Source organism: Pleurodeles waltl, chromosome 1_2, assembly GCF_031143425.1.
Source record: "Pleurodeles waltl isolate 20211129_DDA chromosome 1_2, aPleWal1.hap1.20221129, whole genome shotgun sequence".
Taxonomy (NCBI): Eukaryota; Metazoa; Chordata; class Amphibia; order Caudata; family Salamandridae; genus Pleurodeles; species Pleurodeles waltl.
In genome coordinates this window covers 197,013,541-197,085,629 of record NC_090437.1, presented here as the reverse complement: position 1 = coordinate 197,085,629, position 72,089 = coordinate 197,013,541, and positions in this window count along the sequence as shown.

The window sequence follows — 72,089 nt, the reverse complement described above, 5'->3', positions numbered from 1 at the left end:
TGCTTTATTTTTCTAGCAATAGCTTCATTTGTGGTGCTGTTTTTATTTTTCTCTATCTTATTGTCCTTTCACCTAGGAAAGTATTGTGTTCTTAGTAGGACATATAGTTCACTTTGTGCTCTCTCCAAGGCTACAGTCAGATAGGGCTGCTGACAGACGTGGTATGCTGTCTCTCCTGCATTCACAGAAAAAAATACACGCGTACGTGGGTACCATTTCTTAGAATGTCAGCTATTTTATTATAAAACACCCCTTAGTCCCAGACATGTTAGAGGGAGAGTCTAGCCAGATGACCATGACTGTATGCTGATTGCTGCAAGCTTCACTATAGCTACTTGCTTAGAGCCCTGAACCAGATGGGGACGGTGTCCTTCTAGACCTCTGGCCTTTTCATCAGGTATGAGGGATGATGTTCTCCCGGGGGAAACCCGTAGGGCAGATTAGGCTTAGTATGCTGTGCTCATACTGAGCATAGGAGAGGGGCTATAGATCCACTTCCCTGTTTCGACAGCATGGTAGGACTGTTCTTGTGTTTTACGTTTATAGTCACATGCCTGCTCATATTGTCTTTCATTATCCTCATTATTGCTATGCACCTGCTTCTATCTAAGATCCAGATATTTTAATAAATGCTTATTTAAATACATTCTGCCTCTGTTGTCTTTGCCCGAGTGAGATCTTGGTAACTGAGAGAATGGTTTGCAATCTGATGTAGCACGATTCCCTGGTCAGTCTATCTTACCATGAGCCCGGTTGCCTCAATCATCTCGGTCAGAGATAGGGCGCTGCTAGTTAGCCGGAAACCCCGGATTAGGCTGACGGGTGTCACCAGGTGTGGAATTGTACTCAGTACCCATTGCCTAGGTGATCCTACCACCCAAATCCAGTAGCCTCATTACCCTAATGAGAACCTACACGACAGTAGCCGCCAGAGCAGACCTGCATAGGGATTTGGTGCAAACAGAAACATCTCTAGGGGACTTAGAGGTGGTATCTCCGACATACCCCGTGGAACAGATGTGACGGCTTTGACAGTGGCCATGGAGTGTCACACCTAAATTGTTGTGCAGTTATGCTGTCTGGACATTAGGGCCTACCAGACAAAGATGCATGTAGAAGGAGACAAATCTGGTTGCCTATTATCATGACTGTTACAGAATGCAACGCCAGTCTCTCCTATCACATTGATCAGAATGACTTTGACATTCCAGGTTACTAGCAAAGCGGACATACATGCAGCATTCACCACTCACTATCAATCATTGTATGACCTCCACAGACCAGCAGGCCCACATTTACAACTTTATCAATACAGTCACATTATCTGTGCTTGATCCCCTAAATGGGGAGGAGCTCAAAACAACCATTAAATTACAGGAAATCCAGGAAGCCATCATGGACGCAGCTACGAATAAAACCCTAGGACTCAACAGGCTGCCAGTTGGATTCTATAACGCCTATGAGAACTTGATGGCTTCTAAGCTCCTAGAGCTGAACCCGACAGCTCCCACTGTCACTCTGAGAATCACTACTTGTATCCCTCGTCAAACCCAGCAAAGACCCATAGGAGTTAACATCCTACTGCCCATTGTCTATGTTCTGGATGGATTATTAGATTCTCAGCAAATTTATCACAATCCACTTCTTCAGCACCTGCCACAACTGGTACATCCAGATCAGAATGGCTTCACACCAGGCAGACCCACCACTCTCAACAGCCGTAGGTTCCACAGAGTAATGGAGCTGGCCCCCAATTACTAGCCTTATGCATCCTTCATAGTGTTAAATCTGGAGAAGGCATTTGATAAGGTGGATTGTGGATGCCTGTTCTCAACCCTGGCATCCTTTGGCATAACTGGCAGGCCCTAAAGGTGCTTTAGACTCTTTTACATGGAGCCCACTGCCCGAGTGAAAATTGGACACTGCATCTCTCTCCCCTTCTCAGTGAGCAATATAACACAACAGGGTTGCCCCTTATATCCACTCCTCTTCTCCATGGCTATGGGGCTACTGGGGCAGAGGCTCCAACAGCAGAGTCAGGCAAGGGGCACTCCTCTAGATGGAGAGGCATATATTGTCTCCCTGTATGCAGAGGATGTTTTCCTATGTGTCCGTGATATCCAAAATAACATGCCGGAGATCAGGGATATTTTGCAGAAGTTCCTCTCAGCGTCAGGCCTGGGAGTGAATTGGGCCAAGTCATGTCTGGTCCCAATCCACCCCAATTGTCTGGCACAATACCTGATGACAGAATCACATCTCCTCCGCTGGGAGCCTGGCACCTTCTGCTATCGAGGCATAAACATCTACCATGCCAGGAAAGACCTCACAGATGGAAACCTCACTAGAGCCATTGGCTCCCTCTGCCTCCAAATGGCATTCTGGAGGACGCTCCCACTCACTATCCGAGGAGGGCATCCTGTCTAAAATGGTGATACTCCCTCGCTTGTTATTTTTTTCCCCAATTTCCCCATGAGCATAACCTGTGCTACTTTGTGCAACCAGAAAACTATGCTAGAGAGTTTCATCTGGAATGAAGGTAAATTGAGAGTTGCTCAGCTCAAGCTGCAGCGAACGGTAGGCAAAGGGGACCTGTGGTCCTATAACTTTGAGCATACTTACCTAGAAGTGCAACTACAATGGCCTGCCCACTCTCTAGCAGGGAGTCTGTTGGATGATCTGGGGTTGCCCTCAATCGATCATTTGTAACATGTGATACAGGAGCCCTTATTGCAGCAACCTAGATTCGCCTATGGGATTAACAATTAACTGTGGATAGTGCACAAATGGCTTCCATAGGCATCCACGACTAATGTTACTTGTCTCACCATACTCACCCAAAAATTGTTTTGGTTCCATTGAGCCCTTTCATGAGCTTATTGAGAGGGAGGGACTGACGTTATGAGAAGATGCTTGGGTGGTTACTCTAGTTGCCCAGTTTCACAATGGCGCGCTCATACCTTTTGAGCAGTTGCAGATGGGCAGTGAAATGCCAGTAGGCCATTTCTTGGCTCATGGCCAGCTGATAGCAGAGTAGGGTCGGCTCTGGCATATTGTTGGCAAGGAACCGGAACCACACCCAGTTGTACATAAACTCCATACCATCAGTGAGTGCTACAGGCTCATCACCTGGCTCAACTGAGCCTTGCTGTACACCACACAGGATCCCTTACTGTCGACCTACAGGAGCTGAAAAGAGACATAGGGGGTTATTCCAACTTTGGAGGAGGTGTTAATCCGTCCCAAAAGTGACGGAAAAGTGACGGATTTACCACCAGCCGTATTACGAGTCCATTATATCCTATGGAACTCGTAATACGGCTGGTGGTATATCCGTCACTTTACCGTCATTTTTGGGACGGATTAACACTCCTCCAAAGTTGGAATAACCCCCATAGTCCGAGAACAGGCTCAAAAGGATTTGGAAAGGGTACTTGTGTATCCATGTAAGTTGTCTAGTAAAGCTAAGTTTCAATACATACAACATAACATTTTACGCCGGCAAGACTACACAGGGTATTTGAGTCTGCCTCCAACTGCCCCCGGTGTCAGGCACCCAATGCTAACATGAGCCACATGTTATGGTTGGATTTTAAATTGTAATTCTGAAAATGCTACTATTGTAAAGTTGGCATTTTCTTACTTTAGCCATCTGGTGCTTTCTTCCAGGCTCTGAATACACATCTGGATGAGTGACAGCTGGGCCCTTGTGCATTCCCTCCAGACAGCCACATATAAAGGGAGCTTAGGTGTGACTGATGGGCCATTCACAGCCTGATAGTCCAGGGCAAGATGGGAGGGAGGAGCTGACACTTACTTCTGAATGGGCTGTGTCCAAGTCACACACAAAGGGCTGCATTGCCCCCGGCAGTGAATTTGGAGCCTGGGCAAAAAGTCTCCCCCACTTCAAAGGCACCACTGAGTGTAAGAACAGGACTTCAGACACCACCAACTCAGTATACTTCTGGACCTCTGGATAATGTTCTAGGAAGAAGGACTGCTGTGCTGCTGAAAGGACTGTCACTCTGCTGGAATTTGCTGGACGTCTAGTCTGCTGTGCTGACTTGCTACCTTTTTTGCCTGGTAGTGAGATGGACTGAACTTGAATCTCTCCAATCCTGAACCAGAGTGACTCCAAGAGCTTTCTGACATGCCTCCTCAGGGACACAAAATACTTCCAACGTACCTGCTACAGCTCCTGGACCCATCTTCAACCAGCTCCTGAACCCAAAGAGGTGCATCTCAAGTTCTTGGAAGTGTTTTTTGGATCCTGAAATCAAGCTTTTGGGCTCCTCATGGTAGCAAATGGGCACTCTTGCACCGGAACTGTGCCACTTGCAAGAAGAATCAGCGCAACCTCCTATCTTCCAAGGAGCAGGATAGGTCAGTGGAGGGTTTCAGCCTCTCCCCTATACTGACCCTAGACCAACAGAGATACAGTTATCATTTTCTGGAGCAGTTTCCCTCTTTAGTCTCACTTACCTCAGGTCTCAAACTACATGGTGTACCCATGATTTTGATACTGAGGACAGCACACCTATGAAAAACACATTTTACAGGTTGCCTTACAAAGTGAGGTTCAACATTAGGGAAGAGATCTCCAAGATGCTGTTGAGAGAGCGTAGCTTACATAACCTATATTAAAATGAAATGCTTATATCAATGTGTGATGATGCTGCATAGAAAACTATAATAATAAGTGAATTGCTTAAATGTGCACCTGAATTGTGACCACTGTAAATGGCCACCAATATATGCACAAACTAATAGTGATGAATACAATTGTTTATGTTATGATCAAATAAGCTTATATTAACATTCATATTACTGCATTTGTATTGAAAATATTTATAGGCCTCAAGTTAGCGTGAGCTGTGGGATTTAGCTGCCCAGCTCTCATATTAAATGCATTTTTCTGTTTTTCCAGTGTGCTGATTTGCAAAGGGCCATGACCCTGCAAAATGTTCTTTTTCTTCAACTTGGAAGACGAATGTAACCATGTTAATTCCGTTCCCAAGCGCATATTCGGTGCCTTGGTTTAAAAGTTATGAGTAAATTGAAACAAATGTAGATTAATGAAATGTACAAGGTCACTTAGACCGATGGACAATGAATCTGCTGACCCAAAAGACGTGCCAAAGAGTGAAGTAACGCCGGATGTGCCACCTCCGAAGACGTCAATTATGAAGACCAATCAAAGAACCGTGAATTAATGTGGGGTGACAATTGGGATTACCAAATGCTAAATTTGATAGGTTAAAGATAGTGGGGTATAGTAAGTGTCCAATAGAATCTTGGGGGAATGTACTACGAAAAAGGGATAAAAACCCATTTCACAGAAGGGTCATTAGAATTAGGTAGGGAATGCTATTGATTTTATCCAGAAACTCTGTCACTCTGTTTGGTGACTTTGAGACTTATTAAAACCATCCTCACCCATAGACTGCCCATTTACACTTTTCTCCTTAAGAAGGAAGTGCCCCTATGCCCTTTAGTTGAGCTTTGACTGATGGTGTTTTGACTGATGTCCTGAAGACGAAGACTGAACCTGTGCGCTGACCTAATCCTTGGAGGGTATTTATGACAATGCAATTTGTAATTTGTCTGTTTGCTTTTCCTTTCTAGGTACCAACTGCTTGCTTTTGACAGAGACCATAGCTATATGTTTTCCAAATTGGTGTTCTAAATTGTTTGCATGAAGCCCAACATGCCAATGCTAATTAGTGGTTAGGACAGGTGATCATCAAATTGACGCAAATAGACAAACGACTGACATTATGCTATGTTGAACTGACGCGTATTTGACACTCTGCTATATTTGATCTATGTTTACGCCGTGTTATATTCTAATGTTTTTGATTTTTGCCTTAATGAAATCTTACCAAAGTTGCCATATCGTAACTATGATATTGTGTTTCTTGGCTTTAAGATTGACGCACTTAATCTTAGATTGTAACTAATAGGGAATAAAATTCATACATTTTTATTAACTGGTGTGGTTATTCATGGCTGAAAGTTCATGGTTGCGTCGTCAATTTGATTAATGTCTTTGACCAAAGTGAAATGTATTGTTGTGATAAAAATTGACGACATTACTGATATATTGATTGACATATTGATCAGCTATCTCGTCCTACGGTGTCTCTCAACTGGGTCAAAAGATTCATTGGCCTAAAACATGTCCTAATTTGTAATAAATTAACATAAAAGGACACGCTTTCAGTTCTGGTAGCAGAGCGACGGTTTTGGCCCTTTGGGGCCCTAGGACGGAGAATCATTGTTTAACTTTGTTTTTCTGTGATAATGCAAATTGGAGGTATGATGGCTTTCTAAGTTCACCATGACTTTCCCAGGATCTCGGAGCCTGCCTAAGTGAGTTGGGGATGTTCTCGGCATCATAATGTGTGTGGTATAGTGTTTTGCGCTTGCTCAGCTTATGCCTTTTTGCAGGTGATTGTGAAATCTGTGTGTATCTAGGTCAGGTAAATGTTGTTTTAGTAGGAGTGGGCGTACTCCGCAGTATAAGAGTAGGGAAGTCAGCGTACTTGATATGAGTGTGGCGCTTTGTGGTAAAAAAAATTATCCACGTGGTTGGTTGTTCATGTACCGACCCGTCGTGGTCTAAGACTCTGGAGTATATTGACAAGTGTAGGAGACACTTGAGTTTATGTTGTAATCTGTACGGTTTAATAGGTCAATCAGGCGTGGTTGACGAGTCAAGTTTGAGTCGGAATGTATGTGTGAAACCTTCGATGGAGATTTGGCAAGTTCTAAAAGTGCACTAGGACGAACCATTGACAAGTCGAGAGTAGAATTTGCGGGTCGCATTCTGCTTGCTTATGCGGGAGCTGAGAAGGAGAGAGTAGCGGCCGAGGATTCAAGTGAAATCTCTGTAAAGTTCTAAAGCGAATGTGTTACCCTTCCTGTAGTAAACCGGCAGATTTGTGTTGTCATTAAAGGTGCTGCAATTATTTTGCATTAGTTTGTGTGGATTCAGTGAGGGGCGGACGAGCCGAAAGACTTTGTCAGCTGCAGTGTGTGAGTGTGACGTCAGTTGTCGAGAGGGGTCGCGCACGGATTGGCTGCCGTCTGTGAGAGGCAATAGGTTGAGAAAGGTGGGTAAAGAGTGTCCTGGGAACTAAGTCACTTTCTGATTAAATACAAATAAGAGAAAATCGCAAAATGAATTTTGTCAAGGCATTTAAGAGCGCTCTGAAGGGAGACGCATATATTATGGCAACTGATGGGGAGCCTTCACCGCCTGAGGGTACTCCAGCTTACATGGTTATGGAAGAGAAGGGTGTCGCGCCTTGCTTATGGATAAACAGTGGCGCAAATTAACAGAGAAAGAGGGATGTTTAGCGTTCCCAGAACATGGGACGTTCAATCCGAAGGTGCTAGAGAATTTGAGGTGGATGTTAAGCACACAAAAACCACCTCCGAGGCCTGCTCAATATGAGGCTTTAGGGATTTGGGATTTGATGGCTCTTAAGCATAGACAAGAAAGGTTCCAGAGAAGGCTAAAAAGGGCAGAAAAATCGTATGCAGAAGCTAGGTGGGATAACAAGAACAAAATGTGGAGACGGGGAATTGTTGACGGATTAAAATTGTTCCCAGCAATAGCTCAGGGAGAAGAGTCACAGGGAAAGAAAGCCTCCTGTAAAACAGATAAGGACTCTAGTAAGTCTAAAGAGAATAAGAGACCTTGGGAAGAGGAAGACAATTCAGACGATGAAGAATTCATGGACCGATTATTACATGATCGCCCGCCACCTTATGCGGTGAGCGACAGTGTTCCAAGCACTAGCGTTGGTCCTGGGAACCAGACGCAGGAGAAGGGAGTCACTGATACGGTACAGACTAGTGATATGACTTCGATACAGAATGGTGTCAGTGTACCGACTGCACCAAACATGCAGATACAGTTGCAACCTCCACCGCAGATACAGAGAATCTATCCAGACGTTCCAGTACTTGAGACTACTACAAATCTGATAGTGCCGCCAGACCCGATATATACAAAATCAAGGTTAGTGCAGATTGAGTCAACTCCGAAATTGTTGTCCCAGCCGCAACCACAATTGATACCAGGGAATAACCCAGTGGCTGGTCCTCCATTAGTACCTGTCCCGGGTACTTTGGAACAGACCTATGGAGTTACTGCTCCACGGAGTTTGAGACCAGGTCAGACACCTGCTGCAATATCATTACCCATTACTGTTGGTCCACCAGTGCCATTATATGCCCAAGGCAAATCTGGCGTATGTGATCAGGGAGTAATGACCCAAGATGCGATAAGAGGAGGGTCTATAGGAACTCCCCAGATAATGGCCCCAGGAGAACCAGCAGCTGAAAAGTCGAGGTCCTTAATAGAGCTTAGCCCAGTAGAAGCACCCTTGGAAGCAATGCGTCAGGCAGGATTAGGGGTTTTAACTCCACAGACGATAAGTACAAACACCTCACAGTCGCCAATTATACATGCATAGAACATTTCACTGTAAGGTTTTACAGTGCAACAGTTGAATGAATGGCTAGAAAAAACTTATACTTCACAAAAGAATACAGCGACTGCAATGGAACCGGAAAAGACAGGGCAAGATGACTACCTACATTTTGTAAGACTGGGAGTGGAAGCTGCTGAACTAGTGGACGGGACCATGGCGGTAAACAGATTGGAGTCATACACTGAAGCAGGACTGAGATTCCTGTGCCCCAAGATTACTAAAGAAGTGGGCAAGGTGCATCAGAGATAAGCAAACCTGGCAGACAAATACAATATTGACATTGAAAGCACTAAACATTTGAAAAGAAGCTACAGATTAGACTTTGATTCGAAAGATTTTGAGCACATGAGGTCTGCCGGAATGAAGGCACACTTAAAAGAACTATTGCAAAGTGCGCAAATTTGGGGTGCATTAGAAAAATGGGAAGGCAGATGGGCAAAGAAAAGAGATAAGGAAAAAGGTGACAGTCCAGGGTCAAGTCAGACCAAAGCCTCACCCGATACAGAATCAGTAAAAATACTACCCATGAGAGAAACAGCTGGTGGTATTTTAGTACATGTACCGTGGACCAGAGGAGACATCCTATCCTTTACTAACGATTATCCCAGATTGAGGGAGAAACCGATCGAGTGGTATCAGCAAACAGACAGGTTTGTGAAACTTGCGAAGTGTCTCTGGGAAGACTTGAATACCTTGTTTGAGATCATTGTTCCGCCTGATTTGTGGCTCGAGTGTAAGAGATGGGTAGATTGGCCGACGAAGGAACCAGCAAGGGATAAGGTGACCGGAGCACCCTCTGAAGAGGTGATGAAGTACTATCATAAAGTGATTGAGTTTTTGAAACAAAAAGTGTTGCCGAAAGTGACTGATTGGCAGAAAATCGACCGGACCTCGCAAGAGGTTAAGGAGTCTATACATGCTTATTATGAAAGGTTGTTAAAAGCATTCAAACATTACAGTGGTACTGAGACTATTAAGCCGAAAGACATGAACCATCTCGTGTTCAGATTTGTTGAAGGGTTGAGACCAGAAGTTAGCCAGATGATTAAGAATCATTTGATTTGTTGGCAAGCGAAGCCGATTGATGAAGTGTTTCAGTATGCGAAATATTGTAGCGACGAAATTAAGTTAAAGCAGAAAAAGCTGAAAGAGAAAGTGATGGTGATGCAGATAAGGGCTGCACAGGCAGGAATACAGGGAAATGGAGTCCAGCAGATGATACAGCAGCAACCGCAAATGAATGGTGTGTTTCAGGCGCAACCTAGAGGTCGAGGCCGAGGGTTCGTGAATCGCGGTCCAGACTTGAATACCGTTGTGGTTCAAAATGACGCACAAGGGGTGAAAAAGATGTCACCATGTCACGCGCGTGGGGGCGTGGGGCAGTGGAAACGGGAGTGCCCGAATGTGGTGCAGGATGGTGTTGTTCAACAAAGCACTAATGTTGGTACATTGCAAAATGTAAAAGGTCCAAAACTGAGACATCAAAATCCAAATTTTCAAAATAATCTGGTACAGATGCAAGGGGTACAGCCCATGTAGCAGATGCAGATGCCGCGTGTCCAGCCAGTACAAATGCAACAAGTACAACAGCAGGTTCCCATGGTACCTAGACAGAAAATGTAATTACCAATGGCTCCAATGGGACAGCAGCAGGTCCTGCTTCCTCAACAGGTCACAGGTCAGGTAATGAGTCAAAATAATACAGGACAGCAATTCCCATTACGAGGTGAAAATGGCATGAATGAAGAATGGTCGGATGATAGCTCAGATAGTGAAGAGTGCAGGCTTGCAGCATCCCTAGAGGTGGACCAGAGGGGTCCCTATGTGGAGGGGAAGGCAATCGGTTACAAAGTCTCGTTTTTGGTCCACACTGGAGCTCCACGCTCTACAGTCAGGAGTGCGGAGGTTCCGAAACTACCACTTTCGGGGCGTATCATAAGGGTAGTCGGAGTAGAAAACCAGTACCTGACAAACCCGATTACAGATCCAGTGCAAGTTGAGATCGGCAACTTCCAGGGACTGCATAGATTTGTAGTCTGTGATTCAAGTCCAGTATCCCTACTAGGAAGGGACTTACTGTGCAAAACAAAATGTTCGATTACATGTTCCAATGATGGAATCGAAGTACAGACAAATAGTGATGATGAGGGAGACGAAGGTCAGTTCTCATAGGATGAGACAGGGATGGCAAATGAGGATTATCCTTTGATTACCTTGTTTCCGATGCTTACAATGATTGACCTACCTGTCGAGTTACAGGGAACTGTGACAGAGAAAGTATGGGATCTGACAGGAAAGGAAGTGGGACTAATAAAAGGTGTGGAACCAGTTAAAGTACAAGTGAAGCCAAATGAAGTGTTTCCCCAGGTGCCACAATATCATATGGCACAAGATGTTCTTATTGAAGTGTCACAAATAATTGCAGATTTTCTAAAACAGGGAGTCCTGAAGGAAGTCTTGAGCAGTCCATGTAATTCTCCAATAATGGGTCTGAAAAAGCCCTGTGGGAAAGTTTGAATTGTGCAGGATTTGAGGAAAATAAATGAGATTGTGGTAAAATGTTGCCCCATAGTGCCCAATCCAGCAGTGATCATGTTTCAGGTTCCGTGTGATGCTGAATGGTTCACCGTTATAGACTTGTCACAGGCATTCTTTTCGATACCTCTTCACGAGGACAGCCAATTTTTGTTCAGTTTCAAATTCCTGGATAAGGTGTACAGTTGGTGCAGAATTCCTCAAGGGATTTCTGAATCACCGTCCATCTTCAATCAGATATTGAAAAGGGATTTGGAATCCTTAGTACTGCCTTTTAACTCGACTCTAGTGCAGTACATCGATGACTTGCTGATTGCATCCAAAACAAGAGATAACTGTAAATATGATACAATTGCCTTACTGAATCATTTGGGAAAGAACGGACAGAAGGTGTCACCCAAGAAGCTGCAATACTGTCAGAAAGAGGTGAAATACCTAGGGCATGTGATTGAAAGAGGGTCCAGGAGAATATCGAAGGAAAGAATAACAGCCATTTTGCAAATGAACTCTCCAACAACAAAAAGGGATGTCATCATGTTCTTGGGAATGGTGGGCTACTGTCGCCAGTGGATACCCAACTTCTCGATCATCTCAAAACCTTTGACAGGCAAAGAGATCAAGGATGAGCCATATACCATAGCCTTGTCCAAAGAAAAGCTTGAGTCATTCATGGAATTGAGAGAGTGCATGTGCATGGCACCAGCGTTGGGTATGCCTGATTATACGAAGCCTTTTCTACTGTTTTGTCATGAACGTGATATTTGTTCTTTGTCTGTCTTGACACAGGTCCATGGAGGTGCAAATCGCCCTGTAGCGTATTTTTCAGCTACCTTGGACCCCGTCGCAGAAGCCTTACCGGGTTGTTTGTGCTCAGTTGCAGCAGTTGGTCAGAGCCTTACGCAGTGTGAAGGCATAGTCATGGGATACCCCCTAACAGTAATGGTTCCGCATTCAGTTGAAATTTTGTTGACTCGAACCAAAACTCAGCACATGACAAATGCCCGTCTTACTAAATATGAGACAATCATACTGGGGTCACCAAATGTTTCTCTGAAAAGATGCACTGTGTTAAACCTGGCAACTTTACTTCCTGCTGAAAGCACTGAAGTCAATAATGAAGAAGAATTTGAGCATGATTGTCTTGAGGTAACGGAATTATGTACCAAACCGCGACCTGATATTCAAGATACAGAGTTAAAGGAAAATGATTGCATTATGTTTGTTGATGGGTCTTGTTTAAGAGACTCCATTGGTACACTGAGGGCTGGTTATGCCGTATGTACCATAGCTGGTATCATTGAAGCTTCCTGGCTCGAGAAGGTGTTTTCCGCACAAGTGGCAGAATTAATTGCCCTTACTAAGGCATGCCAGGCAGCTGTGAATCTGAGAGTCACTATCTATACTGACAGCAGATATGGATTCAGAATTGTACATGATTTCGGCCAACTGTGGTCGCAGAGAGGTTTCATGACCTCTTCCGGTTCTCCTGTGAAAAATGGTGAACAAATAAAGGATTTGTTACATGCAATTCAGTTACCTCTTGAAATTGCCGTGGTGAAATGCAATGCTCACGTTAAGTCTCAAGACTTTGTGTCCATGGGAAACGGTTATGCAGATCAAGTCGCAAGGTTTTGCGCATTGAACTGTATATCGTTCAAGGAACAGTGGGAATTGTTACCGCAAACTGAAAATGACACATGTTTGAACCTTGCATTAAGGGTGGTTGATACCCTGGATGAGCTAAAGACATTACAGGATCGTGCTAGCAAAGAGGAAAAAATTTCCAGGCAAAGAATGCAATGTGTACAGAGGGCTGATTATTTGTGGGTCTCAGAGGAGGGGAAATTAGTCTTGCCAAACAGCCTTCTATCACAATTCGCAAGGTTATATCATGGACAGGCTCACCTTGGGAGAGATGCAATGATCAGGTCATTCAAAATCGATTGGTTTAACCCAAAATTCAGACATGCCGCAGAGGTCACCTGTCACAGACGCATCATCTGTCAACAGATGAATGCCGGAAAAGGGTCTGTGGTAACTTTGAGCCACATTGGGAGAGCTTGTGGTCCTTTCAGCAAAATGCAAATGGATTTCATTAAGATGCCTGTTTGTGGAGGATTGAAGTACGTGTTGGTGATTGTGTGTGTTTTCACTCACTGGATTGAAGCCTACCCCACACGTAGAAATGACAGTCTCACAGTTGCAAAGCTGCTACTTAGGGAACTAATACCAAGGTTCGGGTTTCCGGTCTCTATAGAATCAGATAGGAGCAGACACTTTGACAATGAGGTGATTAAACTCCTGTGTGCCGCCCTAGACATTAAACAAAAGCTGCATTGTAGCTACCGCCCTGAAGCATCAGGGCTAGTAGAGCAAATGAATGAAACTCTGAAATCAAGAATGGCAAAGATGTGCGCAGCTACCAATATGAAATGGCCAGATGCATTGCCCTTAGTGCTGATGTCAATGAGGAACACCCCTGATAAGAAAACAGGACTGTCCCCCCCATGAGATCCTCATGGGCAGAGCTATGAGGTTGCCAGCAGTACCTGCGAATGCTCTAGTGAATATCACAGATGATATGGTGTTGGACTACGGCAAAGGTTTGGCTGATGTGATTCGCTCTTTCTCTCACCAGGTAGAGGCTAACACATTGCCACCGATTGGAGATCCAGGTCACACCCTACAAGCCAGTGACTGGGTGGTTGTCAAGAAGCACGTGAGAAAGTCGTGTTTGGAGCCGCGTTGGAAAGGGCCGTATCAAGTAATCTTGACAACAACCACTGCTGTGAAATGTGCAGGCGTTCCAAATTGGATACATGCCAGTCACACAAAGAAGGTAATGTGTTCAACTGACCAGGAACTTGAAGTTTCCGGCACAACAGTTCCAGGAAGAGAAGTCTCAGGGCCAGAAAGCAGCCAAGAAGGAAATGAGACTGCAGGAGAGCCCACTGAGAACAGCCTCGTCCCTCAAACAGTGAATGAGTTCGAGAGAGGTGACAGAGAGCCTATCTCAGTAGAGGCGGCAGGAGAACTAAGTCAAGGAGAGGTTCTCCCAGAAGTAGACGGATACAGGTTAGAACTTGAACCCGTTACAGATCAAGAAGAAGAAGAAGGAGAAGAAGGGGAAATAATAGAAAGAGATCAGAGTGTACCGGCATCCCCTGAGCCAGTTGCAGGTCCATCAAGTGAAAAAACCAGATCACAAGAGGAGGGTGCTGTCCAGCGTCCTGAAAAGACATATCGAAAGAAGACGCATAAGGGTGATAACTGGCCAGAGAAACCACTTTTAGGGATAAGAAGCATACCAGGTGAAACAATAACAGAGGAAACTGATACATCCCGAGTGGAAGATCTAAGTGAAGGAGAACTGCAAGGTGAACTCAGGTTGAAGAGAAAGAGAGTCGCAAACAGAAGATATACAGGCCCTGAATGGGCGTATGCTACAACATATGAATGGCAACAAGAATTCCTAGCATTCTGTTTTGATCGAGAAGTACCAGGTCAATACTACGGTACCTGAATTAACTCAAAGAAAAGACTTTGTTAAAAATCGAAACTGAAAATTAAGAAAAGAAACTTATAAATTACCGGATGTGACATTAGAACCTGATTTGACTTTGAGAAACCTGATTATGACAAGCTGCTAACCTGATTTGACAAAGGGGTCCTGGAAGCGAGTGAAAACGCTGTAAATACACGAAGAGAGAAGAAGAAAAAAAAAGAGTTCTATATCATCCTCGAGTTGATTGTTATTCTGCTATTTGATTCTATACAGACATGGCTTATAATAGAAGTAGTAATAAGAAAAGTAAGGTGTGTGGTTGGTTAAGCCTTATAATAGGTATTGTGTGTGCAATATTAATTGTGGGAGTGATTGTGGGAACGCCGTGGTTGGATAAAAAGACTATTAACGCTACTTCAAAACCTGAAACTACAACACTAACACCGTGGGAGAGGTTTGAGCAGGATGCAAGACACTTGCATGAGGGAACTAATTCAAAGGGGGAACTTTCTACTAATGTCTTCTATCGCTTGCTGAATGAGTATGTAGAGACCATGGATGCGAAAGACTGTTATGTGTGTACCAAGATTCCCTCATCTGTGCAAGAAGAGGTTACCTATCATAGCCTTCCTCTAACATACGGGATTAGCTGTAGTTTGCTACTAACCAGCTTCTATAATCAAGAGCATGTGCAATACTTTTATTTAAATCTGGATGTTGTGTTCTCTTTTGTGCCTGTGATTGAATTCCTGAACAAGCTAGCTAAGGAACATGATATAAAAATAGTTATAGGATTCTTTGAGCCGACGCTTACATTTGGAACTGCTTATGCACATCGCAATAATCTGACCTGCTTACTGTCACCTGTAGAGAAAAGCTTTTTAGATCACACTGATGATAGACGCAAAGCATTAAAAGAAAGATTAGAAAAAGGGTTAGAACAGCGCACATATGCAAATGATTATGCTTACACCGCAATCAAAACGCAAGGCAAATTAGCTATAGATGCATTACATGTAGGTAGGCTTTGTATATATAGGCCGAAATCTGAGCAGGACAATTTGTTTGTGGGAACGAGTGAATGTAGACATGTGTTTTTGTTTCCGAGTAAATGGACATTTATGTTGAATGGACAGGATCCAGCGATCCCTGGGATCTATTACATCTGTGGACTTAATGCTTATTACCGTCTCCCTAAGGGATGGTATGGGACATGTTATTTGGGAATAGTTTTCCCAAATATTTACCAGATTGATGACTTAAAGCAAATACCTAAAACGTCTGAATTACAATATGCTAGACAAAAACGAGAATCAGTGGCTGCGGTCATTGGTGATATATTTGGAGCTATAATCCCTTCAGTAGGGGTTATTTTTAATTCTATGAAGATTCAAAAGTTGTCTACTATTGTGGATAACATGCTGACAAATTTTACAGGGGCTATACTCCTGATGGATACTGAACTTGCTGCAGAAAGAGCTATGACTCTTCAAAATCGGCTTGCTTTAGACATTCTTTTAGCAAAGAGTGGAGGGGTCTGCAAGATGCTCAACGAGCGTCATTGTTGATCATTCATTCCGGACAATAGTAAAAAGATTACAGGTATGCTTACTAACCTAACTAGGGATAGTGCAGATTTGAAGGAATTGAAGGAACTTGGAGTTTGGGAGAAATTTGGAAAGGGAGTTGCCAGAGTAGGGAGCTGGTTTATCAACATTTGGAATGGGGTACTTGTAAAAATACTAATGGGTCTACTAATTGTTCTGGCCTGCCTATTAGGATTATGGGGAGCATGCAAAATTAATGATAAAATTAGGAAAAATTGGACCAAAAGAACCAGGAGAAATGAAGAAAGTAAAAGAGAGAAAATGTTCAATGAAATTTGGGAAAGCTCACATAAGGGAAAAGATGTTGAAATGCGCATTATGCGTAAAGTGAAAAATTAAAAATGAAAGGTTAAAGGGAAAGGTTTGTGTGATGACAAGCGTCATCAGAGGAGGGACTGAGAGACTTATTAAAACCATCCTCACCCATAGGCTGCCCATTTACACTTTTCTCCTTAAGAGGGAAGTGCCCATATGCCCTTTAGTTGAGCTTTGACTGATGGTGATTTGACTGATGTCCTGAAGACGAAGACTGAACCTGTGCGCTGACCTAATCCTTAGAGGGTAATTATGACAATGCAATTTGTAATTTGTCTGTTTGCTTTTCCTTTCTAGGTACCAACTGCTTGCTTTTGACAGAGACCATAGCTAGATGTTTTCCAAATTGGTGTTCTAAATTGTTTGCATGAAGCCCAACATGCCAATGCTAATTAGTGGTTAGGACAGGTGATCATCAAATTGACGCAAATAGACAAACAACTGACATTATGCTATGTTGAACTGACGCGTATTTGACACTCTGCTATATTTAATCTATGTTTGCGCCGTGTTATATTCTAATGTTTATGATTTTTGCCTTAATGAAATCTTACCAAAGTTGCCATATCGTAACTATGCTGTTGTGTTTCTTGGCTTTAAGATTGACACACTTAATCTTAGATTGTAACTAATAGGGAATAAAATTCATAAAATTGTATTAAGTGGTGTGGTTATTCATGGCTGAAAGGTCATGGTTGCTTCGTCAATTTGATTAATGTCATTGACCAAAGTGAAATGTATTGTTGTGATAAATATTGACGACATTATTAATATATTGATTGACATATTGATCAGCTATCTCGTCCTACGGTGTCACTCAACTGGGTCAAAAGATTCATTGGCCTAAAACGAGTCCTAATGTGTAATAAATTAACATAAAAGGACGCGTTATCACTGTCAGGGGTTATTGAGCCATCAAAAAGCCTGGGTCCGGCCCAGTGGTATTGGTCCCCAAGGCTGCACCCCCAGGTGTCACATCTGAACTTGTGTTCTGAATGGACTACCGTGGGCTCAATGCGTTTACCAAGACTGATGAGCATTTCATCCCCCAAGCGAATGAGCTCAGAAACCGACTCAGAGCTGCCAAGTTTCTCAGCACGTTTGACTTAACGTCTGGGTAGTGGCAGATTGCCTTGACCAAGGGAGCCAAAGAGATGTCTGTGTTCTTTTCCCCCAAAGAGCACTTCCAGTTCCAGGTAACGCCCTTTGGGTTGAAGATGCCCCTGCCACTTTCAAGAGGTTGATCAACCAGGTCTTGGCTGCATTGGAGGGCTTCAGAATCTAGGTAGATGGCATTATGGTCTTCAGTTCTAGCTGGGAGAACCACCTGTGCTACTTTGAGAAAGAGATTCAGGCTCTGTAGAGGGCCGACCTGACTATCAAGGCCAATAAGTGCTACATAGGGCAGGATTCAATGGTCTACTTGTGTCCCCAAGTGGGAGGTTGCAAGGTGCAGCCCCTTCAGACCAAAATTAAAACCATTCTGGCCTGGGAACTCCCCAAGACCCAGACAGAGATGAAAGCCTCCCTAGGCCTCACTGGCTATTACAGGAGATTTGTCAAGGGATATGGCACCATTGTTTCCCTTTGACAGAACTGATTTCTAGGAAGCAACCACATCAGGTGATCTGGACAGAGGCGGGACAGAGAGCTTTTGACACCCTGAAGGAGGCCATGTGCACAGCACCTGTGCTCAAGACCCCTGACTTCTCCTAATAATTAGTTGTGCAGACAGAAGCCTCAGAGCATGGCATAGGGGCCATGCTCTCACAGCTAAACCAAGCAGGGCCTGGATCAGCCTGTAGCCTTCATCAGTAGGAGGTTGCTTCCCATGGAACAGAGGTGGAACGCAAAAGAAAGGGAAGCCTTGGCTGTGGTCTGGGCTCTGAAGAAGCAGAGGCCATATCTGTTTTGAAATCACTTCCAGGTACAGACAGACCACAGACCCCTTGGATGGGTAATTCAGAAGAGGAGTGAGAATCACAAACTGTTGAGGTGGTCCATCGTCCTGCAGGAAATGGACTTTACATTGGGACACCATCCTGGAAAAGCCTATATCAATAATGATGGTCTCTCCAGGTTCTTCCACCTTAGTGAAGGGAACTCCCAAGGAGTGGGGTACCTTTCCCCACTTTCAGCTGGGGGGGACACATGTTAGACTTGGCATCCCTTGTGTGGTTTCCCTAACTTTTTTGCCTTCTGACTAGTGCGAAATGTGCTTTCTCCTGAAAAAATTGTAACATTGGCTTATCCACAATTGGTGTATTTAATTTACTTATAAGTCCCTAGAGCATGTGCCCAGGGCTTGTAAATTAAATGGTACTGGTGGGCCTGCAGCAATGATTGTGCCACCCACTTCAGTAGCCTTTCAAACATGTCTCAAGCCTGCAATTACAGAGGCTGTGTCTGCAGTTTTAAACTGCCATGTTGACCTGGCAAGTTAACCTTCTTGCCAGGTCCAAATCTTCCTTTTTATGGTCGAGCCTGCAAGTGCATATACTAGTGCATTTGTCTTGCATGCAAAACTCTGTTGTGTTCCGTAAAGGGCTTGAAGCCCCCCTGATGCCCACCATTTCTTGCTTTACGTGGCACTCTTCTTTACAGCCTCGTAATTCATCAAGGCACATCTGCCATCATTTCCGTTCCTCTGTGTGAAGCAGAGATCAAGCAATAATTGATTTCAACTTAATTAGTACCGTCCGCTGCTCCCGACGTGATCAAGGTACTATTTGTTCTTTAACTTCAAGTGCCCCCAAACAGAACGCTTGTGACTAACACATACATGCCGAGCAGGACAGACAAAATTGAAAAGTTTAAATTTTTAAAATTAACTTTCTTTTATTTTGTGAAGTCGTCTTTTTTTGCTTCAGGGTGCTGTCAAAGGATGACAATTAACTTGTTTATACTGTCTTTAGAGGTGCCAGTTGGTTTATTGAAAGGAGCGAAGAAAAGGCATTTTTTTTTCCTTAATCCAAGCTTGAATTCATACAATAACACTGCATTTTTGCATAAAGAGCGCTTTGGCTGTTCTGGAACGTCTCATTTGTTGGCCTCTTAGGAGTCATGCAATAATAGTATACCGTCGGTGGGAACTTATTTTTTTTATGAACCACTGAGCAACAGCAGCTTCAAACTTGTATATGTGAAAACACTTCATTTGCCTCCAGTGGTGTAGTGCAGGATATTCTACTCGTGGAATTACAGTGGAATGAAAACTAACAGTATTTGAGCAGGTCCCGAAACAAGGCATTTGAGTTCAAGCTGCCCAAAGGAAGTTTGATGTCTTCATTACTATGCTTGTTACCACAAAACCGAATGACAGATGGCAACTGTTTGTGTAAAGCAATGGAAAATAGTTAGTACTCATTTCAAGACGATGCAACATTTTATGGCACTTTTCATGTGCTGTTAATGGGCGGTTTTGTTCTACACACACCATGGAGAAAGTAAACTGGCATATCCTAGGGTTTCTTTATTTTCTTTAATTTTTATATTAATGTCAAAGTTAACGGTGTGGCACTCGCTCAATTGCGAACAATTCTATATTTTGAGAGTTCGTGTGCTTTTCACAGTGTAAATTTGGTGAATTAACAATGTTATGAAAAAGGGACAAGGATAGAGGAGTAATGATGCATCCAGGCGACTATTACAGGTCTAACACTTTCGCTTCATGTTTTGACTGTTGTAGGCAAGGCCTTTGTATTTGTCACATTCATGCTTTTTGGTGGTTTGCTGTACAGAATAGCTGTTGATGTCTTTTTCTTTTACTTAGAAACTCAAAGGATCTATTATTCCATGGCAGCTTTTTCATCTCAAAAGCTCCCAGGTGTATCACATGCTTGTACTAGAACCAGGTATGGTTGTAGACAAAACAGAGTACTGACAAACAAACACCATTTGTATTTATGCATAATCGGTTGTCTGGAGCATCTGTAAAGGTTCTCGCTCAACAATCGGTCGGGTAAGTATTGTAGATACAGTACATGTTTGGGATATTTTTGTAAGATGAAAAAGTCAACCACTTTTTCTATTTGCTGGATTGCCAGTATATTGGTCGTTGCATGTCCAGATTTTAGCCCTGCCAAGAATCTGCCTACACTCTTTAAACGTTTGCTGGACACAAATTATATAAGCATCTTTCTTTGTTTATTGAGTACACTTAGGCTGAAAGGTTTCTTGTTGCTTTAGGACTTTTTCTGGTGGAATGTGTGGTATGACTAGACCCATTTTTTCAGCTAGAGCGCACAAGCGATTTGACCAGTTGTAAGTACTGTGGGCTTTTAACCGCTCCAACCTCATGCCCATCACTTTCACTCGTTTGTGGGCTTGCCATTTGTAGGAGGCTGGCCTGGTTTGTAGTGGGTACCTTGGGTACTTAGACCTTACACCAGGTCCAGTTATCCCTTGTTAGTGAATGTAGTAGTGTTCTAGCAGCTTAGGCTGATAGAGGTAGCTATAACAGAGCAGCTTAGGCTGAACTAGGAGACATGCAAAGCTCATGCAATACCACTTATAGTTACACAGTACTTAAACACAAGTAAAGACAATACTCAGTGTTACCAAAAATAAAGGTATTTATTTGAGTGACACAGTACCCAAAATATCTTAGAGACAATACTCCTTCTGGAGGTAAGTAATATACACAATATATACACTAGACACAAAAATTAGACAAATAAATAGTCATAGAACAATGCAAATAGTAGATAATCCTATAGAATGCAATGGGAGAAAATAGGTCTACGGGCAACACAAACCATATACTAAAAAAGTGGAATGTGAATCATGAATTCCCCCCTAGACAAGTGTACTGTGTGCAGAATCACTGGGAGAGTAAGAATACAGTGAAGGTAAGTAAATTACCCCACCCCAGAGCCAAGTAAAGCAGGAGTAAAGTACTGCAAGTTTCCTTAGGACACACTACACCTCGTTTTTGGGATTTTGCAGAAGCCAACCAAGTCTGCAAAGAACAACTGCTGGATTATTGGACCTGAAGATCTGCAAAGGAACGGGACCAAGTCCAGAAGTCGAAAGAAGTTCCAGGAAGGACAGGAGCCCCTGCCAACCCAGAAGAGAGTGCAAAAAAAGAGTCCACAGTTGGTCGAAGACTGCAGTAATGCACCCTCGGAAGGTGCCAGCCGGTTCCTGCATGTTGCAAAGGTTGTTGCACAACGTGAAGAAGGATGCAGACATGAGTTCGTGTTGGAAGTCGCCAACAACCCTTGGTTATGACAAAAGTGTGTTTTAGGTCAAAATGGCGCTGGCTGGACCCAAGAGGGATCTGGGGGCATCAACTCTGTGTGAGGAGGAAGAGGAGGCTCTCAGCACTTTAGAGAGCCCTCAGAATGCCAGGCAGCACCCACGGGAGTCCCAGGACAGGGGAACAAAAGAGGAGCAAAATGCAGTTGGTGCAGCACAACAAAGGAAGGTCCCACGCCCCCGGAGAACAACTCAGCGAGTTGAGTGTCACAGGATGGAGTGCTGGGGACCTGGGCCAGGCTGTGCATGAAGGAATTTTGCAAATAGTGCACAGAGGCGTCAGGAGGTGAAGAAGACGCAGTACACAGGGGTACCATCGTTCTGAGGGAAGGCAAGGTCTTACCTCCTCCAAATTGTGTCAGCAGGACCTTAGGACAGTCTATGTCGATGGGGTCCAACCTCTGTGTCCTTAGGAGCATGCTCGTCGCTGTGAGAGGAGTCCAAAGGTACTGGTCGTCATCTTGGAAGGTGCCTGCTTGAGCAGGGGAGTGACTCCGTCACCCCACAGGAGATTTCTTCGGTCATTCTGGTGCAGGATGAAGACAGGGAGTCCCCAGAGCACGCACACTGTGGAAACTGTTGCAGTTGCTGGCTGGAACTGAAGTTGCAGAGGAAAAGTATCCCTTGTGGATACTTTGTTGCTATTACAGCTGTTCCTGGAGCAGGCTGCGGTTGATCCGAGGTCAGAGGATGAAGTAGTAGTTGCAGAGGATTCCTGAAGGAAACTTGCAAGCAGAATCTGAAGAGAACCCACAGTAGAGACCCTAAATAGCCCTGAGAGGGGGATCAGATAGCTTATCAGGTATGGACCTAGCAGGAGGGGTCTCTGACATCACCTGCTGGCACTGGCCACTCAGAGCTCTCCAGAGTGCCCCCACACCTTGCAAAGCAAGATAGCTGAAGTCTGGGACACACTGGAGGAGCTCTGGGAACCACCGCTGGGGTGGCGATGGTCAGGGGAGTGGTCACTCTCCTTTCCTTTGTCCAGTTTTGCACCAAAGCAGGGGAGAAGGGGTCCCTGAACCGGTGTAGACTGGTTTATGCAAGGAGGGCACCATCTGTGTCCTTCAAAGCATTTCCAGAGGCTGGGGGAGGCTACCCCTCCCCAGCCTGTAACACCTATTTCCAAAGGGAGAGGGTGTAACACCCTTCTCCCAAAGGAAATACATTGTTCCACCTTCCTGGGACTGAGATGCCCAGACCCCAGGAGGGCAGAACCCTGTCTGTGGGGTGGCAGCAGCTGTAGCTGCAGTGCAACCCTCAGAGAGCTGGTTTGGCAGTACTGGGGGTCCGTGGTGGAGCCCCCAGGATGCATGGAATTGGCTCCCCAATAGCAGATTTGGAATGGGGGGACAACTCCATGATATTATACATGTTACATGGCCATATTCGGAGTTACCATTGTGAAGCTACATATAGGTATTGACCTATATGTAGTGCACGCATGCAATGGCGTCTCCACACTCACAAATTCTGGGGAAATGGCCCTGAACTATGTGAGGGCACCTTGGCTAGTGCCAGGGTGCCCTCACACTTAGTAACTTTGCACCTAACCTTCAGCAAGTGAAGGTTAAACATATAGCTAACTTCTAAGTTACTTAAGTGCAGTAAAAATGGCTGTGAAATAGTGTGTGCACTATTTCACACAGGCTGCAATGGCAGTCCTGTGTCAGGGTTTGTCTGAGCTCCCTCTGGCTGGCAAAAGAAATGCTGCAGCCCATATGGATCTCCTGGAACCCCTATGCCCTGGGTACCCAGATACCATATACTAGGGACTTATAAGGGAGGTCCAGTGTACCATTTGAAATTGGTAAATTAAGTCACTGGCCTACGGTGACAAATATAAAAGCATAGAGAGCATAAGCACTGGCGTTCTGATTAGCAGAGCCTCAGTGACACACTTAGGCACTACACAGGCATACACATTAGTCCAAAAACTATGAGCACTGGAGTCCTGACCAGCAGGATCCCAGTGAGACAGGCAAAAACATACTGACATACATGTGACAAATGGGGGTAACATGCCAAGGAAGATGGTACTTTCCGACACTCTGCCCCTGCCCCAGTCAGCCCTGCTGCCCTTAGTGAGGAGGCTATTGACCTCCTGAGGTGTATCTCTGTGGGTCAGTCTACCATTGTGAATGCCATCCAGGGACTGGGAGCTCAAGTCCAACAGTGCAATGCATTCCTAGACGGCATTCCCGGTGCCATGGCTGACCTACAGAGATCCTTTCAGTCTCTGGCCTCCACTCTGATGGCAGCCAGTCTCCCTTTGTCTCCTGTCCCCCCTCCAACTACGTCTTCCCAATACCAAACCTCTCTCCCCATATCCATCCAAAGCACATGTACACACAAGCTTGCATCCATCTCAATAGACAAGGGTAGCTCAGACAAACACAAGCACCACAAGAGCCACCATCGGCATGCCCACAAGCAACACCCACCTGCAGACACACCAACATCCACTCCCTGCACAGCCCCCCCACCACCCTCCTTCGCAGACACTACACCAGACACATCTGCAGCCACCACACCATCATTCACGGATCCAGCCACCAGTCCTATCTTACCCACAGTCAGCACAAAAGCAGACGTACTGACAGCCACCTCAGCCCAGGTGCAAGGAACCTGTCTCATATCCAACCCCCGATCCCCCTCATATCTTAGGTGCCTGCCTGCGTGCCCCTTGATGCTCCTACCCTGTGAGATAATTTTGCAGTCAGGAGTCAACTAGGGGAACAGTGCAGTGCCATTAGTTTGAATGGGCAATGGTCTCATTATTGTACATAGTTATTTTATATTTTCCTTTTCACATTATTAATACATCTGGACCAATCTGGTGTTAGATTTGATGGTAACATATTTGTCCTACCTTTCTTTCTACATGGGTGTTTGGTGTTTGTGGGCTTTGGTTTGTGTGTGTGTGTGTGTGTGTGTGACATGTATATGAGGATTGTGCTAGCTGTTGTGTCTGGCCAGCAGAAACTGTTGTGAACCTGTGACCTAGAGCTAGCAGAGAATGTTTCAAAGTTGGTTACCATGGTTACAGAGGTACAGGAGCATGGGGGAAGGGAAAAATAAAAACTAGAATGTGAATGTAAAGGCACAGTGGCAATAGAAAAATGCCTAAGAAGGAGTGTTTGGGTGCAAATGTAGTCACCTTTATGAAATAGGGTATAAATGACATTGTGCATGGACAGATTATGGAAAGCTTTCTCGGGCTCCCGTATGCTCAAAACTCCTACCAAATTGGGTTTTCTTTTGAGGAGTGTTAGAATAGGTTAACTATAGTGACCACTCAGTAGTGATATAACGTACGTTGAATATGAAAAGGAGATTGCAATTGGTTTTCTGATTGAGTTACATTGAAAGCAAAGTTGAAAAGTTTGCCATTAATGGTTGCCTTGTATGACACTGGTGTATCTTTCTTCTGCTTGTTTTTTTCACATTTTCAGTAAGAAGCAATTCTAACTGATACTGAGAGACAAACATACAGACCAACACACACACTTAACAGGTATGTGAATTAAAATGTAGTTTAAGTTCAAATCTGTTAGAAAAGCTATACATGTATATAAGATGAATTAAAGTGAGTAGCAGATTGATAAACAATAAGAGGCAATATAAATGGAGTTTATGTAGAGAAAATAAGGAAAAGTAGAAATATCATTAAAGAAGGAAATAACATTTATAAAGAGTAACACCACCCAGGTTTACACCAATGCACATACGGACACAACCACTGAAACAGAAATGCAACAATAATGCATATAACATGCCCAGGCATACCATTACTTATACACTGACACACCCAGGCACACACTGATGCATGATCTAAGACAGTATTTCCCAACCTTTTGACTTCTGTGGACCCCCACTTTATCATTACTGGAACCCGAGGATCCCCACTGAATCATTATTGGAATCCTGGGGCCCCACAACTGAGTCATTACTGGGAGCCGTGTACTCCAGCCTAAACATTGTTGTTGATTTGAATTGCAAAACAATACACAAACAAGCCTTTGCAATGCAATAGGTCTCGCATTTTATTGAGTTAGAGCTATTGGCATTGTAAATTCATAACTGGACTTTCCTTGCCACATAAATTGGTTAACCCTGCTTCATAATTTCATCTTTCCTGCCATATAATTCCAGTGGCCCAGCATTTAAAGCACTTTCATTAACCTTCTTCCTCTATCTTAAAACATATACAATTGTCATATAAATCAGAAATAAAGTCACGGCATTAGAGTGTAATGCTCAAAACACCACAACAAAAATATCATTTGGGACGGATTGGAGGGTGAAAGTAATGAGGGAGTCGGGAGTAAAGATGGAAAGGATAAGTGGCATAGCAGCGGTGTCATGATCCCTGGAGTAAGAATGGAAAATGGTTGACTGCAATTTCAGAAGAAAAATACTGCACTAATTGGAGTTGAGTGAGGTCTATAGGTCTCTGGACCCTGGTGCCAATGCACCTGTTGCTCCATTGATAACTAGACCTCAGGAGAGAAAGCGGATGAGGCAGAAAAAGAGAAGCAAACAGAATACAACAGACAAAAAGAAGAAAGAGAAGGTGTCGCAAAGAAATAAAAGAAAGAATGAGAAAATAAAAACAAAACTAAGAAGAAATAGAGCAGACGTGTGAGGCAAAAGAAAAAAGGGAAGGAAGCTCGCAGACGAAAGATAAAGAGGAAAAAGTAATGAAAAAAGTGTGAAAAGAAAGAGAAAAATGAACATTAGAGAAAAAAGAGAGATGGTGAGAGAAACAAGCAGCAAATGAACCAGGACGGGGATGTCCTGATACATTTCTCACACACACAGAATGGGAACACCACTTTGACACTTCAGGTCCCGGCAAGTAACTTGTGGCTTCCACATATAAGTGGGAAAAAGAGGGATTTATAGAATTGACATATAAAGATAAGAAAAACACCAAAGAAAGGAAAGAAGAAAAATAAAAAATTGAAAAAAAGCATACCAAGTCAAAAGAAAGAGCAAATAAAAGAAGACAAAATGAATGAAGGGAAGAGAAAAAAATAGTGAAAGAATGAATGCCTGATGAAGAAAAAAGAGAGGAACGAAACTAGGAAAGAAATAACCAAGTTTTTGAGAGGTTAAAAGAGGAGGTAGCAAGTGGAAGAGGGAAATAAAAGAAAAGGGAGAGGAGTAGAATTAAGGAATTGAAATAAAGAGTGAAACTGTTAACGTGTGGATTTTAAGAGCTGGAAAGGGAAAAGTGGGGCGAAAGAAAACATTGAGAGTAAACAGAGTAAAGGAAAGAATGGAGTGATATAGGTGAAACAGACCCTCCCAAATAAAGATAGAAGCTAAGAATAGACTTAATTGGCACCTGCATGTCAACAAAAAGAAGTAAAAGTGTGGAACAGCAGGGGGAACTGCAGAACAGCAGGAGCTGCATTAACAGAGTTGTATGTGAACCCCAATACAGCAATACTGGGGTGCTTCGGATCAGGATTGGGGGTATAGACAGAGCTGTGCCCAGGCACGTACTGGAATAACAGAAAGGCAACTGGTGAAGAATAAGAAATGAAGTGATGTGTAACTCCTGGTATTGGAATAATGGAACGCTGCAGGTTAGGGTTGAGGTGCACTGACAGAGTTGTATGTGGGCTGAGGTACTGGAATAATAATGGGTACACAAGGTCAAAAGTGAGGTATGTTAATAGAGCTATGTGTGGAATCTAGTATTGGCGTGCCAGTGTTGCTGAGTGCTAGCCTGGAGGTGCCCTTGAGAAGCTATGAGTGGGGTCCAGTATAGGAGTGGCATTGCCTCTGAACCACAGAAGCAAGGAGTCCTGAGGGTGTGTGTGTGTGTGTGTGAGCCTTAGTACTGAGTAGAAATGTGAGCTGAATGTTAGAATTGATAGATTCTGGGGGGGCTGTGGTGGTTCCCATCAACAGTGGTATTGCATGTTAGACTTGAGGTGCATTGGTTGAGCTGTTTTTTGCTCTTTTGGGTCCAGTATTGGCTTGGCAGTGGGACTGAATATTGGAATTGAGCTGCTGTAATGGAACTGTATGTGAGCGGGGTCCCAATATAGAAAAGGAAGTGACCATGCCAGGGTAGAATGAGGTGCACTGATGGAGCTGCACCCGAGGTCCCACTACTGGAACAGCAGTGTGTACTGACTGTAACAACTGAGGTGCTCTGGCAGACAGCGTGTTTGGGGTTCTGGCATTAGCATGGCTGAGGGGCTTGGAGTGTGTGAACTGAGGTGCACTGATGGAGCTGTGCCTGAAGTCCCAGTACTGGAACAGCAGAGTGCATTGAGTGTAATACTTGAGGTGCTCTGGCAGACAGCAGGTGTGGGTTGTGTCCCTAGCACGGCTGAGGGATTAGAGTGTGTGAACTGCGGTGCACTGATGTAGCTGTTCCCGAGGTCCCAGTACTGGAACAGCAGAGTGTACTGACAGCAAGAACTGAGGTGCTCTGGCAGATAGCGTATGTGGGGTTCCTGGCCCTGGATTGGCCGAGGGCTTGGAGTGTGTGAACTGAGATGTACTGATGAAGCTGTGCCCAAGGTCCCACTATTGGAGCAGCAGAGTGTACTGACTACGAAAACTGAGGTGTTCTGGCAGACAGCGTGTGTGTGGTTCCTGGCACTGGCATGGCTGAGGGCTTGGAATGTGTGAACCGTGGTGCACTGATGGAGCTGTGCCCAAGATCCCAGTACTGGAGTAGCAGAGTGTACTGACTGCAAGAACTGAGGTGCTCTGTCAGACAGCATGTGTGGTGTTCCTGGCCCTGGCATGACTGAGGGCTTGGAGTGTGTGAACAGCGGTGCACTGATGGAGCTATGCCCAAGATCTCAGTACTGGAGCAGCAGAGTGTACAGACTGCAAGAACTGAGGTGCTCTGGCAGACAGCATGTGTGGGGTTCCTGTCCCTGGCATGGCTGAGGGCTTGGAGTATGTGAACTGCAGTGCACTGATGGAGCTGTGCTCAAGATCACAGTCCTGGAGCAGCAGAGTGTACTGACTGCAAGAACTGAGGTACTCTGGCAGACAGTGTGTGTGGGGTTCCTGAAACTGGCATGGCTGAGGGCTTGGAGTGTGTGAACTGCGGTATACTGATGGAGCTGTACCCAAAATCCCAGTACTGGAGCAGCAGGGTGTACTGACTGCGAGAACTGAGGTGCTCTGGCAGACAGCTTGTGTGGGGTTGCCCACCCTGGCATGTCTGAGGGCTTGGAGTGTGTGAACTACGGTGCACTGATAGATCTGCACCAGAGGTCCCAGTATTGGAGCATCAAAGGGTACAGACTGAAAGAACTGAGGTTCCCTGGCAGACAGCATGTGTGGGGTTCATGGCACTGGCATGGCTGAGGGTCTGGAGTGTGTGAACTGCTGTGCACTGATGGAGTTGTGCCAGAGGTCCCAGTACTGGAGCAAAAGAGTGTACTGACTGCAAGAACTGAGGTGCTCTGCCAGACAGCGTGTGTAGGGTTCCTGGCACGGCTGAGGGCTTGGAGTGCATGAACTGCAGTGCACTGTTGGAGCTGCGCCCGGGGTCCCAGTACTGGAGTAGCAGAGTATACTGACTACAAGAAGTGAGGTGCTCTGGCAGACAGCGTGTGTGGGTTTCCTTGTAATGGCGTGGCTGAGGGCTTGGAGTGTGTGAACTGCAGTGCAATGATGGAGCTGCAAGTTGGATCCCAGTACAGAACAGAAGTAGGCACTGCCTCTAAGGATTGCGAAGTCCTGGCAGAGCTGGGTGACTAGGCTATAAGCAATTACAAGCGATTTTCAGCCCTTGCTCTGAGCACACAGACAGGCACACTTGGTAAAGAAAATCCAAGCCAAGGAAGGGCGGGAGCCAGGTAGCTGAGAGAGGGTGCAGAGAGTTCACAAAGACCAAATGTGACCAAGATAACAGCCTGATTTATAGCCTTATTTACAGCTAAGCTCAGAGGAAGAATGCTCTAAAAATGAAAAGAGAAGCTTCCCTGGACAGGAGCAGGAAACCAAGTTAAAAAAGTTCTCTACAGACCAGATAAACAGGACAAGGCGTAATTATACAGTAGCTGCTCCCCACTCCCACACAGAAGAAGGAGGGACAAAAAGGCATGACTGACCACTAACAAGCAAGGATGTTTAAATAACACTGAAACTAACAAATGAAATAGCTGGAAGCCCGAAGAAGAGGTATACTTAAAAGTATATAAAAGGTCATACGCTTATGCTCAACCTAAAAATAGGTATTAAATTGTGCATAGATAATATTACACATGTATTTTGTACAAGGCTTAATTTGTAAATAAAAACATGCTGGTGCCCAAAACGATCTTCTGAAACTCATGACTTATTCAAATAAATATGCAAGAACAAAATACTGAAGCAATGAAATAATAAATCAATTTCGTGCCTCTTTAATTGATAAACAGCCACTAAGTAGCAAATCATTTTACTCCTGCAGCTTTCTACTTTACTGTATAAAGGAAACACACACACAACAGTAGGTGGATGGTTTATTTTTACTCCAACCAAAGTAGTAGGAAACACAGTCACCCGGATACATGTTTCCATACTGTAAGACAACCATAATTTATCATTGAAATTAGATGTAACCTAAGCAGTAGGAATAAAACTCAAAACCTTAATTACTAATTTAACTAAAGTTTGTGTAGGGATAACATTACACTTGCATTTTAGTAGTGCTTAATTTCTAAATAAAAACATGCTGGTGCCCAAAGCTCTCCTCTAAAACTCACAGCTGCTACAACTTAATATGCAAGCAGGGAATACGGAAGCTGTGTAATGATGAAGCGATCTCGGGCCTCTTTAACCCATTTATAGCCAGTTATTGCCAATTCAGCTTACTCGTGCAGCTTTCTGTGTTCTCCCTTTGTGACATTTTTTATCTCTTCCTCTGTTTTACCCGTATGCATCTTTTGCTCTGCTTGCAGGAACTGATTAATTCAAATAAATAGGGGCCAATGTTTAAAAATAGGTATTAAATTGTGCATGGTTAATATTACACATGCAATTTGTGCAAGGCTTAATTTGTGAATAAAAACATGCCGGTGCCCAAAACTCTCTTCTGAAACTCAGGACTGCTGCAACTAAACATGAGAAACCAAAATACTCTAGCTATGAAATACTTAATCAATTTCGTGCCTCTTTTAATCCATAAACAGCCACTAATTAGCAAATCATTTTACTCCTGCAGCTTTCTACTTTACTGTATAAAGGAAACACACCTAACAGTAGGTGGATGGTTTATTTTTACTCTAACCAAAGCAGTAGGAAACAGAGTCACTGGGATATATGTTTCCATACTGTAAGAGGACCATATTTTATAATTGAAATTCACTTTAGGCAGGAATGACATTACCCTTTCAATTTTGGGACTGCTTAACTTGTGAATAAAAAAATGCCGGTACCCAAAGCTCCCCTCTAAAACTCACAGTTGCTAGGACTTAATATGGGCGCAGGGACTACTGAAGCTGTGTAACAATGAAACAATATCGGGCCTCTTTAACCCACCAATAGCCAGTTAATGCCAATTCAGCTTACTTATGCAGCTTTCTGTGTTCTCCCTTTCTGACTTTTTTTTTACTCTCTTCCTCTGTTTTGCCTGAATGCTTCTTTTGCTCTGCTCGCAGTAACTAATGAATGCAAATAGATATACAGCCACTAATAAAAACGTGTTAATACAAATGATATCCTCTGAAACTAATATAAATAAATATGCAAGCACAGAATACTAATTAAAATATGTAATCCTGAAACAATTTCGAGCCTCTTTAACCCCTTCGCTGCTAAGCCTTTTCCCCCTCAGGTGCAAGGCCTTTTTTTCGCTATTTGGGGCAGTTCGCACTTAGACCCTGTTAGAAACGGGGTCTTTGGTTGACAGTCAGGTTACCCCCTGTTTAAGCAAGGACCCTCACTCTAGTCAGGGTAAAAGAGAATCACCCTCAGCTAACCCCTGCTTACCCCCTTGGTAGCTTGGCAGAGCAGTAGGCTTAACTTCAGAGTGCTAGGTGTAAAGTATTTGTACCAACACACACAGTAACTTAATGAAAACACTACAAAATGACACAACACCAGTTTAGAAAAATAGGAAATATTTATCTAAACAAAACAAGACCAAAACGACAAAAATCCAACATACACAAGTCAAGTTATGAATTTTTAAAGATTAAACTAAAAAATAGCGCTTAGAAACAAAAATGCTTCGATGAGGTGTTAACACAGCGTCGTGACGGAGTCGTTCCCAAAAAGCCGACACCAGCAGCGCCTGACATGGAGTCGCGTAGACACCCAAGTACAGTACCTTTGGTGAAGAGTGAAAACAAGCCGATGTGCGAAGTCGGGGATCGCGGCGTCTGTGCGAAACGTTGAATCCGCGCACTTCGAGCGGCGTCGGTTACAACGTGGTGCGGCGACTTCCACGGAGTCGCGGACTTCAGCGAGGCTGTAGCGGCGTCGGGCCTGCGAAGAGCGTCGTGTTCCAGCGAAGGTCACGGTGTCGGGTGCAGGCGGTGTCACCGGATTCAGCGGCGTCGGTCCGAAGTCGATTTCCATGGATTTCCACCAGCTTTCCTTTCAAGGGCCCAGGGACTGGATAGGGCACCACTTGTCAGAGCAGGAGTCTCTCCAGAGACTCCAGGTGCTGGCAGAGAGAAGTCTTTGCTGTCCCTGAGACTTCAAACAACAGGAGGCAAGCTCTAAATCAAGCCCTTGGAGATTTCTTCACAAGATGGAAGGCACACAAAGTCCAGTCTTTGCCCTCTTACTCTGGCAGAAGCAGCACTGCAGGAAAGCTCCACAAAAAACAGTCACAGGCAGAGCAGCACTTCTTCCTCAGCTATTCAGCTCTTCTCCAGGCAGAGGTTCTTCTTGGTTCCAGAAGTGTTTCTAAAGTATGTGATTTTGGGTGCCCTTCTTATACCAAATTTCTCCTTTGAAGTAGGCCTACTTCAAAGTAAAGTCTCTTTTGAATGTGAAATCCTGCCTTGCCCAGGCCAGGCCCCAGACACTCACCAATGGGTCGGAGACTGCATTGTGTGAGGGCAGGCACAGCCCTTTCAGGTGTAAGTGACCACTCCTCCCCTTCCTCCTAGCACAGATGGCTCGTCAGGAAATGCAGACTACACCCCAGCTCCTTTTGTGTCACTGTCTACTGTGAGGTGCAACCAGCCCAACTGTCAAACTGACCCAAACAGGGAATCCACAAACAGGCAGAGTCACAGAAATGGTATAAGCAAGAAAATGCTCACTTTCTAAAAGTGGCATTTTCAAACGCACAATCTTAAAATCAACTTTACTAAACGATGTATTTTCAAATTGTGAGCTCAGAGACCCCAAACTCCACATGTCCATCCGCTCCCAAAGGGAATCTACACTTTAATCAGATTTAAAGGTAGCCCCCATGTTAACCTATGAGAGGGACAGGCCTTGCAACAGTGAAAAACGAATTTAGCAATATTTCACTGTCAGGACATGTAAAACACATTACTATATGTCCTACCTTAACCATACACTGCACCCTGCCCTTGGTGCTACCTAGGGCCTACCTTAGGGGTGCCTTACATGTAAGAAAAGGGAAGGTTTAGGCCTGGCAAGTGGGTACACTTGCCAAGTCAAATTTACAGTGCACATTTACACACACAGACACTGCAGTGGCAGGTCTGAGCCATGATTAGAGGGTTACTTGTGTGGATGGCACAACCAGTGCTGTAGGCCCACTAGTAACATTTGCTTTACAGGCCCTGGGCACCTCTAGTGCACTTTACTAGGGACTTAACAGTAAAACAAATATACCAATCATGGAGAACCAATTACATACACATTTTAAACAGGAGCACTTGCACTTTAGCACTGGTTAGCAGTGGTAAAGTGCCCAGAGTAATAAAAACAGCAAAATCAGAGTCCAGCACACATCAATAACCTCGGGAACAGAGGCAAAAAGTTAAGGGAGACCACGCCAAGGATGAAAAGTCTAACAGACCCTCATAACTTTTTGCCCACATAAGCTACCCACACCAAATTTGCGTCCTTTTTTCCAACATACTAGGGATTCTAGCGGTACCCAGAGTTTGTGGGTTCCCCTGAAGGAGACCAAGAAATTAGCCAAAATACAGCGAAATTTTTTTTTTTTTTTTTAAAAAAGGAAAAAAAGGCTGCAGAAGAAAGCTTTTGTTTTTTTCCCTGAAAATGGCATCAACAAAGGGCTTGCAGTGCTAAAATCACCATCTTTCCAGCTTTCAGGAACAGGCAGACTTGAATCGGAAAACCCAATTTTTCAACACAATTTTGGCATTTTACTGGGACATACTCCATTTTTACGATATTTTGTGCTTTCAGCCTCCTTCCAGTTAGTGACAGGAATAGGTGTGAAACCAGTGCTGGATCCCAGAAAGCTAAACATTTCTGAAAAGTAGACAAAATTCTAAATTCAGTAATGGGTCATTTTTATAGTTCCTATAAGGGTTTCCTACAAAAACTAACAGCTAAAATAGAAAAATATTGAAATTGAGGTGAAAAAAAACAGCAATTTTTCTCCACGTTTTACTCTGCAACTTTTTCCTGCAATGTCAGATTTTTTAAAGCAATATACCGTTACATCTGCTGTACTCTTCTGGTTGCGAGGATATACTGTAGAGGGCTTGTAGGTTTATAAAGAACCCTAGGTACCCAGAGCCAATAAATGAGCTGCACCTTTCACTGGGTTTTCTTTCTGTACCGGGTATACAGCAATTCATTTGCTGAAATATAAAGAGTGAAAAATAGATATCAAGAAAACCTTTGTATTTCCAAAATGGGCACAAGATAAGGTGTTGAGAAGCAGTGGTTATTTGCACATCTCTGACTTCCGGGGTGCCCATACTAGCATTTGTATTACAGGGCATTTCTCAAATACACATCTTTTTTACACACTGTCTTACATTTGGGAAGAAAAAATGTACAGAAAGACAAGGGGCAATAACAATTGTTTTGCTATTCTATGTTCCTCCAAGTCTCCCAATAAAAATGGTACCTCACTTGTGTGGCTAGACATAGCGCCCGCGACAGGAAATGCCCCAAAATACAACGTGGACACATCACAAACGGAGCTGTTTTTTGCAAAGTGCCTAGCTGTGGATTATGGCCTCTATATCAGCCGGCACATAGGGAAACCTACCAAACCTGCACATTTTTTAAAACTAAACACCTAGGGAAATCCAAGATGGTGTGACTTGTGGATTTTGGCATCTAGCTCAGCCGGCACCTAGGGAAACCTACCAAACCTGTGCATTTTTGAAAAATAGACACCTAGGGGAATCCAAGATGGGGTGACTTGTGGGTTTCTCACCAGGTTCTGTTACCCAGAATCCTTCGCAAACCTCAAAATGTGGCTAAAAAAAAAACCTTTTCCTCATATTTCGTTGAAAGAAAGTTCTGGAATCTGAGAGGAGCCACAAATGTCCTTCCACTCAGCGTTTCCCCAGGTCTCCCGATAAAAATGATACCTCACTTGTGTGGGTAGGCCTAGTGCCCGAGACAGGAAATGCCCCAAAACACAATGTGGACACATCACATTTTCCCAAGGAAAACAGAGGTGTTTTTTGCAAAGTGCCAACATATGAATTTTGGCCTCTAGCTCAGCCGGCACCTAGGGAAACCTACCAAACCTGTGCATTTTTTAAAACTAGACACCTAAGGGATTTCTATTACCCAGAATCCTTTGCAAACCTCAAAATTTAGCTAAAAAAACACTTTTTCCTCATATTTGGTGACAGAAAGATCTGGAATCTGAGAGGAGCCACAAATTTCCTTCCACCCAGAATTCCCCTAAGTCTTGTGATAAAAATTATACCTCACTTGTGTTGGTAGGCCTAGTGCCTCCCACAGGAAATGCCCCACAACACAACATGGACAAATCACATTTTCCCACAGAAAACAGAGGTGTTTTTTGCAAAGTGCCTACCTGTGGATTTTGGCCTCTAGCTCAGCTGGAACAAAGGGAAACCTACCAAACCTGTGCATTTTTGAAAACTAGACACCTAGGGGAATCCAAGATGGGGTGACTTGTGGGGCTCTCACCAGGTTCTGTTACCCAGAATCCTTTGCAAACCTCAAAATGTGGCTAACAAAACACCTTTTCCTCACATTTCACTGATAGAAAGTTTTGGAATCTGAGAGGAGCCACGAATTTCCTTCCACCCAAAATTCCCCCAAGTCTCCCGATAAAAATGACACCTCGCTTTTGTTGGTAGGCCTAGTGCCTGCGAAAGGAAATGCCCCACAACACAACATGGACACATCACATTTACCCACAGAAACCAGAGGTGTTTTTTTCAAAGTGCCTGCCTGTGGATTTTAGCCTCTAGCTCAGCCGGAACTGAGGGAAGCCTACCAAACTTGTTCTTTATTGAAAACTAGACACCTAGGGGAATCCAGGATGGGGTGACTTGTGGGGCTTTCACCAGGTTCCGTTACCCAGAATACTTTGCAAACCTCAAAATTTGGCTAAAAAAACGCCTTTTACTCACATTTCCGTAACAGAAAGTTCTGGAATCTGAGAGGAGCCAAAGATTTCCTTCCATCCAGCGTTCCCCCAAGTCTCCCAATAAAAATGATACCCCATTTGTGTGGGTAGGCCTAGTGCTTGCGACAGGAAATGCCCCAAAACACAACATGGACACATCTCATTTTCCCAAAGAAAACAGAGGTGTTTTTTGCAAAATGCCTACCTGTGGATTTTGACCTCTAGCTCAGGCAGCATCTAGGGAAACCGACCAAACCTGTGCTTTTTTTTTAAACTAGACACCTAGGGGAATCCAAGATGGGGTGACTTGTGGTGCTCTCACCAGGTTCTGTTACCAGAATCCTTGGCAAACTTCAACATTTGGCTAAAAAACACCTTTTCATCACATTTCAGTGATAGAAAGTTCTGGAATCTGAGAGGAGCCACAAATTTCCTTCCACTCAAAATTCCCCCAAGTTTCCCGATAAAAATGACACCTCACTTTTGTTGGTAGGCCTAGTGCCTGCGAAAGGAAATGCCCCACAACACAACATGGACACATCACATTTACCCACAGAAACCAGAGGTGTTTTTTTCAAAGTGCCTGCCTGTGGATTTTAGTCTCTAGCTCAGCCGGAACTGAGGGAAACCTACCAAACTTGTGCTTTATTGAAAACTAGACACCTAGGGGAATCCAGGATCTGGTGACTTGTGGGGCTTTCACCCGGTTCTGTTACCCAGAATACTTTGCAAAACTCAAAATTTGGCTGAAAAAACACCTTTTACTCCCATTTCGGTAACATAAAGTTCTGGAATCTGAGAGGAGCCAAAGATTTCCTTCCATACAGCGTTCCTCCAAGTCTCCTGATAAAAATGATACCTCATTTGTGTGGGTAGGCCTAGTGCTTGCGACAGGAAATGCCCCAAAACACGACATGGACACATCTCATTTTCCCAAAGAAAACAGAGGTGTTTTTTACAAAGTGCCTACCTGTGGATTTTGACCTCTAGCCCAGCCGGCATCTAGGGAAACCGACCAAACCTGTGCATTTTTTAAAATTAGACACCTAGGGGAATCCAAGATGGGGTGACTTTTGGGGCTCTGGCCAGGTTCTGTTACCCAGAATCCTTGCAAAGTTCAACATTTGGCTAAAAAAACACTTTGTCCTCACATTTCAGTGATAGAAAGTTCTGGAATCTGAGAGGAGAGATACATTTCCTTTCACCCAGAATTCCCCCAAGTCTCCCGATAAAAATTATACCTCACTTGTGTTGGCTGGGCTATTGCCTGCAACAGGAAATGCCCCACAACACAATGTGGACAAATCACATTTTCCCACATTAAACAGAGGTGTTTCTTGCAAAGTGCCTACATGTGGATTTTGGCCTCTAGCTCAGCCGGCACCTAGGGAAACCTACCAAACCTGTGCATTTTGGAAAAATAGACTCCTAGGGGAATCCAAGATGGGGTGACTTGTGGATCTCTCACAAGGTTCTGTTACCCAGAATCCTTTGCAAACCTCAGAATTTGGCTAAAAAAACACTTTTTCCTCACATTTCGGTGACAGTAAGCCCTGAAATCTGAGAGGAGCCACATATTTCCTTCCACCCAGCATTCCCCCAAGTCTCCCGATAAAAATGATACCTCACTTGTGTGGGTAGGCCTAGTGCTTGCGACTGGAAATGCCCCAAAACACAACATGGACACATCACATTTTCCCAAAGAAAACAGAGGTGTTTTTTGCAAAGTGCCTACCTGTGGATTTTGACCTCTAGCTCAGCCGGCACCTAGGGAAACCTACCAAACCTGTGCATTTTTTTAAACTAGACACCTAGGGGAATCCAAGATGGGGTGACTTGTGGTACTCTCACCAGGTTCTGTTTCAACATTTCGCTAAAAAACACCTTTTCCTAACATTTCTGTGATAGAAAGTTCTGGAATCTGAGAGGAGACACAAATTTCCTTCCACCCAGAATTCCCCCAAGTCTCCCGATAAAAATGATACCTCACTTGTGTGGGTATTCCTAGTGCCCGAGACAGGAAATGCCCCAAAACACAACATGCACACATCACATTTTCCCATAGAAAACAGAGGTGTTTTTTGCAAAGTGCCTACCTGTGGATTTTGACCTCTAGCTCAGCCGGCATCTAGGGAAACCAACCAAACCTGTGCATTTTTTTTAAAACTAGACACCTAGGGGAATCCAAGATGGGGTGACTCGTGGTGCTCTCACCAGGTCCTGTTACCAGAATCCTTTGCAAACTTCAACATTTGGCTAAAAAACGCCTTTTCCTCACATTTCAGTGATATAAAGTTCTGGAATCTGAGAGGAGCCACAAATTTCCTTCCACCCAAATTCCCCCAAGTCTCCCGATAAAAATGACACCTCGCTTTTGTTGGTAGGCCTAGTGCCTGTGAAAGGAAATGCCCCACAACACAACATGGACAGATCACATTTACCCACAGAAACCAGAGGTGTTTTTTTCAAAGTGCCTGCCTGTGGATTTTAGCCTCTAGCTCAGCCGGAACTGAGGGAAACCTACCAAACTTGTGCTTTATTGAAAACTAGACACCTAGGGGAATCCAGGATCTGGTGACTTGTGGGGCTTTCACCCGGTTCTGTTACCCAGAATACTTTGCAAAACTCAAAATTTGGCTGAAAAAACACCTTTTACTCCCATTTCGGTAACATAAAGTTCTGGAATCTGAGAGGAGCCAAAGATTTCCTTCCATACAGCGTTCCTCCAAGTCTCCTGATAAAAATGATACCTCATTTGTGTGGGTAGGCCTAGTGCTTGCGACAGGAAATGCCCCAAAACACGACATGGACACATCTCATTTTCCCAAAGAAAACAGAGGTGTTTTTTGCAAAGTGCCTACCTGTGGATTTTGACCTCTAGCCCAGCCGGCATCTAGGGAAACCGACCAAACCTGTGCATTTTTTAAAATTAGACACCTAGGGGAATCCAAGATGGGGTGACTTTTGGGGCTCTGGCCAGGTTCTGTTACCCAGAATCCTTGCAAAGTTCAACATTTGGCTAAAAAAACACTTTGTCCTCACATTTCAGTGATAGAAAGTTCTGGAATCTGAGAGGAGAGATACATTTCCTTCCACCCAGAATTCCCCCAAGTCTCCCGATAAAAATTATACCTCACTTGTGTTGGCTGGGCTATTGCCTGCAACAGGAAATGCCCCACAACACAATGTGGACAAATCACATTTTCCCACATTAAACAGAGGTGTTTCTTGCAAAGTGCCTACCTGTGGATTTTGGCCTCTAGCTCAGCCGGCACCTAGGGAAACCTACCAAACCTGTGCATTTTTGAAAAATAGACTCCTAGGGGAATCCAAGATGGGGTGACTTGTGGGTCTCTCACCAGGTTCTGTTACCCAGAATCCTTTGCAAACCTCAAAATTTGGCTAAAAAAACACTTTTTCCTCACATTTCGGTGACAGTAAGCCCTGAAATCTGAGAGGAGCCACATATTTCCTTCCACCCAGCATTCCCCCAAGTCTCCCGATAAAAATGATACCTCACTTGTGTGGGTAGGCCTAGTGCTTGCGACAGGAAATGCCCCAAAACACAACATGGACACATCACATTTTCCCAAAGAAAACAGAGGTGTTTTTTGCAAAGTGCCTACCTGTGGATTTTGACCTCTAGCTCAGCCGGCGCCTAGGGAAACCTACCAAACCTGTGCATTTTTTTAAACTAGACACCTAGGGGAATCCAAGATGGGGTCACTTGTGGTGCTCTCACCAGGTTCTGTTACCAGAATCCTTTGCAAATTTCAACATTTCGCTAAAAAACACCTTTTCCTCACATTTCTGTGATAGAAAGTTCTGGAATCTGAGAGGAGACACAAATTTCCTTCCACCCAGAATTCCCCCAAGTCTCCTGATAAAAATGATACCTCACTTGTGTGGGTATTCCTAGTGCCCGAGACAGGAAATGCCCCAAAACACAACATGGACACATCACATTTTCCCATAGAAAACAGAGGTGTTTTTTGCAAAGTGCTTACCTGTGGATTTTGACCTCTAGCTCAGCCGGCATCTAGGGAAACCGACCAAACCTGTGCATTTTTTTAAAACTAGACACCTAGGGGAATCCAAGATGGGGTGACTCGTGGAGCTCTCACCAGGTTCTGTTACCAGAATCCTTTGCAAACTTCAACATTTGGCTAAAAAACACCTTTTCCTCACATTTCAGTGATATAAAGTTCTGGAATCTGAGAGGAGCCACAAATTTCCTTCCACCCAAAATTCCCCCAAGTCTCCCGATAAAAATGACACCTCGCTTTTGTTGGTAGTCCTAGTGCCTGCGAAAGGAAATTCCCCACAACACAACATGGACACATCACATTTACCCACAGAAACCAGAGGTGATTTTTTCAAAGTGCCTGCCTGTGGATTTTAGCCTCTAGCTCAGCCGGAACTGAGGGAAACCTACCAAACTTGTGCTTTATTGAAAACTAGACACCTAGGGGAATCCAGGATCTGGTGACTTGTGGGGCTTTCACCCGGTTCTGTTACCCAGAATACTTTGCAAAACTCAAAATTTGGCTGAAAAAACACCTTTTACTCCCATTTCGGTAACATAAAGTTCTGGAATCTGAGAGGAGCCAAAGATTTCCTTCCATCCAGCGTTCCTCCAAGTCTCCTGATAAAAATGATACCTCATTTGTGTGGGTAGGCCTAGTGCTTGCGACAGGAAATGCCCCAAAACACGACATGGACACATCTCATTTTCCCAAAGAAAACAGAGGTGTTTTTTGCAAAGTGCCTACCTGTGGATTTTGACCTCTAGCCCAGCCGGCATCTAGGGAAACCGACCAAACCTGTGCATTTTTTAAAATTAGACACCTAGGGGAATCCAAGATGGGGTGACTTTTGGGGCTCTGGCCAGGTTCTGCTACCCAGAATCCTTGCAAAGTTCAACATTTGGCTAAAAAACACTTTGTCCTCACATTTCAGTGATAGAAAGTTCTGGAATCTGAGAGGAGAGATAAATTTCCTTCCACCCAGAATTCCCCCAAGTCTCCCGATAAAAATTATACCTCACTTGTGTTGGCTGGGCTATTGCCTGCAACAGGAAATGCCCCACAACACAATGTGGACAAATCACATTTTCCCACATTAAACAGAGGTGTTTCTTGCAAAGTGCCTACCTGTGGATTTTGGCCTCTAGCTCAGCCGGCACCTAGGGAAACCTACCAAACCTGTGCATTTTTGAAAAATAGACTCCTAGGGGAATCCAAGATGGGGTGACTTGTGGGTCTCTCACCAGGTTCTGTTACCCAGAATCCTTTGCAAACCTCAAAATTTGGCTAAAAAAACACTTTTTCCTCACATTTCGGTGACAGTAAGCCCTGAAATCTGAGAGGAGCCACAAATTTCCTTCCACCCAGCATTCCCCCAAGTCTCCCGATAAAAATGATACATCACTTGTGTGGGTAGGCCTAGTGCTTGCGACAGGAAATGCCCCAAAACACAACATGGACACATCACATTTTCCCAAAGAAAACAGAGGTGTTTTTTGCAAAGTGCCTACCTGTGGATTTTGACCTCTAGCTCAGCCGGCACCTAGGGAAACCTACCAAACCTGTGCATTTTTTTAAACTAGACACCTAGGGGAATCCAAGATGGGGTGACTTGTGGTGCTCTCACCAGGTTCTGTTACCAGAATCCTTTGCAAATTTCAACATTTCGCTAAAAAACACCTTTTCCTCACATTTCTGTGATAGAAAGTTCTGGAATCTGAGAGGAGACACAAATTTCCTTCCACCCAGAATTCCCCCAAGTCTCCCGATAAAAATGATACATCACTTGTGTGGGTATTCCTAGTGCCCGAGACAGTAAATGCCCCAAAACACAACATGGACACATCTCATTTTCCCAAAGAAAACAGAGGTGTTTTTTGCAAAATGCCTACCTGTGGATTTTGACCTCTAGCTCAGGCAGCATCTAGGGAAACCGACCAAACCTGTGCATTTTTTTTAAACTAGACACCTAGGGGAATCCAAGATGGGGTGACTTGTGGTGCTCTCACCAGGTTCTGTTACCAGAATCCTTGGCAAACTTCAACATTTGGCTAAAAAACACCTTTTCATCACATTTCAGTAATAGAAAGTTCTGGAATCTGAGAGGAGCCACAAATTTCCTTCCACTCATAATTCCCCCAAGTTTCCCGATAAAAATGACACCTCACTTTTGTTGGTAGGCCTAGTGCCTGCGAAAGGAAATGCCCCACAACACAACATGGACACATCACATTTACCTACAGAAACCAGAGGTGTTTTTTTCAAAGTGCCTGCCTGTGGATTTTAGTCTCTAGCTCAGCCGGAACTGAGGGAAACCTACCAAACTTGTGCTTTATTGAAAACTAGACACCTAGGGGAATCCAGGATCTGGTGACTTGTGGGGCTTTCACCCGGTTCTGTTACCCAGAATACTTTGCAAAACTCAAAATTTGGCTGAAAAAACACCTTTTACTCCCATTTCGGTAACATAAAGTTCTGGAATCTGAGAGGAGCCAAAGATTTCCTTCCATACAGCGTTCCTCCAAGTCTCCTGATAAAAATGATACCTCATTTGTGTGGGTAGGCCTAGTGCTTGCGACAGGAAATGCCCCAAAACACGACATGGACACATCTCATTTTCCCAAAGAAAACAGAGGTGTTTTTTACAAAGTGCCTACCTGTGGATTTTGACCTCTAGCCCAGCCGGCATCTAGGGAAACCGACCAAACCTGTGCATTTTTTAAAATTAGACACCTAGGGGAATCCAAGATGGGGTGACTTTTGGGGCTCTGGCCAGGTTCTGTTACCCAGAATCCTTGCAAAGTTCAACATTTGGCTAAAAAAACACTTTGTCCTCACATTTCAGTGATAGAAAGTTCTGGAATCTGAGAGGAGAGATACATTTCCTTTCACCCAGAATTCCCCCAAGTCTCCCGATAAAAATGATACCTCACTTGTGTTGGCTGGGCTATTGCCTGCAACAGGAAATGCCCCACAACACAATGTGGACAAATCACATTTTCCCACATTAAACAGAGGTGTTTCTTGCAAAGTGCCTACATGTGGATTTTGGCCTCTAGCTCAGCCGGCACCTAGGGAAACCTACCAAACCTGTGCATTTTGGAAAAATAGACTCCTAGGGGAATCCAAGATGGGGTGACTTGTGGATCTCTCACAAGGTTCTGTTACCCAGAATCCTTTGCAAACCTCAGAATTTGGCTAAAAAAACACTTTTTCCTCACATTTCGGTGACAGTAAGCCCTGAAATCTGAGAGGAGCCACATATTTCCTTCCACCCAGCATTCCCCCAAGTCTCCCGATAAAAATGATACCTCACTTGTGTGGGTAGGCCTAGTGCTTGCGACTGGAAATGCCCCAAAACACAACATGGACACATCACATTTTCCCAAAGAAAACAGAGGTGTTTTTTGCAAAGTGCCTACCTGTGGATTTTGACCTCTAGCTCAGCCGGCACCTAGGGAAACCTACCAAACCTGTGCATTTTTTTAAACTAGACACCTAGGGGAATCCAAGATGGGGTGACTTGTGGTACTCTCACCAGGTTCTGTTTCAACATTTCGCTAAAAAACACCTTTTCCTAACATTTCTGTGATAGAAAGTTCTGGAATCTGAGAGGAGACACAAATTTCCTTCCACCCAGAATTCCCCCAAGTCTCCCGATAAAAATGATACCTCACTTGTGTGGGTATTCCTAGTGCCCGAGACAGGAAATGCCCCAAAACACAACATGCACACATCACATTTTCCCATAGAAAACAGAGGTGTTTTTTGCAAAGTGCCTACCTGTGGATTTTGACCTCTAGCTCAGCCGGCATCTAGGGAAACCAACCAAACCTGTGCATTTTTTTTAAAACTAGACACCTAGGGGAATCCAAGATGGGGTGACTCGTGGTGCTCTCACCAGGTTCTGTTACCAGAATCCTTTGCAAACTTCAACATTTGGCTAAAAAACACCTTTTCCTCACATTTCAGTGATATAAAGTTCTGGAATCTGAGAGGAGCCACAAATTTCCTTCCACCCAAATTCCCCCAAGTCTCCCGATAAAAATGACACCTCGCTTTTGTTGGTAGGCCTAGTGCCTGTGAAAGGAAATGCCCCACAACACAACATGGACAGATCACATTTACCCACAGAAACCAGAGGTGTTTTTTTCAAAGTGCCTGCCTGTGGATTTTAGCATCTAGCTCAGCCGGAACTGAGGGAAACCTACCAAACTTGTGCTTTATTGAAAACTAGACACCTAGGGGAATCCAGGATCTGGTGACTTGTGGGGCTTTCACCCGGTTCTGTTACCCAGAATACTTTGCAAAACTCAAAATTTGGCTGAAAAAACACCTTTTACTCCCATTTCGGTAACATAAAGTTCTGGAATCTGAGAGGAGCCAAAGATTTCCTTCCATACAGCGTTCCTCCAAGTCTCCTGATAAAAATGATACCTCATTTGTGTGGGTAGGCCTAGTGCTTGCGACAGGAAATGCCTCAAAACACGACATGGACACATCTCATTTTCCCAAAGAAAACAGAGGTGTTTTTTGCAAAGTGCCTACCTGTGGATTTTGACCTCTAGCCCAGCCGGCATCTAGGGAAACCGACCAAACCTGTGCATTTTTTAAAATTAGACACCTAGGGGAATCCAAGATGGGGTGACTTTTGGGGCTCTGGCCAGGTTCTGTTACCCAGAATCCTTGCAAAGTTCAACATTTGGCTAAAAAAACACTTTGTCCTCACATTTCAGTGATAGAAAGTTCTGGAATCTGAGAGGAGAGATACATTTCCTTCCACCCAGAATTCCCCCAAGTCTCCCGATAAAAATTATACCTCACTTGTGTTGGCTGGGCTATTGCCTGCAACAGGAAATGCCCCACAACACAATGTGGACAAATCACATTTTCCCACATTAAACAGAGGTGTTTCTTGCAAAGTGCCTACCTGTGGATTTTGGCCTCTAGCTCAGCCGGCACCTAGGGAAACCTACCAAACCTGTGCATTTTTGAAAAATAGACTCCTAGGGGAATCCAAGATGGGGTGACTTGTGGGTCTCTCACCAGGTTCTGTTACCCAGAATCCTTTGCAAACCTCAAAATTTGGCTAAAAAAACACTTTTTCCTCACATTTCGGTGACAGTAAGCCCTGAAATCTGAGAGGAGCCACATATTTCCTTCCACCCAGCATTCCCCCAAGTCTCCCGATAAAAATGATACCTCACTTGTGTGGGTAGGCCTAGTGCTTGCGACAGGAAATGCCCCAAAACACAACATGGACACATCACATTTTCCCAAAGAAAACAGAGGTGTTTTTTGCAAAGTGCCTACCTGTGGATTTTGACCTCTAGCTCAGCCGGCGCCTAGGGAAACCTACCAAACCTGTGCATTTTTTTAAACTAGACACCTAGGGGAATCCAAGATGGGGTCACTTGTGGTGCTCTCACCAGGTTCTGTTACCAGAATCCTTTGCAAATTTCAACATTTCGCTAAAAAACACCTTTTCCTCACATTTCTGTGATAGAAAGTTCTGGAATCTGAGAGGAGACACAAATTTCCTTCCACCCAGAATTCCCCCAAGTCTCCTGATAAAAATGATACCTCACTTGTGTGGGTATTCCTAGTGCCCGAGACAGGAAATGCCCCAAAACACAACATGGACACATCACATTTTCCCATAGAAAACAGAGGTGTTTTTTGCAAAGTGCCTACCTGTGGATTTTGACCTCTAGCTCAGCCGGCATCTAGGGAAACCGACCAAACCTGTGCATTTTTTTAAAACTAGACACCTAGGGGAATCCAAGATGGGGTGACTCGTGGTGCTCTCACCTGGTTCTGTTACCAGAATCCTTTGCAAACTTCAACATTTGGCTAAAAAACACCTTTTCCTCACATTTCAGTGATATAAAGTTCTGGAATCTGAGAGGAGCCACAAATTTCCTTCCACCCAAAATTCCCCCAAGTCTCCCGATAAAAATGACACCTCGCTTTTGTTGGTAGTCCTAGTGCCTGCGAAAGGAAATGCCCCACAACACAACATGGAAACATCACATTTACCCACAGAAACCAGAGGTGATTTTTTCAAAGTGCCTGCCTGTGGATTTTAGCCTCTAGTTCAGCCGGAACTGAGGGAAACCTACCAAACTTGTGCTTTATTGAAAACTAGACACCTAGGGGAATCCAGGATCTGGTGACTTGTGGGGCTTTCACCCGGTTCTGTTACCCAGAATACTTTGCAAAACTCAAAATTTGGCTGAAAAAACACCTTTTACTCCCATTTCGGTAACATAAAGTTCTGGAATCTGAGAGGAGCCAAAGATTTCCTTCCATCCAGCGTTCCTCCAAGTCTCCTGATAAAAATGATACCTCATTTGTGTGGGTAGGCCTAGTGCTTGCGACAGGAAATGCCCCAAAACACGACATGGACACATCTCATTTTCCCAAAGAAAACAGAGGTGTTTTTTGCAAAGTGCCTACCTGTGGATTTTGACCTCTAGCCCAGCCGGCATCTAGGGAAACCGACCAAACCTGTGCATTTTTTAAAATTAGACACCTAGGGGAATCCAAGATGGGGTGACTTTTGGGGCTCTGGCCAGGTTCTGCTACCCAGAATCCTTGCAAAGTTCAACATTTGGCTAAAAAACACTTTGTCCTCACATTTCAGTGATAGAAAGTTCTGGAATCTGAGAGGAGAGATAAATTTCCTTCCACCCAGAATTCCCCCAAGTCTCCCGATAAAAATTATACCTCACTTGTGTTGGCTGGGCTATTGCCTGCAACAGGAAATGCCCCACAACACAATGTGGACAAATCACATTTTCCCACATTAAACAGAGGTGTTTCTTGCAAAGTGCCTACCTGTGGATTTTGGCCTCTAGCTCAGCCGGCACCTAGGGAAACCTACCAAACCTGTGCATTTTTTAAAAATAGACTCCTAGGGGAATCCAAGATGGGGTGACTTGTGGGTCTCTCACCAGGTTCTGTTACCCAGAATCCTTTGCAAACCTCAAAATTTGGCTAAAAAAACACTTTTTCCTCACATTTCGGTGACAGTAAGCCCTGAAATCTGAGAGGAGCCACAAATTTCCTTCCACCCAGCATTTCCCCAAGTCTCCCGATAAAAATGATACATCACTTGTGTGGGTAGGCCTAGTGCTTGCGACAGGAAATGCCCCAAAACACAACATGGACACATCACATTTTCCCAAAGAAAACAGAGGTGTTTTTTGCAAAGTGCCTACCTGTGGATTTTGACCTCTAGCTCAGCCGGTATCTAGGGAAACCGACCAAACCTGTGCATTTTTTTTAAACTAGACACCTAGGGGAATCCAAGATGGGGTGACTCGTGGTGCTCTCACCAGGTTCTGTTACCAGAATCCTTTGCAAACTTCAACATTTGGCTAAAAAACACCTTTTCCTCACATTTCTGTGATATAAAGTTCTGGAATCTGAGAGGAGCCACAAATTTCCTTCCACCCAAAATTCCCCCAAGTCTCCCGATAAAAATGACACCTCGCTTTTGTTGGTAGGCCTAGTGCCTGCGAAAGGAAATGCCCCACAACACAACATGGACACATCACATTTACCCACAGAAACCAGAGGTGTTTTTTTCAAAGTGCCTGCCTGTGGATTTTAGCCTCTAGCTCAGCCGGAACTGAGGGAAACCTACCAAACTTGTGCTTTATTGAAAACTAGACACCTAGGGGAATCCAGGATGGGGTGACTTGTGGGGATTTCACCAGGTTATGTTACACAGAATACTTTGCAAACCTCAAAATTTGGCTAAAAAAACACCTTTTACTCACATTTCGGTAACAGAATGTTCTGGAATCTGAGAGGAGCCAAAGATTTCCTCCATTCAGCGTTCCCCAAAGTCTCCCGATAAAAATGATACCTCACTTGTGTGGGTAGGCCTAGTGCTTGCGACAGGAAATGCCCCAAAACACAACATGGACACATCTCATTTTCCCAAAGAAAACAGAGGTGTTTTTTGCAAAATGCCTACCTGTGTATTTTGACCTCTAGCTCAGCCGGTATCTAGGGAAACCTACCAAACCTGTGCATTTTTTTTAAACTAGACACCTAGGGGAATCCAGGTTGGGGTGACTTGTGGGTCTCTCACCAGGTTCTGTTACCCAGAATCCTTTGCAAACCTCAAAATTTGGCTAAAAAAACACTTTTTCCTCACATTTCGGTGACAGTAAGCCCTGAAATCTGAGAGGAGCCACATATTTCCTTCCACCCAGCATTCCCCCAAGTCTCCCGATAAAAATGATACCTCACTTGTGTGGGTAGGCCTAGTGCTTGCGACAGGAAATGCCCCAAAACACAACATGGACACATCACATTTTCCCAAAGAAAACAGAGGTGTTTTTTGCAAAGTGCCTACCTGTGGATTTTGACCTCTAGCTCAGCCGGCGCCTAGGGAAACCTACCAAACCTGTGCATTTTTTTAAACTAGACACCTAGGGGAATCCAAGATGGGGTGACTTGTGGTGCTCTCACTAGGTTCTGTTACCAGAATCCTTTGCAAACTTCAACATTTGGCTAAAAAACACCTTTTCCTCACATTTCAGTGATATAAAGTTCTGGAATCTGAGAGGAGCCACGAATTTCCTTCCACCCAAAATTCCCCCAAGTCTCCCGATAAAAATGACACCTCGCTTTTGTTGGTAGGCCTAGTGCCTGCGAAAGGAAATGCCCCACAACACAACATGGACACATCACATTTACCCACAGAAACCAGAGGTGGTTTTTTTCAAAGTGCCTGCCTGTGGATTTTAGCCTCTAGCTCAGCCGGAACTGAGGGAAACCTACCAAACTTGTGCTTGATTGAAAACTAGACACCTAGGGGAATCCAGGATGGGGTGACTTGTGGGGCTTTCACCAGGTTCTGTTACCCAGAATACTTTGCAAACCTCACAATTTGGCTAAAAAAACACCTTTTACTCACATTTCGGTAACAGAAAGTTCTGGAATCTGAGAGGAGCCAAAGATTTCCTTCCATCCAGCTTTCCCCCAAGTCTCCCGATAAAAATGATACCTCACTTGTGTGGGTATTCCTAGTGCCCGAGACAGGAAATGCCCCAAAACACAACATGGACACATCACATTTTCCCATAGAAAACAGAGGTGTTTTTTGCAAAGTCCCTACTTGTGGATTTTGACCTCTAGCTCAGCCGGTATCTAGGGAAACCTACCAAACCTGTGCATTTTTTTGAAACTAGACACCTAGGGGAATCCAAGATGGGGTGACTCGTGGTGCTCTCACCAGGTTCTGTTACCAGAATCCTTTGCAAACTTCAACATTTGGCTAAAAAACACCTTTTCCTCACATTTCAGTGATATAAAGTTCTGGAATCTGAGAGGAGCCACAAATTTCCTTCCACCCAAAATTCCCCCAAGTCTCCCGATAAAAATGACACCTCGCTTTTGTTGGTAGGCCTAGTGCCTGCGAAAGGAAATGCCCCACAACACAACATGGACACATCACATTTACCCACAGAAACCAGAGGTGTTTTTTTCAAAGTGCCTGCCTGTGGATTTTAGCCTCTAGCTCAGCCGGAACTGAGGGAAACCTACCAAACTTGTGCTTTATTGAAAACTAGACACCTAGGGGAATCCAGGTTGGGGTGACTTGTGGGGATTTCACCAGGTTATGTTACACAGAATACTTTGCAAACTTCAAAATTTGGCTAAAAAAACACCTTTTACTCACATTTCGGTAACAGAATGTTCTGGAGTCTGAGAGGAGCCAAAGATTTCCTCCATTCAGCGTTCCCCAAAGTCTCCAGATAAAAATGATACCCCATTTGTGTGGGTAGGCCTAGTGCTTGCGACAGGAAATGCCCCAAAACACAACATGGACACATCTCATTTTCCCAAAGAAAACAGAGGTGTTTTTTGCAAAATGCCTACCTGTGGATTTTGACCTCTAGCTCAGCCAGCATCTAGGGAAACCGACCAAACCTCTGCATTTTTTTAAAACTAGACACCTAGGGGAATCCAAGATGGGGTGACTTGTGGTGCTCTCACTAGGTTCTGTTACCAGAATCCTTTGCAAACTTCAACATTTGGCTAAAAAACACCTTTTCCTCACATTTCAGTGATATAAAGTTCTGGAATCTGAGAGGAGCCACGAATTTCCTTCCACCCAAAATTCCCCCAAGTCTCCCGATAAAAATGACACCTCGCTTTTGTTGGTAGGCCTAGTGCCTGCGAAAGGAAATGCCCCACAACACAACATGGACACATCACATTTACCCACAGAAACCAGAGGTGTTTTTTTTCAAAGTGCCTGCCTGTGGATTTTAGCCTCTAGCTCAGCCGGAACTGAGGGAAACCTACCAAAATTGTGCTTGATTGAAAACTAGACACCTAGGGGAATCCAGGATGGGGTGACTTGTGGGGCTTTCACCAGGTTCTGTTACCCAGAATACTTTGCAAACCTCACAATTTGGCTAAAAAAACACCTTTTACTCACATTTCGGTAACAGAAAGTTCTGGAATCTGAGAGGAGCCAAAGATTTCCTTCCATCCAGCGTTCCCCCAAGTCTCCCGATAAAAATGATACCTCACTTGTGTGGGTATTCCTAGTGCCCGAGACAGGAAATGCCCCAAAACACAACATGGACACATCACATTTTCCCATAGAAAACAGAGGTGTTTTTTGCAAAGTCCCTACTTGTGGATTTTGACCTCTAGCTCAGCCGGTATCTAGGGAAACCTACCAAACCTGTGCATTTTTTTGAAACTAGACACCTAGGGGAATCCAAGATGGGGTGACTCGTGGTGCTCTCACCAGGTTCTGTTACCAGAATCCTTTGCAAACTTCAACATTTGGCTAAAAAACACCTTTTCCTCACATTTCAGTGACATAAAGTTCTGGAATCTGAGAGGAGCCACAAATTTCCTTCCACCCAAAATTCACCCAAGTCTCCCGATAAAAATGACACCTCGCTTTTGTTGGTAGGCCTAGTGCCTGCGAAAGGAAATGCCCCACAACACAACATGGACACATCACATTTACCCACAGAAACCAGAGGTGTTTTTTTTCAAAGTGCCTGCCTGTGGATTTTAGCCTCTAGCTCAGCCGGAACTGAGGGAAACCTACCAAACTTGTGCTTGATTGAAAACTAGACACCTAGGGGAATCCAGGATGGGGTGACTTGTGGGGCTTTCACCAGGTTCTGTTACCCAGAATACTTTGCAAACCTCACAATTTGGCTAAAAAACACCTTTTACTCACATTTCGGTAACAGAAAGTTCTGGAATCTGAGAGGAGCCAAAGATTTCCTTCCATCCAGCGTTCCCCCAAGTCTCCCGATAAAAATGATACCTCACTTGTGTGGGTATTCCTAGTGCCCGAGACAGGAAATGCCCCAAAACACAACATGGACACATCACATTTTCCCATAGAAAACAGAGGTGTTTTTTGCAAAGTCCCTACTTGTGGATTTTGACCTCTAGCTCAGCCGGTATCTAGGGAAACCTACCAAACCTGTGCATTTTTTTGAAACTAGACACCTAGGGGAATCCAAGATGGGGTGACTCGTGGTGCTCTCACCAGGTTCTGTTACCAGAATCCTTTGCAAACTTCAACATTTGGCTAAAAAACACCTTTTCCTCACATTTCAGTGATATAAAGTTCTGGAATCTGAGAGGAGCCACAAATTTCCTTCCACCCAAAATTCCCCCAAGTCTCCCGATAAAAATGACACCTCGCTTTTGTTGGTAGGCCTAGTGCCTGCGAAAGGAAATGCCCCACAACACAACATGGACACATCACATTTACCCACAGAAACCAGAGGTGTTTTTTTCAAAGTGCCTGCCTGTGGATTTTAGCCTCTAGCTCAGCCGGAACTGAGGGAAACCTACCAAACTTGTGCTTGATTGAAAACTAGACACCTAGGGGAATCCAGGATGAGGTGACTTGTGCGGCTTTCGCCAGGTTCTGTTACCCAGAATACTTTGCAAACCTCACAATTTGGCTAAAAAAACACCTTTTACTCACATTTCGGTAACAGAAAGTTCTGGAATCTGAGAGGAGCCAAAGATTTCCTTCCATCCAGCGTTCCCCCAAGTCTCCCGATAAAAATGATACCTCACTTGTGTGGGTATTCCTAGTGCCCGAGACAGGAAATGCCCCAAAACACAACATGGACACATCACATTTTCCCATAGAAAACAGAGGTGTTTTTTGCAAAGTCCCTACTTGTGGATTTTGACCTCTAGCTCAGCCGGTATCTAGGGAAACCTACCAAACCTGTGCATTTTTTTGAAACTAGACACCTAGGGGAATCCAAGATGGGGTGACTCGTGGTGCTCTCACCAGGTTCTGTTACCAGAATCCTTTGCAAACTTCAACATTTGGCTAAAAAACACCTTTTCCTCACATTTCAGTGATATAAAGTTCTGGAATCTGAGAGGAGCCACAAATTTCCTTCCACCCAAAATTCACCCAAGTCTCCCGATAAAAATGACACCTCGCTTTTGTTGGTAGGCCTAGTGCCTGCGAAAGGAAATGCCCCACAACACAACATGGACACATCACATTTACCCACAGAAACCAGAGGTGTTTTTTTTCAAAGTGCCTGCCTGTGGATTTTAGCCTCTAGCTCAGCCGGAACTGAGGGAAACCTACCAAACTTGTGCTTGATTGAAAACTAGACACCTAGGGGAATCCAGGATGGGGTGACTTGTGGGGCTTTCACCAGGTTCTGTTACCCAGAATACTTTGCAAACCTCACAATTTGGCTAAAAAACACCTTTTACTCACATTTCGGTAACAGAAAGTTCTGGAATCTGAGAGGAGCCAAAGATTTCCTTCCATCCAGCGTTCCCCCAAGTCTCCCGATAAAAATGATACCTCACTTGTGTGGGTATTCCTAGTGCCCGAGACAGGAAATGCCCCAAAACACAACATGGACACATCACATTTTCCCATAGAAAACAGAGGTGTTTTTTGCAAAGTCCCTACTTGTGGATTTTGACCTCTAGCTCAGCCGGTATCTAGGGAAACCTACCAAACCTGTGCATTTTTTTGAAACTAGACACCTAGGGGAATCCAAGATGGGGTGACTCGTGGTGCTCTCACCAGGTTCTGTTACCAGAATCCTTTGCAAACTTCAACATTTGGCTAAAAAACACCTTTTCCTCACATTTCAGTGATATAAAGTTCTGGAATCTGAGAGGAGCCACAAATTTCCTTCCACCCAAAATTCCCCCAAGTCTCCCGATAAAAATGACACCTCGCTTTTGTTGGTAGGCCTAGTGCCTGCGAAAGGAAATGCCCCACAACACAACATGGACACATCACATTTACCCACAGAAACCAGAGGTGTTTTTTTCAAAGTGCCTGCCTGTGGATTTTAGCCTCTAGCTCAGCCGGAACTGAGGGAAACCTACCAAACTTGTGCTTGATTGAAAACTAGACACCTAGGGGAATCCAGGATGAGGTGACTTGTGCGGCTTTCGCCAGGTTCTGTTACCCAGAATACTTTGCAAACCTCACAATTTGGCTAAAAAAACACCTTTTACTCACATTTCGGTAACAGAAAGTTCTGGAATCTGAGAGGAGCCAAAGATTTCCTTCCATCCAGCGTTCCCCCAAGTCTCCCGATAAAAATGATACCTCACTTGTGTGGGTAGTCCTAGTGCCCGAGACAGGAAATGCCCCAAAACACAACATGGACACATCACATTTTCCCATAGAAAACAGAGGTGTTTTTTGCAAAGTGCCTACCTGTGGATTTTGACCTCTAGCTCAGCCGGCACCTAGGGAAACCTACCAAACCTGTGCATTTTTTTAAAACTAGACACGTAGGGGAATCCAAGATGCGGTGACTTGTGGTGCTCTCACCAGGTTCTGTTACCAGAATCCTTTGCAAACTTTAACATTCGGCTAAAAAACACCTTTTCCTCACATTTCAGTGACAGAAAGTTCTGGAATCTGAGAGAAGCCACAAATTTCCTTCGACCCAAAATTCCCCCAAGTCTCCCGATAAAAATGACACCTGGCTTTTGTTGGTAGGCCTAGTGCCTGCGAAAGTAAATGCCCCACAACACAACATGGACACATCACATTTACCGACAGAAACCAGAGGTGTTTTTTTCAAGGTGACTGCCTGTGGATTTTAGCCTCTAGCTCAGCCGGAACTGAGGGAAACCTACCAAACTTGTGCTTGATTGAAAACTAGACACCTAGGGGAATCCAGGATGAGGTGACTTGTGCGGCTTTCGCCAGGTTCTGTTACCCAGAATACTTTGCAAACCTCACAATTTGGCTAAAAAAACACCTTTTACTCACATTTCGGTAACAGAAAGTTCTGGAATCTGAGAGGAGCCAAAGATTTCCTTCCATCCAGCGTTCCCCCAAGTCTCCCGATAAAAATGATACCTCACTTGTGTGGGTAGTCCTAGTGCCCGAGACAGGAAATGCCCCAAAACACAACATGGACACATCACATTTTCCCATAGAAAACAGAGGTGTTTTTTGCAAAGTGCCTACCTGTGGATTTTGACCTCTAGCTCAGCCGGCACCTAGGGAAACCTACCAAACCTGTGCATTTTTTTAAAACTAGACACGTAGGGGAATCCAAGATGCGGTGACTTGTGGTGCTCTCACCAGGTTCTGTTACCAGAATCCTTTGCAAACTTTAACATTCGGCTAAAAAACACCTTTTCCTCACATTTCAGTGACAGAAAGTTCTGGAATCTGAGAGAAGCCACAAATTTCCTTCGACCCAAAATTCCCCCAAGTCTCCCGATAAAAATGACACCTGGCTTTTGTTGGTAGGCCTAGTGCCTGCGAAAGTAAATGCCCCACAACACAACATGGACACATCACATTTACCGACAGAAACCAGAGGTGTTTTTTTCAAGGTGACTGCCTGTGGATTTTAGCCTCTAGCTCAGCCGGAACTGAGGGAAACCTACCAAACTTGTGCTTTATTGAAAACTAGACACCTAGGGGAATCCAGGAAGGGGTGACTTGTGGGGCTTTCACCAGGTTCTGTTACCCAGAATACTTTGCAAACCTAAAAATTTGGCTAAAAAAACAACTTTTACTCACATTTCGGTAACAGAAAGTTCTGGAATCTGAGAGGAGCCAAAGATTTCCTTCCATCCAGCGTTCCCCCAAGTCTGCCGATGAAAATGATACCTCATTTGTGTGGGTAGGCCTAGTGCTTGCGACAGGAAATGCCCCAAAACACAACATGGACACATCTCATTTTCCCAAAGAAAACAGAGGTGTTTTTTGCATAGTGCCTACCTGTGGATTTTGACAATCTAGCTCAGCAGTCACCTAGGGAAACCTACCAAACCTGTGCATTTTTTTAAAATAGACACTTAGGGGAATCCAAGATGGGGTGACTTGTGGTGCTCTCACCAGGTTCTGTTACCAGAATCCTTTGCAAACTTCAACATTTGGCTGAAAAACACCTTTTCCTCACATTTCTGTGATAGAAAGTTCTGGAATCTGAGAGGAGACACAAATTTCCTTCCACCCAGAATCCCCCCAAGTCTCCCGATAAAAATGATACCTCACTTGTGTGGGTAGTCCTAGTGCCCGAGACAGGAAATGCCCCAAAACACAACATGGACACATCACATTTTCCCATAGAAAACAGAGGTGTTTTTTGCAAAGTGCCTACCTGTGGATTTTGACCTCTAGCTCAGCCGGCACCTAGGGAAACCTACCAAACCTGTGCATTTTTTTAAAACTAGACACTTAGGGCAATCCGAGATGGGGTGACTTGTGGTGCTCTCACCAGGTTCTGTTACTCAGAATCCTTTGCAAACTTCAACATTTGGCTAAAAAAACACTTTTTCCTCACATTTCGGTGATAGAAAGTTCTGGAATCTGAGAGGAGCCACAAATTTCCTTCCACCCAGAATTCCCTCAAGTCTCCTGATATAAATGTCAAATCTCTTTTGTTGGTAGGCCTAGTGCCTGCGAAAGGAAATGCCCCACAACACAACATGGACACATCACATTTACCCACAGAAACCAGAGGTGTTTTTTTCAAAGTGCCTGCCCATGGATTTTGGCCTCTAGCTCAGCCGGAACCGATTGAAACCTACCAAACCTCTGCATTTTTTAAAATTAGACACCTAGGGGAATCCAGGATGGGGTGACTTTTGGGGCTTTCACCAGCTTCTGTTACCCAGAATACTTTGCAAACCTCAAAATTTGGCTAAAAAAACACCTTTTACTCACATTTCGGTAACAAAAAGTTCTGGAATCTGAGTGGAGCCAAATATTTCCTTCCATCCAGGATTCCCCCAAGTGTCCCGATAAAAATAACACTTCACTTGTGGGGGTAGGCCTAGTGCTTGCGACAGGAAATGCCCCAAAACACCACATGGACACATCTCATTTTCCCAAAGAAAACAGAGGTGTTTTTTGCAACGTGATTACCTATGGATTTTGACCTCTAGCTCAGCCGGCACCTAGGGAAACCTACCAAACCTGTGCATTTTTTTAAACTAGACACCTAGGGGAAACCAGGATGGGGTGACTTGTGGGGCTCCCATCAGGTTCTGTTACCCAGAATCCTTTGCAAACCTCAAAATTTAGCTAAAAAAATACTTTTTCCTCATATTTGGTCACAGAAAGATCTGGAATCGGAGAGGAGCCACAAATTTCCTTCCACCCAGAATTCCCCCACGTCTCGTGATAAAAATTATGCCTCACTTTTGTTGGTAGGCCAAGTGCCTGCGGCAGAAAATGCCCCACAACACAACATGGACACATCACACTTTCTCACAGAAAACAGAGATGTTTTTTGCAAGTGCCTACCTGTGGATTTTGGCCTCTAGCTCAACTGGAACAAAGGGAAACCTACCAAACCTGTGCATTTTTTAAAACTAGACACTTAGGGGAAACCAAGATGGGGTGACTTGTGGGTCTCTCACCAGGTTCTGTTACCCAGAATCCTTTGCAAACCTCAAAATTTGCCTAAAAAAACACTTTTTCCTCACATTTCAATGACAGAAAGCCCTGAAATCTGAGAGGAGCCACAAATTTCTTTCCACCAAGCATTCCCCCATGTCTCCACATAAAAATGATACCTCACTTGAGGGGGTAGGCCTAGCGCCCGCAACAAGGAAATGCCCCAAAAACACAACATGGACACATCACATATTCCCAAAGAAAACAGAGGTGTTTTTTTGCAAAGTGCCTACCTGTGGATTTTGGTCTCTAGCTCAGCCGGCACCTAGTGAAACCTACCAAACCAGGGCATTTTTAGGAAACTAGACACCTAGAGGAATACAAGATGGGGAGACTTGTGGGTCTCTCACCAGGTTCTGTTACCCAGAACCTTTTGCAAACATCAAAATTTGGCTAAAAAAACACCTTTTCCTCACATTTCGGTAACAGAAAGTTCTGGAATCTGAGAGGAGCCACAGATTTCCTTCCACCCAGCGTTCCCCCAAGTCTCCCGATAAAAATGATACCTCACTTGTGTGGGCAGGCCTAGTGCTTACGACAGGAAATGCCCCAAAACACAACATGGACACATCACATTTTCCCAAAGAAAACAGAGGTGTTTTTTGCAAAGTGCCTACATGTGGATTTTGACCTCTAGCTCAGCCGGCCCCTAGGGAAACCTACCAAACCTCTGCATTTTTTAAAACTAGACACCTAGGGGAATCCAAGATGGGGTGACTTGTGGTGCTCTCACCAGGTTCTGTTACCCAGAATCCTTTGCAAACTTCAAAATTTGGCTAAAAAACACCTTTTCCTCACATTTCTGTGATAGAAAGTTCTGGAATCTGAGAGGAGACACAAATTTCCTTCCACCCAGAATCCCCCCAAGTCTCCCGATAAAAATGATACCTCACTTGTGTGGGTAGTCCTAGTGCCCGAAACAGGAAATGCCCCAAAACACAACATGGACACATCTCATTTTCCCAAAGAAAACAGAGGTGTTTTTTGCAAATTGCCTACCTGTGGATTTTGACCTCTAGCTCAGCCGGCATCTAGGGAAACCAACCAAACCTGTGAATTTTTGAAAAATAGACACCTAGCGGAATCCAAGATGGGGTGACTTGTGGGTCTCTCACCAGGTTCTGTTACCCAGAATCCTTTGCAGACCTCAAGATTTGGCTAACAAAACACTTTTTCCTCACATTTCAGAGACCTAAAGTTCTGGAATCTCAGAGGAGTCACAAATTTCCTTCCACCCAGCGTTCCTTCAAGTTTCCCGATAAAAATGATACCTCACTTGTGAGGGTAGGCCTAGTGCCCGCAACAGGAATAACCAAAGCACAATGTGGACACATCACATTTTTCCAAAGAAAACAGAGGAGGTATTTGCAAAGTGCCTACGTGTCGAATTGGGCCTCTAGCTCAGCTGGCACCTAGGGAAACCTACCAAACCTGTGCATTTTTTTAAAACTAGAAACCTAGGGGAATCCAAGATGGGGTGACTTGTGGTGCTCACACCAGGTTATGTTACCAGAATCCTTTGCAAACTTCAACATTTGGCTAAAAAAACACTTTTTCCTCACATTTCGGTGAGAGAAAGTTCTGGAATCTGAGAGGAGCGACAAATTTCCTTCCACCCAGAATTCCCCCATGTCTCCCGATAAAAATGATACCCCACTTGTGTTGGTAGGCCTAGTGCCTGCAACAGGAAATGCCCCACAACACAACGTCGACACATCACATTTTCCCATAGAAAACAGAGGTGTTTTTTGCAAAGTGCCTACCTGTGGATTTTGACCTCTAGCTCAGCCGGCACCTAGGGAAACCTACCAAACCTGTAATTTTTTTTAAACTAGACACATAGGTGAATCCAAGATGGGGTGACTTGTGGGGCCCTCACCAGGTCCTGTTACCCAGAGTCCTTTGAAAACCTCAAGATTTGGCAAACAAAACAATTTTTCCTCACATTTCGGAAACGGAAAGTTCTGGAATCTGAGAGGAGTTACAAATGTCATTCCACCCAGCGTTCACCCAAGTCTCCAGATAAAAATGGTACCTCACTTGTGTGGGTAGGCCTAGTGCCCGAGACAGGAAATGTCCCAAAACACACCATGGACACATCACATTTACCCACAGAAAACAAAGTGTTTTTTGCAAAGTGCCTGCCTGTGGCTTTTGGCATCTAGCTCAGCTGAAACCTAGGGAAACCTCCCAAACCTGTGCATTTTTTTAAACCAGACACCCATGGGAATCCAAGATGGGGTGGGTCTCTCACCAGGTTCTGTTACCCAGAATCCTTTGCAAACTTCAAAATTTGGCTAAAAAACACTTTTTCCTCACATTTCAGTGATAGAAAGTTCTGGAATCTGAGAGGAGCCACAAATTTCCTTCCGCCCAGAATTCCCCCATGTCTCCCGATAAAAATGGTACTCCACTTTTGTTGGTAGGCCTAGTGCCTGCAACAGGAAATGCCCCACAACACACCATGGACACATCACATTTACCCACAGAAAACAAAGTGTTTTTTGCAAAGTGCCTGCCTGTGGCTTTTGGCATCTAGCTCAGCTGAAACCTAGGGAAACCTCCCAAACCTGTGCATTTTTTTAAACCAGACACCCATGGGAATCCAAGATGGGGTGGGTCTCTCACCAGGTTCTGTTACCCAGAATCCTTTGCAAACTTCAAAATTTGGCTAAAAAACACTTTTTCCTCACATTTCAGTGATAGAAAGTTCTGGAATCTGAGAGGAGCCACAAATTTCCTTCCACCCAGCATTCCCCCATGTCTCCCGATAAAAATGACATCTCGCTTTTGTTGGTAGGCGTAGTGCCTGCGAAAGGAAATGCCCCACAACACAACATGGACACATCACATTTACCCACTGAAACCAGAGGTGTTTTTTTCAAAGTGCTTGCCTGTGGATTTTACCCTCTAGCTCAGCCGGAACCGAGGGAAACCTACCAAACTTGTGCTTTATTGAAAACTAGACACCTAGGGGAATCCAGGATGGGCTGACTTGTGGGGCTTTCACCAGGTTCTATTACCCAGAATACTTTGCAAACCTCAAAACTTGGCTAAAAAAAACAGCTTTTACTCACATTTCGGTAACAGAAAGTTCTGGAATCTGAGAGGAGCCAAAGATTTCCTTCCACCCAGCATTCACCCAAGTCTCCAGATAAAAATGATACCTCACTTGTGTGGGTAGGCCTAGTGCCCGAGACAGGAAATGTCCCAAAACACAACATGGACACATCACATTTTCACAAAGAAAACAGAGGTGTTTTTTGCAAAGTGCCTACCTGTGGATTTTGGCCTCTAGATCAGTTGGCACCTAGGGAAACCTGCCAAACCTGTGCAGTTTTGGAAACTAAACACATAGGGGAATCCAACATGGGGTGACCTCTGGGGCTCACATCACGTTCTGTTACCCAGAATCCTTTGCAAACATCAAAATTTGGCTAAAAAAAACACGTTTTCCTCACATTTCGGTGAGAGAAAGTTCTGGAATCTGAGAGGAGCGACAAATTTCCTTCCGCCCAGAATTCCCCCATGTCTCCCGATAAAAATGGTACTTCACTTTTGTTGGTAGGCCTAGTGCCTGCAACAGGAAATGCCCCACAACACACCATGGACACATCACATTTACCCGCAGAAAACAAAGTGTTTTTTGCAAAGTGCCTGCCTGTGGCTTTTGGCATCTAGCTCAGCCGGAACCTGGGGAAACCTCCCAAACCTGTGCATTTTTTAAAACTACACACCCATGGGAATCCAAGATGGGGTGACATGTGGGGCTCTCACCAGGTTCTGTTTCTCAGAATCCTTTGCAAACCTCAAAATGTGGCTAAAAAACACTTTTTCCTCACAATTTGGTGATTGGAAGTTCTGGAACCTGAGATGAGCCACACATTTACTTCCACTCAAAAATTCACCCATGTCTCCCGATAAAAATGATGCCTCACTTGTGTTGGTAGGCCTAGTGCCTGCGACAGAAAATGCCCAACAACACAACGTCGACATATCACATTTTCCCACAGCAAAACAAGTGTTTTTTGCAAAGTGACTACAGGTGGATTTTGGCATCTAGCTCAGCCGGAACCTAGGGAAACCTACCAAACCTGTAAACATTTTTAAACTAGACACATAGGGGAATCCAAAATGGTGTGACTTGTGGGGCTCTCACCAGGGTCTGTTACCCAGAATCCTTTGCAAACCTCAAGATTTGGCAAACAAAACACTTTTTCCTCACATTTCGGAGACAAAAAGTTCTGGAATTTGAAAGGAGTTACAAATTTCATTCCACCCAGTGTTCACCCAAGTCTCCTGATAAAAATGATACCTCACTTGTGTGGGTAGGCTTAGTGCCCGAGACAGGAAATGTCCCAAAACACAACATGGACACATCACATTTTCACAAAGAAAACAGAGGTGTTTTTTGCAAAGTGCCTACCTCTGGATTTTGGGCTCTAGATCAGTCGGCACCTATGGAAACCTGCCATATCTGTGCATTTTTGGAAACTAAAACCTAGGGGAATCCAAGATGGGGTGACCTCTGGGGCTCTCACCAGGTTCTGTTACCCAGAATACTTTGCAAACATCAAAATGTGGATAAAAAAACACCTTTTCCTCACATTTCGGTGAGAGAAAGTTCTGGAATCTGAGAGGAGCGACAAATTTCCTTCCACCCAGAAATCCCCCAAGTCTCCCGATAAAAATGGTACCTCACTTTTGTTGGTAGGCCTAGTGCCTGCAGCAGGAAATGCCACACAAGACACTGTGGAAACATCACATTTACCCACAGAAAACAGAGGTGTTTTTTGCAAAGTGCCTGCCTGTGGATTTTGGCATCTAGCTCAGCCGGAACCGACGGAATCCTACCAAACCTGTGCATTTTTTAAAAATACACACCCAGAGGAATCCAAGATGGGGTGACTTGTGGGGCTCTCACCAGGTTCTGTTTCTCAGAATCCTTTGCAAACCTCAAAATTTGGCTAAGAAACCCTTTTTCCTCAGAATTTGGTTATAGAAAGTTCTGGAATCTGAGAGGAGCCACACATTTCCTTCCACCCAGAATTCCCCCAAGTCTCAAGATAAAAATTATACCTCACTTGTGTGGGTAGGCCTAGTACCCGAGACAGGAAATGCCCCAAAACACAACTTGGACACATCACATTTTCCCAAAGAAAACAGAGGTGTTTTTTGCAAAGTGCCTACCTGTGTATTTTGGCCTCTAGATCAGCCGGCACCTAGGGAAATCTACCAAACCTCTGCATTTTATAAAACTAGACACCTAGGGAAATCCAAGATGCGGTGACTTGTGGGGCTCTCACCAGGTTCTGTTACCCAGAATCCTTTGCAAACCTCAAAATTTGGCTAAAAAACACTTTTTTCCTCACATTTCGATGATAGAAAGTTCTGGAACCTAAGAGGAGCCACAAATTTCCTTCTACCCAGAATTCCCCCAAGTCTCCCGATAAAAATGATACCTCACTTGTGTTGGTAGGTCTAGTGCCTGTGACAGGAAAAGTCCCACAACACAAGGTCGACACATCACATTTTCCCACAGCAAAACAGGTGTTTTTTGCAAAGTGCCTACCTGTGGATTTTGGCATCTAGCTCCACCGGAACCTAGGGAAACTTCCCAAACCTGTGCATTTTTTAAAACTAGACACCCAGGGGAATCCAAGATGGGGTGACTTGTGGGGCTCTCACCAGGTTCTGTTTCTCAGAATCCTTTGCAAATCTCAAAATTTGGCTAAAAAACACATTTTCCTCACCATTTGATGATAGGAAGTTCTGGAACCTGAGATGAGCCACACATTTACTTCCACTCAGAATTCCCCCAAGTCTCCCGATAAAAATGATACCTCACTTATGTTGGTAGGCCTAGTGCCTGCGACAGGAAATGCCCCACAACACAACGTCGAAACATCACATTTTCCCACAGCAAAACATGTGTTTTTTGCAAAGTGCCTACCTGTGGATTTTGGCATCTAGCTCAGCCGGAACCTAGGGAAACCTATCAAACCTGTACATTTTTTTAAACTAGACACCTAGTGGAAACCAAGATGGGGAGACTTGTGGGGCTCTCACCAGGTTCTGTTACCCTGAATCCTTTGCAAACCTCAAGATTTAGCTAACAAAACACTTATTCCTCACATTTCGGAGACAGAAATTTCTGGAATCTGAGAGGAGTTACAAATTTCGTTCAACCCAGCTTTCACCCAAGTCTCCAGATAAAAATTATACCTCACTTGTATGGGTTGGCCTAGTGCCCGAGACAGGAAATGTCCCAAAACACAACATGGACACATTACATTTTCACAAAGAAAACAGAGGTGTTTTTTGCAAAGTGCCTACCTGTGTATTTTGGCCTCTAGATCAGCTGGCATCTAGGGAAATCTACCAAACCTCTGCATTTTTTAAAACTAGACACCTAATGGAATCCAAGATGGGGTGACTTGTGGGGCTCTCACCAGGGTCTGTTACCCAGAATCCTTTGCAAACCTCAAGATTTGGCAAACAAAACACTTTTTCCTCACATTTCGGAGACAAAAAGTTCTGGAATCTGAGAGGAGTTAAAAATTTCATTCCACCCAGTGTTCACCCAAGTCTCCAGATAAAAATTATACCTCACTTGTGTGGGTAGGCTTAGTGCCCGAGACAGGAAATGTCCCAAAACACAACATGGACACATCACATTTTCACAAAGAAAACAGAGGTGTTTTTTCCAAAGTGCAAACCTGTGGATTTTGGCCTCTAGATCAGTTGGCACCTAGGGAAACATGCCATATCTGTGCATTTTTGGAAAATAAACACCTAGGGGAATCCAAAATGGGGTGACCTCTGGGGCTCTCACCAGGTTTTGTTACTCAGAATACTTTGCAAACATTAAAATTTGGATAAAAAAACACTTTTTCCTCACATTTCGGTGAGAGAAAGTTCTGGAATCTGAGAGGAGCGACAAATTTCCTTCCACCCAGAATTCCCCCAAGTCTCCCGATAAAAATGGTACCTCACTTTTGTTGGTAGGCCTAGTGCCTGCGACAGGAAATGCCCCACAACACAACGTCGAAACATCACATTTTCCCACAGCAAAACATGTGTTTTTTGCAAAGTGCCTACCTGTGGATTTTGGCATCTAGCTCAGCCGGAACCTAGGGAAACCTATCAAACCTGTACATTTTTTTAAACTAGACACCTAGTGGAAACCAAGATGGGGAGACTTGTGGGGCTCTCACCAGGTTCTGTTACCCTGAATCCTTTGCAAACCTCAAGATTTAGCTAACAAAACACTTATTCCTCACATTTCGGAGACAGAAATTTCTGGAATCTGAGAGGAGTTACAAATTTCGTTCAACCCAGCTTTCACCCAAGTCTCCAGATAAAAATTATACCTCACTTGTATGGGTTGGCCTAGTGCCCGAGACAGGAAATGTCCCAAAACACAACATGGACACATTACATTTTCACAAAGAAAACAGAGGTGTTTTTTGCAAAGTGCCTACCTGTGTATTTTGGCCTCTAGATCAGCTGGCATCTAGGGAAATCTACCAAACCTCTGCATTTTATAAAACTAGACACCTAATGGAATCCAAGATGGGGTGACTTGTGGGGCTCTCACCAGGGTCTGTTACCCAGAATCCTTTGCAAACCTCAAGATTTGGCAAACAAAACACTTTTTCCTCACATTTCGGAGACAAAAAGTTCTGGAATCTGAGAGGAGTTAAAAATTTCATTCCACCCAGTGTTCACCCAAGTCTCCAGATAAAAATTATACCTCACTTGTGTGGGTAGGCTTAGTGCCCGAGACAGGAAATGTCCCAAAACACAACATGGACACATCACATTTTCACAAAGAAAACAGAGGTGTTTTTTCCAAAGTGCAAACCTGTGGATTTTGGCCTCTAGATCAGTTGGCACCTAGGGAAACATGCCATATCTGTGCATTTTTGGAAAATAAACACCTAGGGGAATCCAAAATGGGGTGACCTCTGGGGCTCTCACCAGGTTTTGTTACTCAGAATACTTTGCAAACATTAAAATTTGGATAAAAAAACACTTTTTCCTCACATTTCGGTGAGAGAAAGTTCTGGAATCTGAGAGGAGCGACAAATTTCCTTCCACCCAGAATTCCCCCAAGTCTCCCGATAAAAATGGTACCTCACTTTTGTTGGTAGGCCTAGTGCCTGCAGCAGGAAATGCCCCAAAACACACCGTGGATACATCACATTTACCCACAGAAAACAGAGGTGTTTTTTGCAAAGTGCCTGCCTGTGGATTTTGGCATCTAGCTCAGCCGGAACCAACGGAATCCTACCAAACCTGTGCATTTTTTAACAAAACACACCCAGAGGAATCCAAGATGGGGTGACTTGTGGGGCTCTCACCAGGTTCTGTTTCTCAGAATCCTTTGCAAACCTCAAAATTTGGCTAAACAACACTTTTTCCTCAGAATTTGGTGATAGAAAGTTCTGGAATCTGAGAGGAGCCACACATTTCCTTCCACCCAGAATTCCCCCAAGTCTCAAGATAAAAATGATACCTCACTTGTGTGGGTAGGCCTAGTGCCCGAGACAGGAAATGCCCCAAAACACAACACGGACACATCACATTTTCCCAAAGAAAACAGAGGTATTTTTTGCAAAGTGCCTACCTGTGGATTTTGACCTCTAGCTCAGCCGGCATCTAGGGAATCCTACCAAACCTGTGCATTTTTTAAAAATACACACCCAGAGGAATCCAAGATGGGGTGACTTGTGGGGCTCTCACAAGGTTCTGTTTCTCAGAATCCTTTGCAAACCTCAAAATTTGGCTAAGAAACACTATTTCCTCAGAATTTGGTTATAGAAAGTTCTGGAATCTGAGAGGAGCCACACATTTCCTTCCACCCAGAAATCCCACAAGTCTCAAGATAAAAATGATACCTCACTTGTGTGGGTAGGCCTAGTGCCCGAGACAGGAAATGCCCCAAAATACAACATGGACACATCACATTTTCCCAAAGAAAACAGAGGTATTTTTTGCAAAGTGCCTACCTGTGGATTTTGACCTCTAGCTCAGCCGGCATCTAGGGAAACCGACCAAACCTGTGCATTTTTTAAAACTAGATACCTAGGTGAATCCAAGATGGGGTGACTTGTGGTGCTCTGCCCAGGTTCTGTTACCCAGAATCCTTGCAAAGTTCAACATTTGGCTAAAAAACAGTTTGTCCTCACATTTCGGTGATAGAAAGTTCTGGAATCTGAGAGAAGCCATAAATTTCCTTCCACCCAGAATTCCCCCAAGTCTCCCGATAAAAATGATACCTCACTTGTGTTGGCTGGGCTATTGCCTGCGACAGGAAATGTCCCAAAACACAACATGGACACATCACATTTTCCCACAGTAAACAAAGGTGTTTCTTGCAAAGTGCCTACCTGTGGATTTTGGCCTCTAGCTCAGCCGGCACCTAGGGAAACCTACCAAACCTGTGCATTTTTGAAAAATAGACACCTAGGGTAATCCAAGATGGGGTGACTTGTGGGTCTCTCACCAGGTTCTGTTACCCAGAATCCTTTGCAAACTTCAAAATTTGGCTAAAAAACACTTTTTCCTCACATTTCAGTGATACAAAGTTCTGGAATCTGAGAAGAGCCACAAATTTCCTTCCACCCAGCATTCCCCAAAGTCTCCCGATAAAAATGACACCTCGCTTTTGTTGGTAGGCCTAGTGCCTGTAGAAGGAAATGCCCCACAACACAAGATGGACACATCACATTTACCCACCGAAACCAGAGGTGTTTTTTTCAAAGTGCCTGCCTGTGGATTTTAGCCTCTAGCTCAGCCGGAACCGAGGGAAACCTACCAAACTTGTGCTTTATGGAAAACTAGACACCTAGGGGAATCCAGGATGGGCTGACTTGTGGGGCTTTCACCAGGTTCTGTTACCCAGAATACTTTGCAATCCTCAAAATTTGGCTAAAAAAACACCTTTTACTCACATTTCGGTAACAGAAAGTTCTGGAATCTGAGAGGAGCCAAAGATTTCCTTCCACCCAACGTTCACCCAAGTCTCCAGATAAAAATGATACCTCACTTGTGTGGGTAGGCCTAGTGCCCGAGACAGGAAATGTCCCAAAACACAACATGGACACATCACATTTTCACAAAGAAAACAGAGGTGTTTTTTGCAAAGTGCCTACCTGTGGATTTTGGCCTCTAGATCAGTCGGCACCTAGGGAAACCTGCCAAACCTGTGCAGTTTGGAAACTAAACACCTAGGGGAATCCAACATGGGGTGCCCTCTGGGGCTCACACCAGGTTCTGTTACCCAGAATCCTTTGCAAACATCAAAATGTGGCTAAGAAAACACTTTTTCCTCACATTTCGGTGAGAGAAAGTTCTGGAATCTGAGAGGAGCGACAAATTTCCTTCCGCCCAGAATTCCCCCATGTCTCCCGATAAAAATGGTACTCCACTTTTGTTGGTAGGCCTAGTGCCTGCAACAGGAAATGCCCCACAACACACCATGGACACATCATATTTACCCACAGAAAACAAAGTGTTTTTTGCAAAGTGCCTGCCTGTGGCTTTTGGCATCTAGCTCAGCTGAAACCTAGGGAAACATCCCAAACCTGTGCATTTTTTTAAACTAGACACCCATGGGAATCCAAGATGGGGTGGGTCTCTCACTAGGTTCTGTTACCTAGAATCCTTTGCAAACTTCAAAATTTGGCTAAAAAACACTTTTTCCTCACATTTCAGTGATAGAAAGTTCTGGAATCTGAGAGGAGCCACAAATTTCCTTCCACCCAGCATTCCCCCATGTCTCCCGATAAAAATGACATCTCGCATTTGTTGGTAGGCGTAGTGCCTGCGAAAGGAAATGCCCCACAACACAACATGGACACATTACATTTACCCACTGAAACCAGAGGTGTTTTTTTCAAAGTGCTTGCCTGTGGATTTTACCCTCTAGCTCAGCCGGAACCGAGGGAAACCTACCAAACTTGTGCTTTATTGAAAACTAGACACCTAGGGGAATCCAGGATGGGCTGACTTGTGGGGCTTTCACCAGGTTCTATTACCCAGAATACTTTGCAAACCTCAAAACTTGGCTAAAAAAAACACCTTTTACTCACATTTCGGTAACAGAAAGTTCTGGAATCTGGGAGGAGCCAAAGATTTCCTTCCACCCAGCGTTCATCCAAGTCTCCAGATAAAAATGATACCTCACTTGTGTGGGTAGGCCTAGTGCCCGAGACAGGAAATGTCCCAAAACACAACATGGACACATCACATTTTCACAAAGAAAACAGAGGTGTTTTTTGCAAAGTGCCTACCTGTGGATTTTGGCCTCTAGATCAGTTGGCACCTAGGGAAACCTGCCAAACCTGTGCAGTTTTGGAAACTAAACACCTAGGGGAATCCAACATGGGGTGACCTCTGGGGCTCACATCAGGTTCTATTACCCAGAATCCTTTGCAAACATCAAAATTTGGCTAAAAAAAACACCTTTTCCTCACATTTCGGTGAGAAAAAGTTCTGGAATCTGAGAGGAGCGACAAATTTCCTTCCGCCCAGAATTCCCCCATGTCTCCCGATAAAAATGGTACTTCACTTTTGTTGGTAGGCCTAGTGCCTGCAACAGGAAATGCCCCACAACACACCATGGACACATCACATTTACCCACAGAAAACAAAGTGTTTTTTGCAAAGTGCCTGCCTGTGGCTTTTGGCATCTAGCTCAGCCGAAACCTAGGGAAACCTCCCAAACCTGTGCATTTTTTAAAACTACACACCCTTGGGAATCCAAGATGGGGTGACTTGTGGGGCTCTCACCAGGTTCTGTTTCTCAGAATCCTTTGCAAACCTCAAAATTTGGCTAAAAAACACTTTTTCCTCACAATTTGGTGATAGGAAGTTCTGGAACCTGAGATGAGCCACACATTTACTTCCACCCAGAATTCACCCATGTCTCCCGATAAAAATGATGCCTCACTTGTGTTGGTAGGCCTAGTGCCTGTGACAGAAAATGCCCAACAACACAACGTCGACATATCACATTTTCCCACAGCAAAACAAGTGTTTTTTGCAAAGTGACTACAGGTGGATTTTGGCATCTAGCTCAGCCGGAACCTAGGGAAACCTACCAAACCTGTACATTTTTTTAAACTAGACACATAGGGGAATCCAAAATGGGGTGACTTGTGGGGCTCTCACCAGGGTCTGTTACCCAGAATCCTTTGCAAACCTCAAGATTTGGCAAACAAAACACTTTTTCCTCACATTTCGGAGACAAAAAGTTCTGGAATCTGAAAGGAGTTACAAATTTCATTCCACCCAGTGTTCACCCAAGTCTCCAGATAAAAATGATACCTCACTTGTGTGGGTAGGCTTAGTGCCCGAGACAGGAAATGTCCCAAAACACAACATGGACACATCACATTTTCACAAAGTAAACAGAGGTGTTTTTTGCAAAGTGCCTACCTCTGGATTTTGGGCTCTAGATCAGTCGGCACCTATGGAAACCTGCCATATCTGTGCATTTTTGGAAACTAAACACCTAGGGGAATCCAAGATGGGGTGACCTCTGGGGCTCTCACCAGGTTCTGTTACCCAGAATACTTTGCAAACATCAAAATGTGGATAAAAAAACACCTTTTCCTCACATTTCGGTGAGAGAAAGTTCTGGAATCTGAGAGGAGCGACAAATTTCCTTCCACCCAGAAATCCCCCAAGTCTCCCGATAAAAATGGTACCTCACTTTTGTTGGTAGGCCTTGTGCCTGCAGCAGGAAATGCCACACAAGACACTGTGGAAACATCACATTTACCCAAAGAAAACAGAGGTGTTTTTTGCAAAGTGCCTGCCTGTGGATTTTGGCATCTAGCTCAGCCGGAACCGACGGAATCCTACCAAACCTGTGCATTTTTTTAAAATACACACCCAGAGGAATCCAAGATGGGGTGACTTGTGGGGCTCTGACCAGGTTCTGTTTCTCAGAATCCTTTGCAAACCTCAAAATTTGGCTAAGAAACCCTTTTTCCTCAGAATTTGGTTATAGAAAGTTCTGGAATCTGAGAGGAGCCACACATTTCCTTCCACCCAGAATTCCCCCAAGTCTCAAGATAAAAATGATACCTCACTTGTGTGGCTAGGCCTAGTACCCGAGACAGGAAATGCCCCAAAACACAACATGGACACATCACATTTTCCCAAAGAAAACAGAGGTGTTTTTTGCAAAGTGCCTACCTGTGTATTTTGGTCTCTAGATCAGCCGGCACCTAGGGAAATCTACCAAACCTCTGCATTTTATAAAACTAGACACCTAGGGAAATCCAAGATGCAGTGACTTGAGGGGCTCTCACCAGGTTCTGTTACCCAGAATCCTTTGCAAACCTCAAAATTTGGCTAAAAAACACTTTTTTCCTCACATTTCGATGATAGAAAGTTCTGGAACCTAAGAGGAGCCACAAATTTCCTTTTACCCAGAATTCCCCCAAGTCTCCCGATAAAAATGATACCTCACTTGTGTTGGTAGGTCTAGTGCCTGTGACAGGAAAAGTCCCACAACACAAGGTCGATACATCACATTTTCCCACAGCAAAACAGGTGTTTTTTGCAAAGTGCCTACCTGTGGATTTTGGCATCTAGCTCCACCGGAACCTAGGGAAACTTCCCAAACCTGTGCATTTTTTAAAACTAGACACCCAGGGGAATCCAAGATGGGGTGACTTGTGGGGCTCTCACCAGGTTCTGTTTCTCAGAATCCTTTGCAAATCTCAAAATTTGGCTAAAAAACACATTTTCCACACCATTTGATGATAGGAAGTTCTGGAACCTGAGATGAGCCACACAGTTACTTCCACTCAGAATTCCCCCAAGTCTCCCGATAAAAATGATACCTCACTTATGTTGGTAGGCCTAGTGCCTGCAACAGGAAATGCCCCACAACACAACGTCGAAACATCACATTTTCCCACAGCAAAACATGTGTTTTTTGCAAAGTGCCTACCTGTGGATTTTGGCATCTAGCTCAGCCGGAACCAAGGGAAACCTATCAAACCTGTACATTTTTTTAAACTAGACACCTAGTGGAAACCAAGATGGGGAGACTTGTGGGGCTCTCACCAGGTTCTGTTACCCTGAATCCTTTGCAAACCTCAAGATTTAACTAACAAAACACTTGTTCCTCACATTTCGGAGACAGAAATTTCTGGAATCTGAGAGGAGTTACAAATTTCGTTCAACCCAGCTTTCACCCAAGTCTCCAGATAAAAATTATACCTCACTTGTATGGGTTGGCCTAGTGCCCGAGACAGGAAATGTCCCAAAACACAACATGGACACATTACATTTTCACAAAGAAAACAGAGGTGTTTTTTGCAAAGTGCCTACCTGTGTATTTTGGCCTCTAGATCAGCCGGCATCTAGGGAAATCTACCAAACCTCTGCATTTTATAAAACTAGACACCTAATGGAATCCAAGATGGGGTGACTTTTGGGGTTCTCACCAGGGTCTGTTACCCAGAATCCTTTGCAAACCTCAAGATTTGGCAAACAAAACACTTTTTCCTCACATTTCAGAGACAAAAAGTTCTGGAATCTGAGAGGAGTTAAAAATTTCAGTCCACCCAGTGTTCACCCAAGTCTCCAGATAAAAATTATACCTCATTTGTGTGGGTAGGCTTAGTGCCCGAGACAGGAAATGTCCCAAAACACAACATGGACACATCACATTTTCACAAAGAAAACAGAGGTGTTTTTTCCAAAGTGCAAATCTGTGGATTTTGGCCTCTAGATCAGTTGGCACCTAGGGAAACCTGCCATATCTGTGCATTTTTGGAAAATAAACACCTAGGGGAATCCAAAATGGGGTGACCTCTAGGGCTCTCACCAGGTTCTGTTACTCAGAATACTTTGCAAACATCAAAATTTGGATA